The 72,089-nt window shown below is 37.9% G+C and overlaps 1 protein-coding gene and 1 pseudogene across 1 annotated transcript; both read right to left on the bottom strand.

The window, feature by feature from the left end:
- Positions 1-38,536: 38,536 nt before the first annotated feature.
- On the bottom strand, positions 38,537-46,099 carry LOC121458680 (annotated as a pseudogene).
- A 151-nt stretch (positions 46,100-46,250) lies between these two features.
- Positions 46,251-46,607, bottom strand: LOC121458714 (zinc finger protein 120-like; the record flags this gene model as incomplete). The annotated part of the gene is made up of 1 exon (XM_041668021.1): positions 46,251-46,607. A coding segment is annotated over one exon (357 nt), but the record flags the coding sequence as incomplete, so codon positions are not given.
- Between the last annotated feature and the right edge of the window lie 25,482 nt (positions 46,608-72,089).

Below are 72,089 nucleotides of genomic sequence, written 5' to 3'. Positions count from 1 at the left end.
TTATTTCTTTCTATGATTCAATGAGAAGTCCTTAAAACACATATTTCAACTGGACTTATAGGTATATGGCTATAATTACAGCACACAGGAGTGTGGGTCAACTGATCTTAGTGAGGCCAGCTAGTTCCCCATAATAAATTCCTGGCCTCCATGCTATGTGGAGGTATTCTGTCTCAAAAATTCCAAAAAAAAAGCCTATCTCAAATTATGGAACTTTTTTGCTAATAAAATCAGGCTGGACTCAGACTGATTTCAACCAACCTTTTTTTTTAATCTTCACTTACATAAAAAAGAACTGTGATAACAATAACCATAAACAGTATTGAAATTCCATTAACATTCAGTCCATGAAATCATTTGACAACCGTCTAGAGGACATTTAGATCCTTCAAGTGCAATGAGACAGAAGGAACAGTGGGACATCTTCACCTTCAGCTTTGTAATGACACATGTGGGAACAGGAGAGTTGTCTCAGGAGTACTGATCCTCTTTGGTACCCAAGTTCAAGTCGTAGCACCACACCTGATTGATCAGAACTCCCTGTCATTGCAGACATTAAATATCTGGTGTCTTATTCTGGTCTCCTAGGGCACCAGATATGTAAATGCTGAAAGGACATGTATCTCTTTGACTCTTTATTTTAGTAGGTATTTTTTGTTTGTCTCATATTTTAGAAAAGAATGAAATTGAATTTAGATATAAAAGTTTGATCAGTGAATATATGAAAGGTATCCCAGGTACCAGTGGTGACCAGAAGATGGTGTCTAATCCCCTGCAACTGGAGGTACAGACAGTTGTGGGTAGTAAATCTCAATGTTAGGCCCTGTGGATGAGTCTTCAGTGTTCTAGGTGCTGATCTTCTATTCAGCCTCATGAACATGTCATTAATAACAGTCATGTGGGAAAGGCTGGTATAATAAGTTCATCTTTTACTCAGGCTTGGTGACCCAGAAGAAATAAAAAATCGATAGCACCAGAAACTAACTTAGACTTGGTTCTTTTTGAATTTCTGATCATCATGAATTATCAAAAAGATAGTTTTCGCCTTTAATCCCAGCACTCGGGAGGCAGAGGCAAGCAGATCTCTGTGAGGTCGAGACTAGCCTGGTCTACAGAGCTAGTTCCAGGACAGGCTCCAAAGCCACAGAAAAACCCTGTCTCGAAAAACCTAAAAAAAAAAAGAAGGTGGGCTGGATAGATGCCTCAGTGTTTAAGAGAACTGACTGCTCTTCCAGAGGTCCTGAGTTCAATTCCCAGCAACCACATAGTGGCTCACAACCATCTGTAATGAGGTCTGGTGCCCTCTTCTGTCATGCAAGCATACATGGAAGGAATGTTGTATACATAATAAATAAATAAATCTTAAAAAAAAGGTAGTAATGCTTTGTAAATCTCCATCTGAATAAGTGGTTAGACATGCCTTCTCATGTCCCATTTTTCATGTGTTAGTTTTTTGTTTTGTTTCATTTTTCAAGACAGGATTTCTCTGTAGCTTTGTGTCCTGTCCTGAAACTTGCTCTTGCAGCCTAGGATGGTCGTGAAGTCACAGAGATCACCTGCCTCTGCCTCATGAATGCTGGGATTAAAGGTTTGTACCACTACTGACTGGGTTCTCCCATCCCATTTTAAATTGTTCACAGTATAACCCTGGGCTTGACTCCAAAACAGACTTCAAGATGATAACTTATGTGGAATGCAAAATCTCTTCCAGCCTGGCTCCTCATTTTATAATTAACTACCCCAGATGCCTGGTGTTATTACAGAGATTTTGTTTATTCAACTTTTAAGTTTGTGAAATGATTTAAGCAGATGAAGGCATATTATTCTTGAACATCAGTATCTCCAGCTGTAACAAAATGTTTCTGAACCAAAAGTTCTTATGTTGGATCATGTGGCATTGATCTCACTCCATTGTTCCCCGAAATGAGCTTGTTCTCCTCATGATTAAACCAACTAAATTCTTAGGGTAAAGAACTCAATCATCACTCAGTTATAAAATTACAAATCTGAGTCATGTATCCATTTCAGTAATAGAAATAGGATTTGTGTGTGCAGCATGGTTTTTGCCTTCATACCATAATAGGTGGAATAGTTTACTGTGTACACTTTAGGGGAAACAGTGAAGGCAAACAGTTGTAGAGTCACCATTATGAAACATAGTATGATTCTAGATGGTTATGGGATTTTGTTTTTCCCAGCATGTATTGATCCATGCCATATAAATGAAATCAGGCCAGATTTCCGTATACAATGTGGAGGTTAATAGAACCAATTAATATGGAATTTCTAAAAAGGTGCTCTCATATACAGATATGTTCAACCTTGCTCTCATTGTTACATCCATTAGCTGTAACTGCATATTTCAGGTGACAGGTCTCAGCAGCTAACATTACATATAAGCACAGGGTAAATTAATATCTTATGAATATCATTCCCTCTGCCAGAGAATTATTTTCTCTTTTGCAAAGTCAATTTAGCTATGTGCTTTTTTCAGTTATATTTGTTTTTTAAAAATAATTATGAGTTTCAGTTTTTAAATTTGAATTCCTTTACATTTATCCTTGTTCTACTTTCTTATTTCTTTCTGTTCTCCATTGCTTCTAGGTCATTAAGAATTTCTTCCTTGTTTTCTCAAGTTATGTTGATTATTTATTTCTGTTTAGAGCAATGTCTTCCGTAACCTAGGCTTTTCTTACAGTGAGCAGTTTGAGAATTCCTTTGAACTCATAATCCTGCTTTTGCCACCCATTGCCAGAAAGAAAGTCCTGCAACTGTTCAAGCATGGGTCTTACCTAGGCAGTGAGAAGGAAAAATAGACCAGTAAATGAGTGTGCTCCTTTGTAAGAATTGAGTTCAATGGCTAAATGTAAAACATGTAATCCCAGCAGAAAAAGGCATAGACAAGGAGCATAAAAACTTCCCGCTTTTGAAAGTAGTGTATATTAGAAAGAAGTAGTTAAGTTGATTCATTGAAGGGTAATCTGAAATAGTACTATCAATAAAATTCCAGAGTAAGATATTGGGGTAAAACTGGGAGAACAAAGAAGTAACCAAGCAGCCACATTAAAAATAAGGAGTTAACTTCATTGATTGAAGCATGATCCTAATTAGTATTATTAATAAAATTCCAGAGTCAGATTTTAAATCTGACAGAACAGAGAAGAAATCCATCAGCAAATTCACTTTTTAGCTGTCTAAATCCTTGGACCAAATGGGAGATGAGATCCTGTCCCCACCCATCTTATATTCCTGTCTTAATCTCCCAAATGCTGGAATTAAAGGCATGAGCCACTTCCTGCCACATCCTGCGGTCCACTAGTGCTTACCCCCCACCTTTAATATCCAAGCAAGCTTTATTTATTGGAACAAACAAAATATCATGTAGTAATTGATAAATGTCCTGACTGGTCATTTCTCACATGTACAGACAAGGAAATTGAGAATGTGGATAAAGATTGGAACTTATTATGGAACCAAATTATGGAAGATACACTAATTTGAACAAAATATAACTGGATAAAATGATATGGCCCTGCCTAAAATTACTTATTTTATAGGTTTAAGATGAACATTCTGAGAGAAAGTGACTGAATCTTGGTGTGCTCTATTATAAAACTTTTGACTCTGGAGCATATGGCCATAAAGCCTATTTCAACTTTTTAAAATAATTTTTGGGGATAACAATTGCATAATTTCCATTTCCTTATCTTTCTTCTAAGCTTTTTCATACACTCTTCATTGATTTTTAATTCATGGCCTCCCTTTGCTTTAACAGCAGTTACTGTGTAAATGTGACTTTTCTTTGGCAGGATAATTCATGAGTTGTGATGCATGGACTTGTCTGCACTGGACATCAAGTATGTAAAGAAACATGCACACAAGAAACACTGTATCTTGGAGGAGGAACAGGAAGTGCACTGAGAGACTGGAAGAGTTCCTACTAAAAACCAATTTCCTTAATGAGAGTCTTGTCTTCCCCTAGGGTAGAAGGCCATAGCTGGGAAGGCCTGTGCAGTCTAATCTTTGATCTCTGCTCAGCTAGTAGGGGGGCTGCTATTATCCTGAGGCCCAGCAGGGTGATAGTAAGGGATACAATTGGGAGGTAGATTTGGGGATCATTCTAGTTTTCTCCTCTTATGATGCTCTGGGGAAATGTGAGGGAGACCATAAGTCATACCATGGGAAGTGGAGGTACATTGCCTTCTGAATAGAAAGAGTAGGTTGACTGAGCTGACAGATCTTCTGGGAGTTTGATGGACAATATGATAGACTGTGGTTCTGTTCATTCGGGTGTTATTTAGGCCATTCACACAGGACTCTAAACATTCTTTTTTTTTTAAATTTATTTATTTATTAAGGATTTCTGCCTCGTCCCCACAACCGCTTCCCGTTTCCCTCCTCCTCCTCCTCCCCCGATCAAGTCCCCCTCCCTCATCTGCTCGAAGAGCAATCAGGGTTCCCTGACCTGTGGGAAGCCCAAGGACTGCCCAACTCTATCCAGGTCTCGTAAGGTGAGCATTCAAACTGCCTAGGCTCCCACAAAGCCAGTACGTGCAGTAGGATCAAAAACCCACTGCAATTGTTCTTGAATTCTCAGTATTCCTCATTGTCCGCTATGTTCAGCTAGTCCGGATTTATCCCATGCTTTTTCAGACCTAGGCCAGCTGGCCTTGGTGAGATCCCAATAGAACATCCCCATTGTCTTAGTGTGTGGGTGCACCGCTCGTGGTCCTGAGTTCCTTGCTCGTGCTCCGTCTCCTTCTGCTCCTGATTTGGACCTTGAGATTTCTGTCCGGTGCTCCTGTGTGGGTCTCTGTCTCTGTCTCCTTTCATCGCCTGATGAAGGTTAATATTCCTGAGGATGTCTATGTGTTTGTCTTTGGATTCACCTTATTTAGCTTCTCTAGGAACATGAATTATAAGCTCAATGTCCTTTATTTATGGCTAGAAACCAAATATGAGTGAGTACATCCCATGTTCCTCTTTTTGGGTCTGGCTTACCTCACTCAGGATAGTGTTTTCTATTTCCATCCATTTGTATGCAAAATTCAAGAAGTCCTTGTTTTTTACTGCTGAGTAATACTCTAATATGTATATATTCCATACTTTCTTCATCCATTCTTCCGTTGAAGGGCATCTAGGTTGTTTCCAGGTTCTGGCTATTACAAACAATGCTGCCATGAACATAGTTGAGCATATACTTTTGTTGTATGATAGGGCCTCTCTTGGGTATATTCCCAAGAGTGGTATTGCTGGATCCAGGGGTAGGTTGATCCCGAATTTCCTGAGAAACCGAAACACTGCTTTCCAGAGTGGTTGCACAAGTTTGCATTCCCACCAGCAATGGGTGAGTGTACCCCTTTCTCCACAACCTCTCCAGCAAAGGCTATCATTGGTGTTTTTGATTTTAGCCATTCTGACAGGTGTAAGGTGGTATCTTAAAGTTGTCTTGATTTGCATTTCCCTGATCGCTAAGGAAGTTGAGCATGACCTTAAGTGTCTTTTGGCCATTTGAAGTTCTTCTGTTGAGAATTCTCTGTTCAGATCAGTGCCCCATTTTATAATTGGGTCGATTAGCCTTTTACGGTCTAGTTTCTTGAGTTCTTTATATATTTTGGAGATCAAACCTTTGTCAGTTGCAGGGTTGGTGAAGATCTTCTCCCAGTCAGTGGGTTGTCTTTTTGTCTTAGTGACAGTGTCCTTTGCTTTACAGAAGCTTCTCAGCCTCAGGAAGTCCCATTTATTCAATGATGCCCTTAGTGTCTGTGCTGCTGTGGTTATACATAGGAAGTGGTCTCCTGTGCCCATGTGCTGTAGAGTACTTCCCACTTTCTCTTCTATCTGGTTCAGTGTGTTCGGACTGATATTGAGGTCTTTAATCCATTTGGATTTGAGTTTTGTGCATGGTGATAGATATGGATCTATTTTCATTCTTCTACAGATTGACATCCAGTTTTGCCAGCATAATTTGTTGAAGATGCTCTCTTTTTTCCATTGTATACTTTTAGCTCCTTTATCCAAGATCAGGTGTTCATAGGTTTGTGGGTTAATGTCAGGGTCTTCTATTCGATTCCATTGGTCGACTTCTCTGTTTTTATGCCAATACCAAGCTGTTTTCAATACTGTAGCTCTGTAATAGAGTTTGAAGTCAGGGATGGTAATGCCTCCAGACAATCCTTTATTGTATAAGATTGTTTTGGCTATCCTGGCTTTTTTGTTTTTCCATATAAAGTTGATTATTGTCTTTTCCAGATCTGTGAAGAATTTTGATGGGATTTTGATGGGGATTGCATTGAATCTATAGATTGCTTTTGGTAGAATTGCCATTTTTACTATGTTGATCCTCCCAATCCAAGAGCAAGGGAGGTCTTTCCATTTTCTGGTGTCTTCTTCAATTTCTTTCTTCAAAGACTTATAGTTCTTGTCAAGTAGATCTTTCACTTCCTTGGTCAGGGTTACCCCAAGGTATTTTATGCTATTTGTGGCTATTGTGAAAGGTGATGCTTCTCTGATTTCCCTCTCTGCTTCCTTATCCTTAGTGTATAGGAAGGCAACTGATTTTTTGGAGTTGATCTTGTATCCTGCCACATTACTAAAGCTGTTTATCAGCTGTAGGAGTGAGTGTGTATTTGGAAAATAATGTACAGAGACATAGAAAGAAGACTGCAGTATAGTATAGTATAGTATAATATAGTATAGTATAGTATAGTATGGTATAGTACAGTATCGGACAGTGACAAAAAATACATTGTTTTTTTCACCTTAAAGTTTCAACACTCGGTATGTTTTAAATGAGAAAACAAACTGTGAAAATAATGCATGTTCCAGAATTTAACAATGAATCTGAATGTGACATGAAATTGTGTAGTATCATGGGATATAAACTCTGATAGCAATAGGTGGGGTTTTCCCACAGACATCAACTAATTAAATAACAACATGTTGCACTGTTATAGTTGATGTAAAATTACACATATTTAGTGTATGTATTTTGATGCATTTGGACATAATACTCCCATGGGCCAGCACCTTTACCACAGGGGACAGTAAAGTGTCATGCCCAGACATTCTCTTTAAATCCATGTGTTTATGTGTCTTTATTATATACAGAGTAGTACTCATAAAATGTCATAAATTATTATAGATCCCAGCAATATCCTCATTATATTTTTCATATTATTGAAATTAGAATTAAGAATTATTGTATTCGCATGCATATGGCAGCTATATTCATGGTGTTCTAAATATAAAAACAACCTAAATGTTCACTTCTAGAAAAAAAGTGTTGTCTCATGAGGCCAGTGTGCTAAATAATGAGGATGATAACAATGGTCAAAAGCTCATGAACTCCTAAAGGACTGTCACAGTCAGTACTGTGTCCATCATAAAATAAAAAGTAATTACAGATTACGGTATGTCAACCCACCTATTTCTCTCATTTATTTTTAATCACTATTTTGCTCTCATAAATCACATGGAAGTAAGAGCTACAGCAATAAAAAATGAAGAGCTGGATATAATTAATCTAACTAAGGTAGCAATGAAAAATTAAGGTCAAAAAATAAATATTGCTGAGGTAATCGCTTTTAAAGGGTTTTTCTAATGTTCATTTAGTTGATATGTGGAGAACTAAAATATCAAGCTTTTTAAAGCAAGGGTTGTTTTGGAGAAAAGGAGAAAATATGGTATTATGGCATAAAAATGCAGAAAAATTGCTTTATTTGATTAGTCGGAGAACTTTTTGCCAATGAGTCATACCACACAAAAAGTAAAATTAAAGTGAGGAAATAAATTGCCTTGTTTTGTTTGAATTTAAATAATGACAATACATGGTAGTTTGACAAAAATGGGATAATATTAGACAATTGAATGTTTTCTTTTCTTGAAGTAAATCACCTTAGAGAGTAACACTTTCATTTTTGCTTTGCATACTGTTTAAACAATATTTAACACAACTCTTAATATATGATTAATACATCTCTTAATATATGATTATTACATAATTAACATAGCAAAACATTATAACATTACTTATGTTTTCATGTTATTAAATAGTTACTCAAATGGTATTTCTCCTTAAGAAAAGCAAAAGCATTCTTTTGGAATTAAATGAACAAGGATCTCTGTAATATTCCACAGTTCAAACTAGTGGAAGAGAGCACAAGAATATGGCCTGTTTGTTTTCTGTATGTTTTAACTTTTACATTGTGAAATTGTGCAGAGATGTAACATTCCCCATGTTTAATATACAAACATGTTTCAGCTGATTGCATTTCCACCTACACTTAAAAATTTTGCAGTATTCCACTTGAAGCTTTCCTAAGCAGTCATTTCAGACTACTAGCTGATTTGCAAGCCTTTGCAAGTTCTTGCTGTCTTACCTCAATCTGTTGCTTTCCAGAGTGCTTCAACTTAACAAATGACTTTATATGCACAAGTACATTTTATGTTACATTTTGAGGACTAGTGAAATCATTTCTTTCATGTGCACACATTCTTGGATATATGCACTTGATCATTCATGTACCACAAAGGCCAGCAAGAAATCACATTGTTTCAATTTATTGGTGGCACCACCTAGTGTCTGAAAGACCCTACAGACCCCCCCCCCCCAAAACCCCAGCTAACATGCTCCCGTGAGAATGCCTATTTTGTTAAAAAAATTTTCAGGGCCTCCAGCTAGCTGGCTCTCATGAGAACATCCTGTTTGCTTGGGGAAACAGTATGCCTATAGCTAGCATATGTGCCAAACTTAGAATATCAGCAGTTCACAAAAGAAACAATTCCCCCTATGAAAGATCCCAGCTTAGCTGCGGTAACATCATTTCACAAGGCTTTTGACTAACAAATGTAAGTGCAGAGTGAGGTCAGGGTCCCTGGCTGCAAAGCAGGATACAATAGGACAATCTGTAAAGCAGGGTATAAGACAAGGACATCCATATGACAGGATGTCTGTTGCCATACATCTGTGCTGGGAAAGGAAAAACCAAAAGAGGAACAGGATATCTGTTTCCATACATCTGTTCTGGGAAAGGAAAAACCACTTATGACCCTTGCCCCATTCCAACCGACCACTAACCACGCATTTGCTTCTGTAATCTGCTTCTGCTGCCCTCTTTCCTATAAAAGGACCTTCCCCCAGTCTGCAGGCAAGCAAGTCCTCCGAAAGACTTTGCCGCCAGCAGGTACCTGTGTTTACTCAATAAACCTCTTGCTAATTGCATCCTGTGGCCTGGTCTCGGAGTGTCCTGGTTCTGGGGACTTCATCAGATAAAAAGTCCTCTCTGAGGGTCTTTCAGTGTCTACAGTAAAAATAACATTACTTTTGTATGCTTACACATCACAAATTTCTCTTATCCTGAATTTTGTTTATAGACCTCAATTAACCATCATGCATTTAACTAATTCATCATTCTGAACTATCAATAAATTTGACACAAATTAAAAATGGGAAAATAGTATTCCAAATTACAAGTCGGCCATCGTATTTGGGCCAAGAATTTTGTGGCAAATTTTTATAGGGTCTAGTGTATGGTAACAAAGTAGATCAGTGGACTGACTAAGAAAGGACATTTCTGGGAAGGAGTTGGAGGTAATTCCCAGTAATGCTTCCCAAAAACTATTCAAAGGCAGCCCTGTTGAATAACAGACCAGAGGTGGGCTGGAGCCACAAACAAATGCATGACCTTGAAACCTGTGGGTGTCTGTCGTAGACAATCACATTAAGGTTTCACACATTCTTTGATTTGCAGAAATACAGAGAAAGCAGCCAGAAGGTGCCTGACCTGTGTTCTCTGGCCAGATAGAGAAAGAAGACACACAAACAGTAAACTTAGGATCTCTTAAGAGAGCTGCTTATTTGTTGCTAATGTTGAGTCATGAAGTCCTTGGTTGAGGAGGCAAGTCTCTGGTCACTGCTAGAAAACATAGCCCACCAAAGAAAAGGCATTACAAAGATGCTGCATTTAACTATGTTTTGGGGTCTTTAGAATTTTTCCAAGTTATTTCAGATTTTATGTGGAAATTTGGCTACACATTGGAATGCCATTTGTGAACAGACATTTTTTTCCCTAACTGCCAGCGCAAGATTATCACACAGAAGGTTTTAAGAATTGAAAATGTTTACACAAAGATCATAGTTATTACTAACCTGCTCTTAAATTTTAAGTTAACCCATATTCCCCATTTAGTATCTTTCACTGGTAAAACATTTATCAGCATGACACATTCATGTCAAGCTCCCAATGCCTCATGCCCAGCTTCTGGCCAGTCAGTGTTTTATTCAACCAATTTGAGTGACAAATCTATAGAGTATACAATAAAATTACTTGAAAATGGGATTTGGCTTACCAAATATTCAAAACCTGGCTACTCATGAAACTATGACTTCATTTTTATGTAAAACCTACCCAATAGCTGGGAATGTTCATATTACAAATATAAACTAAAATAAATAAGCATTTGGAAAGCTACACAAGCAAAGTTAGTAATGATTTGTATGTATATGTATGTGCCAGTGTATATACTTTGTGTGTATATTTGTGCATGAGTGTGTATACATATTTAATGAAATTATAGAAGAAAATTTTCCCAACCTAAAGAAAGATATACCTATGAAGGTTCAAGAAGCATACAGAACACCGAATAGGCTGGATCAAAAAAAAAAAAAAAACATCCCCTCGCCATATAATAATCAAAACACAAAATACACAGAATAAAGAAAGAATATTAAGAGCCCCAAAGGAAAAAGGCCAAGTTACTTATAAAGGTAAACCTATCAGACTTACACCTGACTTCTCTATGGAAACCATGAAAGCCAGAAGGTCCTGGATAGATGTACTGCAAAAACTAAGAGACCATGGATGCAAGACCAGACTACTATATCCAGCCAAGCTTTCGTTCACAATAAATGGAGAAAACAAAATTTTCCAGGATAAAAACAAATTCAAACAATACGTAGCCACAAATCCAGCCTTACAGAAAATTAGGAAAATCACTAACCAAGGAGTCCAACAATGCCCACAATAACTCAGTCATCTAGAGACCTTTCACCAGCGCAACTCAAAGAAGGGAAACACACAAACCCTACTACTAAAAAAGTGACCGGAGTTAACAACCACTGGCCATTAATATCACTTAATATCAATGGGCTCAACTCACCTATAAAAAGGCACAGGCAAAGAGATTGGATACGAAAACAGGATCCAACATTCTGCTGTTTACAAGAAACACACCTCAACCACAAAGACAGGCACCTACTCAGAGTAAAGGGCTGGGAAAAGGCTTATCAAGCAAATGGACCTAAGAAACAAGCAGGTGTGGCCATACTAATTTCTAACAAAGTTGACTTCAAACTTAAATCAATCAGAAGAGATGGAGAGGGACATTTTATACTCATAACAGGAACAATTCATCAGGATGCAGTCTCAATCCTGAATATCTATGCCCTGAATATAAAAGCGCCCACATTTCTAACTCTTATGTATTGTTTTTGCCCAAGTCACTTTACGATGTAAAATAAATCTCTAGTCCTGAAAATTACTATTACAAGCTATTTAAATTGATAAAATTACAGGTTAATAGTTACATATTATAATCATACTTATGGTCATGTTAGGGAGTCTTTCAAAGTGAAACAAAAATACATTTCATTTCCATTCTTTTTCATGATAGGGTTCCTTTGTATTACTCTGGTTGTCCTGGAAATCACTTTGTAGACCTGGCTGGCCTTGAGCACACTGAGATCAACCTTCTTCTGCCACACAAGTACTGGGATTAAAGACATGACCATCACTCCCTGGCCAAAAAATACATTTTAAATAAGTCATCAAACATTTCCTATTCAAAATATGGCATTTAAGATGTTATGATTATATAAGGCTTTTATGGCAAGGCATGTCTGTTCCTGACAACACCAACCTATTTCAGAGATATGATGGCTATCATAGAAATGACTAAATGTAGTTAACTTTCTTGCTGGCAAGACTTAGGCACTGGCAAGAAACTGCCCTTTGAGTTGACTACTGACAGTAGACTGTCTAAATTAGATAGGCAGGACATGAAAGAAAGTGACAGCTGAGCATTGCCATGGCAAAGCAGGACAATCCTTCAAAATTCCTGCCTCACAGAAACTTGGTCAGATCTTCTAGGTGTATAGGCTAAAGTTAAAAAAGTCCAACAGTACAGTGGAATCTTGGGTGACTATCCAGGCTAAAATTGTTTTTTATTGAGGTATATATTTTTCTCTGCTCTCTTCCCTTCTTCCACTCTTCTACCTTCTGTAATGATCTCCATGCTTGCAATTAGTTCAGAAGTTTCTGTCTTTTTCTACTTTCCATGTAGATTAGATCCATGTGTATTTCACTTAGATTCCTCTTTGTTATCTAGGTTCTCTGGGGTTGAGAATTGTAGGCTGGTTTTCTTTACTTTAGGTCTAAAAGCCACTTATGAGTGAGGACATTGTATATTTTGTCTTTCTGGGTCTGGGTTACCTCACTCCGTATGATGTGTTGATGCATAAATTTGCCTGCAATTTCCAAATGTCATTATTTTTTTTCTGCTGTGTGGTACTCCATTGTGTAAATGCAGCACATTTTCCTCATCCATTCTTTGGTCAGGGAGTGCTTGGGTTGTTACCAGGCTAATAGAAATAGTGCTGCTAAGAATATCGCTAAACACATGCCCTTGCAGTATGATTGAGAATCATTTATGTTATACCCAAAGTGGTATTGCTTGGTCTTGAGGTAGGTTGTGTCCTAAATTTTTTAGAAATCACCATTCTGATTTCTAAAGTGATTGTACCAGTTTGCATGCCCACCAGCAATGGAGATATTTTCCCTTCACCCCACATCCTCTCCAGCATAAACTGTCGTCTGTGTTTTTGATCTTGGCTATTCTTACAGGTGTAAAGTGGAATCTCAGAATTGTTTTTACATTTCTTTAATGGCTAAGGATGTTGAGCATTTCCTTAAGTGTCTTTCAGTCATTTTATAGTCATCTGTTGAGACTTCTCTGTTTAAGTCTGTACAATTTTTTTCCATTGGCTTATTTGTTCTTCTGATGACCAGTTCCTTGAACTCTTTATATATTTTGGATATCAGCCATTTGTTTGAAGTGGGGTTGAAGAAGACCTTTTTCTATCCTGTAGGCTGCCATTTTATTAAACATTTTCTCTGCTTTTCAGAAAGTTTTCAGTTTTAGGTGGTCCCATCTATTAAATATTACTATTAGTGTTCATGTTGCTGGGGTTATATATAGAAAGCAGTCTCCTGTACCAATGTGTTCAAGTGTACTTTCCACTTTCTTTTCTATGAAGTTCAATGTGGTTGTTTTTATGTTTTGATCAATTTGGACTTGAGATTTCTGCATGGAGATAGATAAACACTATATTTTCTGTTTACTCAGGTAGTACTATAACCTACTCAGGTCTCTAAAGGACTTAAATACTAGATAATTGTAGTTTTTTCTGTTACAAAAGTGAAACAACTCAGAAACTAGCATGAAATATGTAAGGTTAAGAGATATAAAAAGTTTATTTTAGGTTGGGATAAATAATGATTTAGGTACAACACTTCCTGTGCGCACCTGGATACCCCCCCCCCTTGCTCCATTCATCCTTTTGGCCCTGGATCATTGGGCTACCGGTGGCCCTGTTTAGTTGCTGAGAAATCCCATCTGGATGGGTGAGTGTGTGCTATCCAGGGCCGGACTGTCCCAGAAGAGAGCACAATCCCCCCTCCCCCAGCTCCTTCTGCAGGGCTGTCTTTCTTTCTCACGACCGACCCCCCCAGCACGCCTCCCCAACCCTGCCCTGCTGTATGCTAGGACCAGTGCTCAAGAACAGTTTTAAGCTCCTACACAAAGGCTACCCACCCAGAGCGGTGAGTGCCTGCCTACCTGGCAGGCCTCAGGGTCCCATGTAAGGGAGCCCGGGCACCTTCAGCTCCGGCACCAGGCTTCCTGTGAGCTCCTGGATACCACCCCCCCTGCTCCATTCATCCTGTTGGCCCTGGATCATTGGGCTACCAGCGGCCCTGTTTAGTTGCTGAGGAATTCCATCTGGACGGGAACGGTTCCTGCTTCTACACTGAAGAGATATACCCAGAGAGTCAATCACAACAAAGACTGGACCAAGACACCAGGCCTCTCCTGGCTCCATTTGAAGGAAGAGATGGGAAGGCACCAATGCAAGAATTCCTCCAACAACCTGAAAGGCAACATGACATCACCACAATCCAGGGATCCCGAAATAAGAAGAATTGCACACCCTACTCCAGAAGAATTAGAAGAAATCGACTCAAAAGTGAACTATATGAAAATAATAGAGGACCTTAAACAGGAGGTAAAAAACTGCCATAAACAATTAGAGATTACAAACAAAAAGATAGAGGAAATGAATTAATCGCTCAAAGACATGCAAGAAAACCAAGAGAAACAAGAAAAAGCAATCAAACAGGTTAGGGAAGCGGTTCAAGACTTGAAGAATGAAATGGAAGCAATGAAGAAAGCACAAACCGAGGGAAGAATGGAGATGAAAAATCTGGGTAAACGAACAGGAACTACAGAGACAAGTACTAACAACAGATTACAAGAGATAGAAGAAAGAATGTCAGACACTGAAGATACCATAGGGAAAATAAACACACTGATCAAAGAAAACAGCAAAACCAACAAATTCTCATCACAAAACATCAGGAAATCTGGGATACAATAAAAAGATCAAACCTAAGAATAATTGGAGTAGAAGAAGGACAAGAAGGGAAGCTCAACGGTCCAGAAAATATACTTAATAAAATTATAGAAGAAAACTTTCCCAACCTGAAGAAAGATGTACCTATGAAGGTTCAAGAAGCATACAGAACACCAAATAGGCTGGATCAAAAAAAAAAAATCCCCTCGCCATATACTAATCAAAACACAAAATATACAGAATAAAGAAAGAATATTAAGGGCCGCAAAGGAAAAAGGCCAAGTTACTAATAAAGGTAAACCTATCAGACTTTCACCTGACTTCTCTATGGAAACCATGAAAGCCAGAAGGTCCTGGATAGATGTACTGCAAAAACTAAGAGACCATGGATGCAAGACCAGACTACTATATCCAGCCAAGCTTTCATTCACTATAAATGGAAGAAACAAAATATTCCAGGATAAAAACAAATTTAAACAATACGTAGCCACAAATCCACCCTTACAGAAAATAACAGAAGGAAAATCACTAAACAAGGAGTCCAACAATGACCACAATAACTCAGACATCTAGAGACCCTTCACCAGTGCAACTCAAAGAAGGGAAACACACAAACCCTACTACTAAAAAAGTGACCGGAGTTAACAACCACTGGTCATTAATATCACTTAATATCAATGGGCTCAACTCACCTATAAAAAGGCACAGGCAAAGAGATTGGATACGAAAACAGGATCCAACATTCTGCTGTTTACAAGAAACACACCTCAACCACAAAGACAGGCACCTACTCAGAGTAAAGGGCTGGGAAAAGGCTTATCAAGCAAATGGACCTAAGAAACAAGCAGGTGTGGCCATACTAATTTCTAACAAAGTTGACTTCAAACTTAAATCAATCAGAAGAGATGGAGAGGGACATTTTATACTCATAACAGGAACAATTCATCAGGATGAAGTCTCAATCCTGAATATCTATGCCCCTAATATAAAAGCACTCACGTACGTAAAAGAAACATTACTAAAACTCAAGGCAGCCATCAAACCGCACACACTAATAGTAGGAGACTTCAACACTCCTCTCTCACCAATGGACAGGTAAATCAGACAGAAACCTAACAGAGAAATAAGAGAATTAATGGAGGTAATGAATCACATGGACTTAACAGACATCTATAGAACCTTCCACCCAAATAGGAAAGAATATACCTTCTTCTCTGCAGCTCATGGAACCTTCTCAAAAATCGACCACATAGTCGGTAACAAAGCAAACATCCACAGTTACAAAAAAATATTAATAACCACCTGTGTCTTATCAGATCACCATGGATTAAAGTAAGAATTCAACAACAATGCTACCCCCAAAAAGCCTACAAACTCATGGAAACTGAACAGTCAACTACTGAACCATACCTGGATTAAGGAAGAAATAAAGAAAGAAATTAAAGTCTTCCTTGAATTCAATGAAAATAAAGGGACAACATACTCGAACTTATGGGACACTATGAAAGCAGTGCTAAGAGGAAAGTTCATCGCACTAAGTGCCCACTTAAAGAAAACAGAGAAAGCTCACTTTGGAGACTTAACAGCCCACCTGAAAGCTCTAGAAAAAAAAGAAGCAGACTCACCTAGGAGGAGTAGAAGACTGGAAATAATCAAACTGAGGGCAAAAATCAACAAAATAGAAGCACAGAAAACAATCCAAAGAATCAATGAAACAAAAAGCTGGTTCCTGGTGAAAATCAGCAAGATTGATAAACCCCTATCCAAACTAATCAAACGAAAGAGAGAGAACACGCAAATTAATAAGATCAGAAATGAAAAGGGGGACATAACCACAGACACAGAGGAAATTCAGAGAGTCATTAGATCTTACTACAAAAGCCTGTATGCCACAAAACTGGAAAATGTAAAAGAAATGGACACTTTTTTAGATAAATACCATATACCAAAGTTACACCAGGACCAGGTGAACAATCTAAACAGACCTGTTGGTCGCAAAGAATTAGAAGCTCTTATCAAAAACCTCCCTACCAAAAAAAGACCAGGACCAGATGGTTTCAATGCAGAATTCTACCAGAACTTCCAAGAAGAGGTAATACCTATACTCCTTAATGTATTCCACAATATAGAAACAGAAGGGTCATTACCTAATTCCTTTTATGAAGCTACAGTTACTCTGATACCAAAACCACACAAAAACTCAACCAAGAAAGAGAATTACAGGCCAATCTCACTCATGAACATTGACGCAAAAATCCTCAACAAAATACTGGCAAACCGAATCCAAGAAGACATAAGAAAAATTATCCATTATAATCAAGTAGGCTTCATTCCTGAGATGCAGGGCTGGTTCAACATACGAAAATCTATCAATGTAATCCAGCATATAAAAAAGCTGAAAGAAGAAAACCATATGATCATTTCATTGGATGCTGAAAAAGCATTCGACAAAATTCAGCATCCATTTATGTTAAAAGTCTTGGAGAGATTAGGGATACAAGGGTAATACCTAAATATAATAAAAGCTATATACAGCAAGCCGACAGCTAACATCAAATTAAACAGAGAGAAACTCAAAGCCATCCCGCTTAACACAGGAACACGACAAGGCTGTCCACTCTCGCCATACCTCTTCAATATAGTGCTTGAAGTTCTAGCAATAGCAGTAAGACAACATAATGGGATCAAGGGGATTCGAATTGGAAAGGAAGAAGTTAAACTTTCGTTATTCGCAGATGATATGATAGTGTACTTAAGCGATCCCCAAAACTCCACCAAAGAACTTTTACAGCTGATAAACAGCTTTAGTAATGTGGCAGGATACAAGATCAACTCCAAAAAATCAGTCGCCCTCTTATACACAAAGGATATGGAAGCAGAGAGGGAAATCAGAGAAGCTTCACCATTCACGATAGCCACAAACAGCAAAAAATATCTTGGGGTGAATCTAACCAAGGAATTGAAAGATCTATTTGACAAGAACTTTAAGGCAATGAAGAAAGAAATTGAAGAGGGTACCAAAAAATGGATGGACCTCCCTTGCTCTTGGATTGGGAGGATCAACATAGTAAAAATGGCAATTCTTCCAAAGGCAATTTATAGATTCAATGCAATCCCCATCAAGATCCCATCAAAATTCTTCACAGATCTGGAGAGGACAATAATCAACTTTATATGGAAAAACAAAAAAAAAAACAGGATAGCCAAAACAATCCTTTACAATAAAGGATCTTCTGGAGGCATTACCATGCCTGACTTCAAACTCTATTACAGAGCTACAGTAATGAAAACAGTGTGGTACTGGCATAAAAACAGAGAATTCGACCAATGGAATCATATAGAAGACCCGGATTTTAACCCACAAACCTATGAACACCTCATTTTCGATAAAGGAGCTAAAAGTATACAATGGAAGAAAGAAAGCATCTTCAACAAATGGTGCTGGCACAACTGGATGTCAACCTGTAGAAGAATGAAAATAGACCCATATCTATCACCATGCACAAAACTCAAGTCCAAAGGGATTAAAGACCTCAATATCATCCTGAACACACTGAACCTGATAAAAGAGAAAGTGGAAAGTACCCTACCTCATATGGACACAGGAGATCGCTTCCTATGTATAACCCCAGCAGCACAGACATTAAGGGCAACATTGAATAAATGGGACCTACTAAAACTGAGAAGCTTCTGTAAAGCAAAGGACACTGTCACTAAGACACAAAGGCAACCTACTGACTGGGAGAAGATCTTCACCAACCCCGCAACAGACAAAGGTCTGATCTCCAAAATATATAGAGAACTCAAGAAACTGGACTTTAAAATGCTAATTAACCCAATTAAAAAATGGGGCACTGAACTGAACAGAGAATTCTCAACAGAAGAAGTTCAAATGGCCAAAGACACTTAAGGTCGTGCTCAACTTCCATAGCAATAAGGGAAATGCAAATCAAAACAACTTTGAGATATCGTCATATACCTGTCAGAATGGCTAAAGTCAAAAACACCAAGGATAGCCTTTGCTGGAGAGGCTGTGGAGGAAGGGGTACCCTCATCCATTGCTGGTGGGAATGCAATCTTGTGCAACCACTGTGGAAGTCAGTGTTTCGGTTTCTCAGGAAATTCGGGATCAACCGACCCCTGGACCCAGCAATACCACTCTTGGGAATATACCCAAGAGATGCTCTATCATATGACAAAAGCATTTGTTCAACTATGTTCATAGCAGTATTATTTGTAATAGCCAGAACCTGGAAACAACCTAGATGCCCTTCAATGGAAGAATGGATGAAGAAAGTATGGAATATATACACACTAGAGTACTACGCTGCGGTAAAAAACAATGACTTCTCGAATTTTGCATGCAAATGGATGGAAATAGAAAACACTATCCTGAGTGAGGTGTCCCAGAGACAAAAAGATGAACATGGGATGTACTCACTCATAATTGGTTTCTAGCCATAAATAAGGGTCACGGAGTCTATAATAGGTGAATCTAAAGAAGCTAAGTAAGATGGTGAACCCAAGGAAAAACATATAGTAATCCTCTTGGCTAAGGGAAATACACAAAATTGCCGGGGAGAAAATTGGGATCTTGGGGGTGGGGTGGGATGGGGGTAAGGGAAGACGGGGAGAGAAAAGTTAGAAGGGAAAGAGGGGGGGCCTTGGGGAAACAGGAGGATTTGGATAAAGGAAGGTTGGACAGGGCAGCACGGAACCACAATTCTTAGTTAAGGGAGCCACTTTAGGGTTGGCAAGAGACCTGACCCTAGAGGGGCTCCCAGGTGCCCAAGCTGAGGTCCCCATTTAGTTCCTTGGGCAGCTGAGTATAGGGAACCTGAAATGACCCTATCCTAGAGCAATAATGATGAATATCTTGCATATCATCATAGAACCTTCATCTGGTGATGGATGGAGATAGAGATAGAGACAGAGACCCACACTGGAGCACTGGACTGAGCTCCCAAGGTCCCAATGAGGAGCAGAAGGAGGGAGAACATGAGCAATGGTGTCGGGACCATGAGGGGTGCACCCACCCACTGAGACAGTGGAGCTGATCTATTGGGAGCTCACCCAATAGATGGACTGTGACTAAAAAAGCATGGGCTAAAACTGGACTCTCTGAGCATGGCGAACAATGAGGGCTGATGAGACGCAAAGGACAATGGCACGGGGTTTGATCCTGCTTAATGTGCTGGCTTTGTGGGAGCCTAGCCAGTTTGGATGTTCACCTTCCTAGATATGGACGGAGGGGGGAGGACCTAGGACTTACCACAGGGCAGAAAACCCCGACTGCTTTTTGGACTGGAGAGGGAGGGGGAAAGGAGTGTTGGGAGGGGGAGAAGGGTGGGAGGAGGGGGAGAAGGGTGGGAGGAGGGGGAGAAGGGTGGGAGGAGGGGGAGGGAAATGGGAGGCTGGGCGGAGGTGGAAACTTGTTTTTTTTCTCCTTTTTTTCAATATTAAAAAAAGTCTTGAATGTAACCAAACTCCAGATCCAAACAATCCATAAGTGCCTCCTATAATTTTATTTCTACAAAACCATTTTTTTTCTGCTGTAGATGATAATTCTCTTTGACTTGTCACCTTTTATGGTTTGGTTCTAATTACTATTTTCAATTTTTTACTCCAATAATGGATTCCACATATAACCTCTCCAAATTTTTAATTTTTGGGCTGAAAATTTTATAACACTATTTTATATGCTGAATAATTAATACAATCACCTTTTTGTATATTTTCAGAAGTAATTCCCAGGGGACAAAGTTTGCTTTACTTCACCAAACATTTTCTTTAAAGTATTTACATTTGAATCAGCTAATGAAATTCCATATAATGTTGAAAACATACCTAACTTGAGTATAATTTCCATTGTAATAAATAACAAAGTACTAACATCCAGTACTTTATATCCTAATTGGTTTATAATAATAACTTTCAAGGACTAGAAATATTCATTACATGTTTAAGTGAGTTAAATTAGATAAAATGGTTTGAGTAAGAATATAAAAATCATAGACAGTATGTTTTGATAAAAATGTCAAGTTTATATCAAAAGGGAGCATCCATATCTATATCAATATAAAATATATAAATAAGTAGTTGCCTTTTTAAATTAATTTTAATGATCTACACTTTTACATCATACACTTATATGCCCCTTTATTTTTTTTTAGATTCAGTAATGTACACTTTTATCCTATCATTTCATTGGGTGCCTTTTGTAAGTGGATGTATATTTATGAATATATAGAGCTGGTTTTGGAGATGGACACTGGCTCTGTCCCTCTATGAATCCAAGCATGTCATTAAAATAAAAATTCAGAGTTTCTCTCTCAATGTCAGGATCATGGGACAGAAAGAAAAAAGAATTTAGAAAAATTTTCACTTTTCTACATTTCTACTTTCAAGTCTATTGTATATGTCATTGAATATATATGTCTGTATATGACTATAAATAATGTTTCAGTTTTCCACAATGAACAATGAATTTTCCTGCAGTAATTTCTGAAGTTTCAGGAAGAAGTTGGGGCCCCACAACAACAACTCAACCTGGTTGATACAATGGCATGATGATGATAGTGCTACTACCAGACGTGTTTCGCATACCACCTGCTCAAGATGGTTCCAACTTGGTTAGCTGAAATGGTCCACTTTTTACAATGTTCTGGACAGACCTTATAAGAGGAAGATCAGAAAACCTTTACAAAATACTCAGAGACTATTTCCAGTTATACCAGACAGTAATCTTGGAACTTAACCATCATTTTACTTTTGCAGGATCCCATAGAAAGAACATCGCCCCCATAACAGCTGGAAGTAATTCTAAAAGACTACAATCCCCTCTACCAACAAAGTTTGTCCGAGGGTTAGGGACATCATTTAGGGGTTGATTATAATTGGTATAGGGTTGCAGGTGAGAAGAGAAATTTTATGGGCTCAGGGATTTATTTTTATTCTTAAATTTTATGTATGATCTATGTATGTATGTATGTCTCAATATTCTGCCTGCATATATGCTTGCGGGCCAGAAGAGGGCACCAGATCTCATTACAGATGGTTGTGAGCCACGATGTGGTTGCTAGGAATTGAACACTTGACCTTTGGAAAAGCAGGCAGTGCTCTTAACCACTGAACCATCTCTCCAGTCCCAGGGATTTCTTTGAAAAAAAGGGAAAATTGGATGGAATAATAGATTTGTGTGAGTTTACATACATTAATAATAATAGTGAGTAATAGAGTGAATGCTTGTGAGTTATAATTTATAGGCAATTGCTTTGATATAGATTTTTGTATATTGATATAATGTTAAATATTGAATATTGTATGCATTCATGCTTCTACCAATGCTTAAAACATTTTATATATTGACAAATATATTTATCAAATTGCAATGTACATTTCTTCCACTGATCAAGATATTTATTCATTGGTTACAATTTGAGCACATTGTCCTCATTTGTTGTACAGTTGCTTATTTACAATATTCTAATATGAAGTCTTAGTCTTTAAGTTATACAGGAATTAGAATTATAGATCAATAGTCATCTATGTTTGTCATACTTACAGTTAGAATAATCAGGTTTTTCACACACATAAAATATTTTTCATAGATAGGTAATCTTCAGCCACTTCAAAGAGCTGTAATATATGGAATTTAAATAACCTAGGGTACTGTTGAAGTGAGACACGATTACTACTGGTAGCATTGTCTATTTCCAGAGAATGTTGAGCACCGGAGACACTCAAAGCTTGTTTTCTTGTTGTCAAAACTGGCCTTTGGTCAAAGACATGTTCATGCCTCAACCTCTGACAAAATACATGGTATCCAAAAAATGGATAACAGTTCTGTTAAATCTTGACTGGCATTCATCTCAGAAACAAATATACCTACCTCTGTTTGCTGAGTATTGTTTTAAAGGCAAAATACACCAATATGCCCAGTTTGTCCATCGTTTTTTTTCCTTTCTGTAGGCATTAATTTTCTCATTCATACAACATACTGTTGATCTTTTCTTTTTTTCTTCCCTGTGAATAGATACTGCTCTTATAAGGTGGTATCCTATACAAAGGACACAGAAATAACAGAATTGATTCTCCTTTTCAATTTCCTTCTAAAGTGACTGTCTATGTCATGGAACAAAAATGGGGAACACCAGAATCATAAAACTATACTTTCAAAGAAGTATGCATTTCACTGTCATGCTTACATTGTACTCATGTATGGTATATTTTTGAAGGCAGTGACGTATGATGATGTGCACATCAACTTCACTAAGGAAGAGTGGGATTTACTGAATCCTTCCCAGAAGAATCTCTACAAAGATGTGATGCTGGAGACCTACAGGAACCTAACTATTCTAGGTGAAAAATAATTTCTTTCATGTTTCAAAATATGGAGACAACTTTTCCTTGGTTTATGATTTTGTTCTGTAATTTTTTTAGAGAAAGAAGAATGAGGTGAATAACACAGTCACAATCCATAGGAGCACTTAAGATAATAAGCTAATTTTTGCACATTCTTAAATAATGTGACATATATTCTGGTACTGTATTATAGGATATATTTGGGAAGACCTTAACACCGAAGAGCATTGTCAATGTTCTAGAAGACATGCAAGGTAATTTTCTTGGGCAAGTTCATAACAATTTCCCTTGAATAGTTTGCAATGTGTTCTGGAACTTTAAAACAAAAGCAAAAGTGTAAATAACCACAGCTTTAAATATATTGATGGTTATTAAGTTCTCACAAATCCATATACCTCCATTTCATGTATGTGAATTGCATCTGCAAAGCCTTCATTTAAGAAAAAGTCTAGGTAGCAATACCTAAGCAGATATCACCATTTGATTCATAGCACCATGAGAGCTATGTTGTAGAACTGCTGCTTCATTTGCTTCTTGCTATTCATGACAGAAAATGTATACATATTTCAGTGATGATGGGTATAGCTGCAAAACTTTCTACTAATTCAATAGCCCATGGTAAGCCTTGTATCACTCATATACTTTTTGTGACTGTGCTAAGTTTAATGAAATCAGACTAGTCAAGGGTCAAGGGGCAGTTGTTGTGGAGAAACCTTAATATCTATACCAAAAGTCTGTGAAAGTCGAACCTTGTAGATTCATTTTGGAAACCTTTTATACACTATTCTGTTGTAATCATTGGAGCGGCGGGGCTGCGTCCCCGGCACCCCCTCTGCCTGGACGGCTAGCTTTAGCTTATGCCCCGAAATAATTACACGGAAACTGTATTCTTTTAAACACTGCTTGGCCCCTTAGTTTCAGCCTCTTAACCCATTTCTATTAATCTATGTAGCACCACGAGGTGCGCTTACCAGGGAGATTCTAGCCTACGTTTGTCTGGAGTGGGAGAATCATGGCGACTCCTTGACTCAGCTTCCTTCTCCAAGCATTCTGTTCTGTTTACTCCACCCACCTATGTTTTAACCTATGAGGGCCAAGCAGTTTCTTTATTGCTTAACCAATGAAATCAACAGATTGATATGACACTCCCATGTCACTATTCTTTTTTCATATATATATATACATATATATTTTTTATGTATATATATGATATGTCACTATTGACACAAGTGTATGAGCATAGGAATATGGAATAGAAATATGGAAATATTTAGCATACCTCTCTTTAAGAACAATTAAGAAGATAAACTGTAGTTCCTATGTAGAGTGTACATGTTTAATTTGATCCACAAATACAAAGTTAATTTATTTTCTATCATCATGGGTAATACATAAATACAAACTCACATTACAACAAAAACAAACAAACAAACATGAGTTCTTGGTCTATGCAAATACTTCTGGGTGTCTTAGTTCACTTCCCAAATGTATAATGGTTCACAATATAGTAAAATTATGAATGGAGTAAAGTTGGTAAAGCACTCAGTATATGGAGTTCTCTTAAAATGTAAAAAATATCCTAGAAAATTATAGTTATAGTTATAGATGAAAACATAAACAATGACATAATGGTATTTTCATCACAAATATTTTTCTAGATGTAAAATGACCCCTAATGAGAGAACAAAAAATGATTTTAAACAAAGCTATAAAACCTTGATATTTGATTCCTTTTTACAATTTGAAAAAAAAGAAATTAATTCATATAGATATGAGGTTCAACTTCTTTGAAGGTGGTAAAGCTTTTACATGTGTAAATTATCCTTGCAGGATTGAAAGAAATCAAACTGGAGAGAAGTTTTCAGTATATTCTCACTGTGGTAAAGTCTTGTTTTATAACTCTGATCTCCTAAGGAATGAAAAAACACATAGCAGAGAAATATGCTGTGAAATTAAGCAATGTGACGAAGTCTTTTCTTATCACAATCATCATGAAGTGCATAAAAGAACACACACTGGAGAGAAACCCTATGAATATGGTCAAAATGATAAAGACCTTCTTCCTCATGAAACTCATCTAAGTCATAAACGAACACATACTGGAGAGAAACATTATGAAAATAATCAATGTGTTAAAGCCTTTGCACATCTCAGTCATCTTCAATTGCATAAAAGAACACATACTGGAGATAAACCATATGAATGTAATCAGTGTGCTAAGGCCTTTGCATGTCACAGTGATCTTCAAAGGCATAATAGAACACATATTGGAGGGAAACCCTATGAATGTAATGAATGTGGTAAGGCCTTTGCATGACATAATCATCTTCAATTGCATAAAAGAACACATACTGGAGAGAAACCCTATGAATGTAATCAGTGTGATAAGGCCTTTGCAGACCCCGGTACTCTTAAATGGCTTAAAATGTAACATACTCTAGAGATACCTGTGAATGGAATGTGGTAAATTCTTTTTCACAATTATCTCCAAATAGATAATATGAGCCCTTCTGTAGAGAAACCCTGAAGATAATTTTGGATACTTTTCAAAAACATGAAAAAAATCATACTGTAGTTAAACTCTATAAATGAATTCAGTGTCATAATGTTTTGTACTTCATATAAGAGTAAGACTTTGTGTGTAGTCATCTAAGAAAACTTGTGCATATTATCATGATCTTTTGGACCTGAGGAAAAACTGGGAGCTTATTTTAAATTGTTCCTCCAGATGTTAAGCCACTTATAGTCAGTTAACCAAAATCAGTTATTGCATAGAAAAAAGTTTGATAATGTCAACAATTTGTTTATGCATCATTATAACTCTCTTTATTTTAGTTTGAACCAGCAAAGTAATGGATAAAACATTATTGGAAACAGGAGGGGTTTTTCAACTTTGGTCTTTAAACCAGAGCCAAAGGAAAGAACTTTGTCTCTAAATCTAGAACTAGATAAAGAAACAACATCTTCCTGAAAACAGCCAAAATATTAAAAAGGCCCAGTGAAAGAAACACAATTTGGCTCTCAAACCAGAGCTTTAAAATCCTAAAAGTTTCAACAATGTTTTTAAGCTCAAAGGATACCATTAACTGAAATATGAGAGACATGTAGAGTCAAATCTCTCATACATTTACTTGTATGTTTTGTATAAAAGTATCCTTAGAAGATGGGGATAAAATTATGGTTATCAGAAGATTGGGAGTGGTCATCAGGAAGGTAGGTAGGAGGTGATTACAAGAAATATTTTCTGAAAAAGAAAGATGGCTTGAAGTAATAAATGATGGAAAAATCACCCTTAACAGTGACTGCAAATAATATAAAATATTATGGAATTACCAACTAAAGAAGTGAAAGGACTATAGGAAAAGAACATTAAATCTTTGAAGAGGACAGCAGAGAATGGGAAGATGTCCCTTGCCCTTGTTAGGTAGAAATCAACATAGCAATCTACAGGCTCACTACCATTCCCATGTAAATATCAGAAAAATTCTTCACAGATCTCAAAATAAAAACACTCAACTTCATATAGAAAAGCCAAAAAAATTGCAGGATAGCCAAAACTATCCTATATGAAAATAATTTCTGCAGGCATCACATTCCTTGACTTCTTCAGATGAAAACAGAGCTGCAGTACTGACGAGAGCCTGGTGTTGGCACAAAAACAGATAGGAGGACCAATGGAACTAATGCTGGCTAAGACCCAGACATCACTCCACTCACCTACTACACCTGATTTTTGACAAAGCACCAAAAAATATGAAATGGATAAAACATATTTAACTAATGGTGCTGGCATAACTGAATATCAATGTGGGGAAGAATGAAAGTAGATCCACATCTATCATCATGAACAAACCTCAAGTCCCAATGGATCAAAGACTACAACATAATGACCTACACACTGAACTACATAAAACAGAATGGTGCCCGGGCGGTGGTGGCGCACGCCTTTAATCCCAGCACTCGGGAGGCAGAGACAGGCGGATCTCTGTGAGTTCGAGACCAGCCTGGTCTACAGAGCTAGTTCCAGGACAGGCTCCAAAGCTACAGAGAAACCCTGTCTCGAAAAACCAAAATAAATAAATAAATAAATAAACAGAATAGTGGAAGTACACTTGAACACATTGGTAAAGAGAACTAATTTCAAATTATAACCCCAGGCATCACAGACACTGAAAAAAATAATAAATGAGATCTCCTGAAGCAAAAGTTTCTGTAAACCAAAGGACATGATCAACAACACAAAAAAGCCAGTCTGTAGTATGGGAAAAGATATTCACCTACCCCACATTGGACAGAAGACTGATCTTCAAAACATGCAAAGAAATTAAATAATTGGTCATCAAATAAAAAATGGAGTACTCCAATGAAAATGGAGTACAGACCTAAATAAAAATCTTTTAACATATGAATCTAAAATGACTGAGAGACACTTAAGGAAATTTCCAAACTCTTTAGTCATTAGAGAAATGAAAATTAAAACAAATCTGAGATTCCCTCTTGCATCTGTAACAATAGGCAAGATCAAAATACTGATGACAACTTAAGCTGGAGAGGGTGTAGAGTTAAGGGAACACTCCTCCATTGCTGATGGGATTACAAACTGAGCCAGCCACTTGGAATATCAGTATGGTTATTCCATAGAAAATTAGAAAGTCACCTGACTGGTTGTGAGGCATGTCTTCATTCCCTGCACTTGGGAGGCAGAGATAGATCTCTGTGACTTCAAGGCCAACCTGGTCTACAAGAGCTAGTTCCAGGACAGGCTCCAAAGCTAAAGAGAAACCATGTCTTGGAGAACCAAAAATTAAAAAAAAAAGACTGAAAGAAAATTAGGAAACAGCTTATCTTAAAACCCAGCCATGCCCTTTGAATATGTACTCAATGGATGCTCAATCATACCACAAGGACAAATGCTCAACTGTGTTCACGGCAACATTGTCAGAGCCAGAACCTGAAAACAACCCCTCCACTGAAGAATGGACAAAGAAATTGTGGTATATTTACACAATGGAGTACTACACGTGGATAAAAACAATTACGTCTTGAAATTTATGTGCATATTTATGGATCTAGAAAATATCCTAAAAGAGTGAGTTAACCCAGAACCAGAAAGAAAAATATATGTGCTCACTCCTAAGTGGCTTTTAGACATAAAACAGAGGACAATCAGCCTACAATTCACAATGCCCAGAATATATACAACAAAGAGGAAACAGACATACATAAATCTATTCTATATAGGCCATAGAGAAAGACAAGATCTTAGTAAATTTGAAACATGTGAATCATGGGAGAAGGGGAGGGGGGAGGAAGGGAGGATAGTAGACAAATATATAGTTGAATAAAAACAATTAAAAAATCCTTGATACACAGCTCTTCCTGGGTGAATTATACAAAGTGATAGTATAAAATGAATAGCTAAAATATGGAACTTTGCTTAATTTTGTACCAGAATAAAATACTTCATCTTGCTAAGGCAGACTGATTTATGATATTTAATTTAAAAAAATCCTCACATTTTCCAAAAGAAAATTAAAGATTTGTACCATATCTCCCAATCTTCCCAAACCTATAATCACACATACAAACACACGAGACAGAAGTGTTTGATTTTACTTAATATAGCTACATTCATTCTAAGTTCATCATGTACCACTGAGTTCATGATTTAATGATGAATTTTGAAGGCTGTACAAGAGTGACAGACCCTGAACTATGTGAGTACTAATTGAATCTTTGACTTTTGAAAACACCAAGTTAGAGTGTAAGAATATCTTGGGCTTTTATAGGTCAGATGAGCACCTACAAAGCAATGGATCTTATATACAATATAGCTAGCATCCAGAATCAAGAGCTGGATTCAAGAAAGCAACCACACACTTTACAGATTCATTTACACTTGTAAGAGACCATGCCCAAGTGGATTGATATCTTAAAGCTATTGACTGAAGGAGCTCTCACAGCACCTACCCTTTTAACTTAATACGAAATTCCAAACCCTATAAAAAACTATGTACACAAGAAACAGATGTCAAAAGTAAAGTTAGAATTACAATTAGCATAATCAATATTTGGAAGGCATACATCCTAATGGTTTGATAAGCATTCTATCCTAAGGAGTCCATGTTGTAGTAGAAATGGCTTAACTAGATCATAAGAGGATGGTAAGTATGATTATCTCTTCTTCAACCCCATCAAAAGCCTGAGATTATCAATAATATTACTTGAGTAGGCAGGTAGTGCAGTCTAGAAGCTTCCAAAAAATGTAGTAGATGACAGAGACAACTGACTGACCAATCAACCAAATTCTCATCACAGTGTTGAATAAGACTTCATATCAGAATATAAAACAATCTTTAAAGAACTATGCAGTAAAGCAGGACAATGACCTCAAAAGGTAAACAATGTATAAAATTCTTGATCAGAGGTAGAGTTTTATAATGCAATATGATAAATATATCATAAAATTGTGTCAAGAAAAATATGTTTTAAACAGAGGTAGAATCTTGCATATATACAATCTGACAAAATAACCTTGTATAGTTGTTACAAATATTCTAAACAAAAATAGAAACATTCTATATAATAAATATAATTTGAATTTGTGTCAATATACAAAAGTCTATGTTGCGGGAGGTCCTCCCACTCCTCCATCTTATCACCGCTGAGGTACCAGCCCACTGGGGCGTGGTTTCTCTCCCTGTAAAAAAAGCGGCCACTTCCCTCTCCTCGCTCTCTTCACTTCCTGCTCCACCTGCGACTAGACTCCTTTCCTGGTTGCGGAGAGGGCTGTTGCCTGGGACAGTGATCTGTAAGTTTTTTCCCCTTTAAATAAATACCACCCTAATAATCATAACCCCGAATTGGTGTGGCATTGTTTGTGACTTACGCCTTCATTTTTGGCACCCAACGTTTGGTTTTAGAACCTCTCCTTTCCCCACTCGCAGCCGCGAGTTCGGCTTGGCGGCCCCAAGTTCGGCTTGGCGGCTGCGGGCTTGGCGGGCTCTAGTTCGGCTTGGCGGGAGCCCTCCCCTTCCTCAGCCGCCAGGGGCCTTGGACTCCCCACGTGGATTTAAACTCCACAGGCCCGCGTAGTCTCTGGCCGTGTGGTTTGCTCTTTTCTGAGTCATTTTTAAATCTCCCTTGCAAGTACAGCTCTTAAGTGGCACGAACCAGAGCACGTGGTTGCTGAAAGCTGCAACCCCTCAGGGTGACTCTGTCACGTGGAGGCATAAGCGGCTTCCAGATTGCTCTTCTCTACCCCTGGATTCTGGGTTTCTGGTTCCGTCTCAGGAATTGATTTAATTACATTTACTTTGTTGAGAAACTTGCATTTTCCAGTTTTTAACATCTACTAAGGCACTGAAACAGGACCATGTTTTCACCGCGACTCTGCAACAGCGCCACCTGCTGGATAATAGGTAATATTGCAGTTTTTGTTTCTAACGCAAATTTTACTGCTTTGTTTTCACTAATACAATGGATTAGTAAATTTATATTTACTAATACAATGAATTACATCATACAAGGTTTATATGATTATGGGGATACCTTAATTTGCTTGTTACTAGCCTTCAGTTTTCTTTTCCATATTCTATCATTAAGGAAGAATATGGCACTCCTAAGAATGATAGAATCTTTACGAACTAATAATGAACAACTAATTGACAGGATTAAAATTATTGAAAATCAGAGGTTATCTGAACAAGTGGATACTATGACAGACAAAATTGATTCCATATCCAAGGGTATTAGAAAGTTACTTGAAAGGGTTCAGGCTGTTGAATTTGACGTTCAGACTTTATCACAAAGTTTTGATAAGGTAACAGACAGAATGTACCTCCAAGATGGGAATCTACATGATATACAAGAAAAGTTTAAGGAGGACATGTTATCTTTGAAGGAAAAAATTAAAGCTTTGGAATCACAGGTGCAGAATGGGGACCAAAAAATTGATACCTCAGTGAAATCACTGGAAATATATACAGGTCAGGAGATTCAGGATTTAAGAGAGACAATGATAAAAAGATTTGAAAAGATTGGGGAAATTATTGCAGCTGTTGAACAGAGTAAGGAGGCACAAGGACAGGATACAAGGCCTCCACCAGCTATTAGAACTGGCTTACCCAGGGTTCTAGCGACATACCCTATACTTAATTCTGAAAAAGCATCAACTTCTAAAGGCTCAAAGGGAGTCAGAGAAGCTAGATGGACGCCAATAGCAATGAATGATCTGAAAGAAATTAAGCAAGCTGTTGTTAATTTTGGCTTGCACAATGCATATGTAAAGGAAATGATAAGGACTTGGGCTTCTAATGCTAGAGCTACTCCCCATGATTTCCATCAGTTAGTGTCTGCAGTTTTAGATAATGGACCTTCCTTGATGTTCGGAATTTATTTCAGAGAAGAATCCAAACATATGGAACAGCAAGGAAGAGCAAAAGGTATTGAGGTTTCCCAAGATCAAATTCTTGGTGCAGGAGAATATGCTGATCCACAGGTCCAAGCTCTTTATGACGATGAAGTACTGTGTCTATGTCACCAAGCAGCTTTAAATGCTTGGAATAGGATACAAGATCCAGCAAAAAGGGTTGAATCATATACCAGAATTAGGCAGGGACAGAGAGAACCCTTTATTGACTTTTTGCAAAGATTAATTAAGGCTCTGGACATAGGGGTAACAGACCCAGAAGCTAGACGAATACTTCTTGAATCTCTAGCTTTTGAGAATGCAAACATAGAATGCAAAAAGATAATTGGGCCTTTAAAGTCTAGATCAGCACCTATGGATGAATGGATTCAGCATACGATGAATGTTGAGACGTTTAGCTATAATGATGAATCTTGGGTAGGAGAAGCGATTTCCAAAGCAATGAGGAGACATCAAACTGCCAGGTGTTTTAATTGTGGTAAATTAGGACATTTGCAAAGGAATTGCAGGCAAAGAATTTCTAGGAATAATATCTCTTCTGGGAATGACAAAAATAGGAGACCTCGGCCTTCAGGTATATGTAGGAGATGCGGTAAAGGCAGGCATTGGTCCAATGAATGTAGGTCAACAACAGATAGAAGGGGCAATCCGATATCATCGGGAAACTCCTTGGGGGGCCTCTCGCAGGCCCCCAAGCCAACAGTGGCCCAGTCATTCCCAGTCACAGTGGAGAACGTGCCTCACCAAGAAAATTAAAAGCTCCAATTTCTGCTGTAAAAAGTAATACTGGTCTAAATGAAGAATTACGTGTGGAGGATGAGTCAAAAAACCCAATAGGACAGAGTAAACGTATATTTTGGCAGACTTCTATTAATGATCAAAGACCAAAGCTAAGAGTCTGTATAAATGGCACTTTTATTGAAGGCTTATTAGACACAGGTGCGGATGTAAGTATCATTACCCCAGAATCTTGGCATCCGAATTGGCCTCTTCAAGAGGTAGATGTTCAGTTCCTAGGAATTGGAACCCTATCTCGTGTAAAACAAAGCACAAGATGGGTTGAATGCATAGGGCCCGAAGGGCAAATAGGAAGACTAAGGCCATATATAGCCAATATTGCCATAAATTTATGGGGCCGTGACCTGCTACAGCAATGGAATACCCAGATTAACATTCCTGTATTTCCAGGAACTCATAATTCTGGGAAGGATATGATGAGGTATTATGGAAAAAGGTCACCAGCCATTCAGGCTGTACAAGAACATACAGCAAATACCAAACCTTTAGAGGTACCAACAGCCCTACCTTTAAAATGGCTAACTGAGAAGCCAATATGGACCAAACAATGGCCTCTAGCTGAAGATAAACTACAGGCATTGGAACAGCTGGTGCAAGAGCAACTAGATGCTCACCATATTGAAGAATCAACCAGCCCTTGGAATTCTCCTGTGTTTGTTGTAAAAAAGAAATCTGGTAAATGGAGAATGGTGACAGATCTAAGAGCTGTCAACAAAGTAATTCAACCTATGGGCCCACTACAATCTGGAATTCCTTTGCCTTCTCTGTTACCAAAAGGATGGCCTCTTATAGTTATTGATTTGAAAGATTGTTTTTTCACTATACCATTACAAGAAAAGGATAGAGAAAAATTTGCCTTCACAGTGCCTACTTACAATAATTCTCAGCCTAATAGGAGATATCAATGGACTGTCCTCCCACAGGGTATGCTCAATAGTCCTACACTGTGCCAATATTTTGTAAGTAAGCCATTGGAAATAATTCGTAAACAATTCCCCAAGTCCATCATTTATCATTACATGGATGACATCTTATTATCTGATTCGAATAAAGATACTTTAGAAAGGATGTTTGAAGAAGTAAAGAAAGTCTTGCCTAGGTGGGGATTACAAATTGCCCCTGAAAAGATTCAAAGAGGAAATTCTATTAATTACCTAGGTTACAGAATAGGGTTAGAGAAAATTAAAACGCAAAAGGCACAAATTAGGAGAGACCGGTTAAAGACTCTTAATGACTTCCAAAGATTGTTAGGAGACATTTCCAGTCTACGACCAGCTGTTGGGATAACACCTGATCTAATAGTTCATTTAAACAAAACCTTAGATGGTGATAAAGATTTGAATAGTCCAAGAGAACTGACAGCTGAAGCAGAAAAGGAACTGACAATGATTGAGGAAAAATTACAGGAGGCACATGTGGATAGGGTGAACCCAAATCTTAGCTGCATCCTAGTCATATTGCCTTCCAGAATTTCTCCTACAGGGATTCTAATGCAGAGGGAAGATATTATTTTAGAGTGGATATTTATACCTAATAAACCAAGTAAAAAATTAAAAACTTATGTGGAAAAGGTCTCTGAATTAATTATAAAAGGTAAGCTGAGACTTCGTCAACTAGCAGGTATAGACCCAGCAGAAATTATAGTGCCTTTTACTACTGAAGAAATAAAAAAGTTATGGGAAGACAATGAACCGTGGCAAAGAGCTTGTGCTAACTTTTTGGGAGAAATTAATAGCAACTATCCCAAAAGTGATAGACTTAATCTCATAAAAAGAACTTCTTGGATTCTTCCTAGAATTGTACGTGATGCTCCAATAACTGGAGCCCGTATGTTCTATACTGATGCAAATAAATCAGGGAAAGCAGGTTACAAGTCAGATGAATTGTGTAAGGTGGAACAAAGCCCTTATAATTCTGTCCAGAAGGCAGAATTATATGCCATTCTTATGGTGCTAAGGGATTTTAAAGAACCTCTTAATATAGTTACAGATTCACAATATGCAGAAAGAGTTATCTTGCATATTGAAACCGCTGAATTTATACCAGATGACACAGAGTTGACTTCATTGTTTATCCAGGTACAAGACATAATCAGGAACAGGCTTTGTCCGATGTACATAACACACATCCGGTCCCATACAGGTCTGCCTGGTCCTCTAGCCCAAGGCAATGCTGAGATTGATCAATTATTGATTGGAAGTGTGTTGCAGGCCTCGGAATTTCATAAGAAGCATCATGTCAATAGTAAAGGCCTAAAGAAAGAATTTTCCATTACTTGGCAACAAGCTAAGGACATTATAAAGAGATGCCCTACTTGTTCTTTCTATAATCAAACACGTTGCCTGCAGGGAGTAACCCAAAGGGTACTAAGAGAAATGAAATCTGGCAGATGGATGTGTTCCACTTTATGGAATTTGGTAAATTAAAATATGTACACCACACCATAGACACGTATTCAGGTTTTCAATGGGCTACAGCCCTGAGCTCAGAAAAGGCTGATTCAGTAATCACACATTTATTGGAAGTTATGGCCATCATGGGTATACCTGCGCAAATAAAGACAGATAATGGTCCAGCATATGTATCTAAGAAAATGAAACGCTTTTTTGATTATTATAATATAAAACACATTACAGGTATACCAAATAATCCTACAGGTCAGGCAGTTATAGAAAGATCAAATCGTACTATAAAGGATATGCTGAAGAAACAGAAAGGGACTGAAAATACCCCCAGAAATAGATTACATAATGCTTTATTAACCTTGAATTTTCTTAACGCTAATGAGAAAGGAACGACAGCAGCAGAAAGACATTGGATAATGGAAAAGTCTGCTGAACTAAATCAACCGATTTATTTCAAAGATGTGCTGACCTCTCAGTGGAAGCCAGGAGATGTGCTACGTTGGGGAAGGGGTTTTGCTCTTGTTTCCACAGGAGAAGAAAAATTGTGGATACCATCAAAATTAATAAATTTTCGATTTGAAGAGGAGAAACCTCTTGGAAAGGAGAAATGACAACTCATCCACAATGATGATATTCATACAGGTGGTAAGAAAAACATATAGAATGGGGGCAGGGTTCTGTTCTTATCTCCACAGGAAAACACTCATCTTTGAGAAATTCAAGGGACCCTGGATGTTTGGATACTGACAGATGGAAAAATACCTGCCCAATAGGAAATATCAAGACAACTGAATGGGTTGTGTAAGTAATATTAAACCATATTTCTAAATTTATAAAGCTGGTTTTGAAGTTGGACTCTGGCTCAGTCCCTCTCCAATTCCAAGCCTGTTAGTAAGAGAAAAACCCAGAGTTTCTGGAGTTTCTGTCTCATGTCAAGAGCCATGATCTGGGACAGAAAGAAATATGAGTTTAGAAAACATCTTTGCTTTTCTTCATATCTATCATACTTTTCATTGAATATATCTATCATGTCTTTCATTGAATATATATATATGTCTATATATGTCTATATGATTAATGTTTAAGTTTTTCATAATGAACAATGAGTTTTTCCTGAAGTGACATTTGAAGTTTCCAGGAAGAAGATGGGGCCCCATAACAGCAACTCCACCTGGTTGATATGACGTCATGATACTGATAGCGCTACTACAAGACCTGCTTTTGGTACTAGCTGCACAAGACAGTTCCAACTTGGTTAGCTGAAATGGTGCACATCTTATACAACATTTTGGCCAGACCTGCACAAAATACTCAGAGACTATTGGCAATTTTAAAAGACATTGATCTTGAAATTTAACCATCATTTCACTTTCACAGGATCCCCCAGAAAGAACGTCGCCCCCATGACAGCTGGAAGTAATTCTAGAGGACGACGTCCCCTTTCCCAATAAAACTTGCCCTTGGGTTTAGGGACATCATTTAGGGGTTGATTATAATTAGTATACGATTGAGGGTTGGGGGAGGAATTTTATACGCTCAGGGATCATTTTGAAAGAAAAAAAAGAGGGATGATGGGATAATAGATTTGTAATTGTGAGTTACTGTTTTTAGACAAATACATTGCTATAGATTCTTGTATATTGATACAAAGTTAAATTATATTGACTATTGTACGCATGCATGTTTCTACCTCTGTTTAAAACATTTTTTTATGTATTGACATATATTGTATTGATATATATATATATGTATTGTATATATTTACCATATTGCAGTGTACATTTCTACCTCTGATTAAGATACTTATATAATGATTGTGTATTGATATATATTTACCTACTGCAATGTTTATTTGTACATTGTTTATATTTGGAGGTCATTGTCCTCATTTGTTTCACAGTCGTTTATTGTCTTAGTCTTTAAGTTAGATAGATATTGAGAATTATATAGACTAATAGTCATCTAAGTTTGTCATTTATAATAGACTAATCAGGTTCTTTAGATATATAGAGATTATACTCAGTATAGATAGATAATCTTCAACTTCTTCAAAGAGCTGTAGAAAATGGCCTTTAATCTAACTCAGAGTTTTGTGGTAGTGAGACACAATTGCTCCTGGCAACACCACTCTATTCCCGAGAGAATGTTGAGCACCAAAGACACTCCACCTGGAGCCTTTCTTTTTGGCAGAACTGGCGTTCGGGCAAAGAAATGCCCATACCTCAACAACTGACAAAGATACAGAGCATGCATCAATGGATAAAACAGGACTGTCATATCCTGCCAAGACAGGGTAAGATAGTTTTGAAAAGTTGCTTGCCTTAGAAAATGGTATGTCAGTTATGTTAGGCCTTAGCCAAAGTTGGTTGCTTTAACGCTGCTAATGTGACTTTGGGTGATTGCCCAGGTAGCTAGTTGTCTCTGTAATTTGTTGCATGTTTTGGAAGTTGTTTTACTGAACTTCCTAATTACCCAGGTAACATTATTTCCCTTCTCAGATCTTCGATGGGGTTGAAGACTATATAAATGTAGTTACTTTCTCTCATGACTTGGCCAAGTTATTTATTGTACAAGACCTAAGCTAGTTAGAATAGGATATTTGTACTTATTGTATATAATTTCATAGTAGGTTTAGAACTCTCTTATTTAAACAAAAGGGGGAGGTGTTGCGGGAGGTCCTCCCACTCCTCCAGCCTATCACCGCTGAGGTACCAGCCCACTGGGGCGTGGTTTCTCTCCCTTTAAAAAAGCGGCCACTTCCCTCTTCTCTCTCTCTTCACTTCCTGCTCCGCCTGCGACTAGACTCCTTTCCTGGTTGCGAAGAGGGCTGTTGCCTGGGACAGTGATCTGTAAGTTTTTTCCCCTTTAAATAAATACCACCCTAATAATCATAACCCCAAATTGGTGTGGCATTGTTTGTGACTTACGCCTTCACACAGGTAGTTTTTAAACATAAACCCAAGAAAACTAGCCTACAAACCACAATCCCAAAGAAATTACCCAAAAATGAGGACACTAAAAGAGACTTACACAGATCTAATCTACAGGAGAAGTAGAGAAAGACTGAATCTCCTGACCAAATTTAGATCAAGGTCCCATTGTGGACCTTGTGGGAAGGCTAAAGGGGGTAGGGAAGAGGCAGGGAGGAGAATAGAGAGAAATGTTGAATTCAATAAAAATCAATAAAAAATACATTCCTAAAAATGCCATCTGGCCATAAACAATATTAGAAACCAAAGATACAGGAGGGAGATAATGAGAGGAGAAAACAGTTTTGAGCCTAAAGGGAAAGAAAGTTCAAGTGTTCTTGAATGAGTGCTGATAATAACTGCCTCACAAGAAGAACACAAGAGTTTGTGGGGTAGGGAGTTTAGGGAAGATCGAAACTCACATTTGTCAGTTGTGTGTGACTGAAAGTCTGGGAGAAGGCTAGGAACTAGGCAGGCAGTCAGGCAGGCAGCTGTGAGGTCCTGCTGATGAACATCTTTTTGAGAGCAGTGAGAAGCCATTTGTGACTGTCAGTCAGGAAATGATGCACTCTTAAGTAGTACTTAAAATGGTACTCCCAGTGCCCACTGAGGACACATTAAGAAGGAAATACTAATGTCTAGTATCTATTTATTTTCTTGGTACTGGTCACACTATGTAGCACAGGATGACATTAATTTAACCATCAATCTGCTTTAGCCCCACACATGCTGGTATTATAGTTGTGAATGAAGGAACCTAGCGAAGGCTGAAGTCTTGAGATTAGATCACATTAAAATGCTGGACACTAGCTCAGACAAGTTCAGGACAGGAGAAAACTGGGGAGTCAGACTGACAGACTTAGTGAGACAGACTGTGTCTCTACAGTGGAGGTCCCCATAGTTCTATAATCTGCTCTGCATTGGTATTGGCATTTGATGACACAAACAGAAAGTCAAGATCCCTATCTTTGCAGATCACTTCCTGCTTGATGGGTGTGAAGTCCACAATGAAGAGGACTGTAAAGACCATGTTAGAGATATAACCATTTGTGTTCATAGGTTTCATGTACATGAAACATGATGATACTATAGAAAAATAGGACCACAGCAAGGTGCTCCAAGCAGGTGGAAAAGCATTTGCAGGGCCTGCTGGCTGAGAGCACCTTTAGGAAGGTGACCAGGATTGGCATGTCAGAAAGGCTAATGAGGTACTTGAGTAGAGGTAACAGAAGGATGGCATCCACAAGGACAAAGTCATTTTTAACTGATATGTCACCACAGGCCAGCTTCAGCACACCCAGGACCTTGCAGGTGAACTTTCTAAATACTTGGTGGCCATACAATGACAGTCTCATGGCAATGACTGTTTCTGTCAACTACCTGATGACATAGAATACCCAGACGGCTCTTGGAGGCATTGAGAAAAAGCTGTGGCTCATGTGCACAGGTACCTGAGTTGCTGACAAATAGCAAGGTAGTAATCACAGGCTGTGATGACAAGCAGCAGGCATTCTGTGGAGCCTGTGGAAAGTCTCAGATGCATCTGGATGTCACAGCCATCAGAGAGATGGTCTTCTGGGATGAGAGTAGGTGGAACAGCATCAGAGGCACAAAAGTAGATGTGTAGCAGATTGTCTAAATGGAAATATTACTCAGAAATTGTATATGGTGTGTGTAGGCAGGGATCAAACATACACACAGTCATGAAGGCAGTGTTCGGAGCAGGGTCACCAGGTTCATAACTGAGCACAGAGGAAAGAATAGATCTTCCAGGGATGAGTAGTCAGAAAATTCCTTCAAGATAAATGCAGAGACTTTTGTCCTGCTTCTGGTCTACATAATGCAGAGTTATGCCTGGATACACAGTAGAGTGGAAGGAGAGAGCATGCAGTGTTTTGAGAACACAAAAAATTTTAAGGTCTTTTCCAACATGGATACACATTCTGTGACTTGAAGACAGTCTCCTCATCTTCTGTAGGTTACATCGCATCCATGTGACTAGTGAGGATAACATCCCTAAGAGGGGGGCTGGAGAGATGGCTCAGCGGTTAAGAGCATTGCCTGCTCTTCCAAAGGTCCTGAGTTCAATTCCCAGCAACCACATGGTGGCTCACAACCATCTGGAATGAGGTCTGGTGCCCTCTTCTGGCCTGCAGGCATACACACAGACAGAATATTGGATACATAATAAATAAATAAATAAATTAAAAAAAAACATCCCTAAGAGGGTATTTATGGAAGTATCAATAGGCAGAATCACAGAGAGCCAAAGCTGAATGAGAAATAAAGGTCTTTACTGTAGGATTCTTAAAACGTTTCAATGGCTAATGTTTATTGGAAGCTCTCCAAAAGCAATGTAGACTATGCACTTCCAAACTTACCTGAAGTTACATCCACTTCACCTCTTATCCTATCACAGAGAAGTGACCTGAAAACAGCATTTGAGAGCTGGTAGCCTGGATAAGAGGTCCTAAAACTTACACACATACTGGAATTATTTGGAAGACTGTCAAAACACAGTGTGTGTTCCTTCCAGAGTTTCTGGCTTAGGGCAGATGTGTGCTGTTGCTGCTTTGATGGCATAGGAATGAATGTCTCTAAAGGTCCTGCTGACTTTGCTGCAGCCTCTAAGCCATGGCTTGCACTGTTCTCACTATCTGGAATATTTTCATTTTTTCCTCACCTGTAGTAGCTGATCTGTCTCTTCTGGTTCTGTTTGTCACACTGTATGCTTTATATCTCAGGAAGGGGGCAGATACTGACCTGTAAACCTGTGAGGAGGAACACCCCCAGAGAGATAATCTGTTAGGTGCTTTGTATGGGCTACAGCTTTATAAGATGTCCTTTTGTGTTTCCATCTCTACTTAAGAATCAGAAATGGTTTTAGAATTAGACAATGTCTATCCTTCTCTAAATCCAAGCATGATGTTAAAAGAAAAATTCAAAACTCTGTCTCATGTCAACAGTCTTCTGGTATGGAACAGAAAGAAGATCAATTTTGAAGGAATATTTTACTTTCCTTCATGCCCATTTTGTCTTTATCTTATCTTTCAATGAATATATGTCTACATGAATAATGCTTACATTTTCATCAAAGAACAGCTTCCAAGAAGAAGACATTGGGGACCCACAATGTCTCTACCTGGTTGATATGACGGCATGATGCTGATAGCACTACGAGACCAATTTATGGGTACAAGCTGCAGATATGGTGCACCTTCTTACAATGTTCTGGCCAGAATTCCAAATAAGAAATTCAGAAAAACCCTATCAAATACTCAGAAACCATTTGCAATTATCCAAAACAGCCATCTTGAAATTTAACCATCATTTTGCGTTTATAATATCCCATAGAAATAACATCGTCCCTGGAAGCAATTCTAGAAGATGCCATTCTCTCTCCCAACAAAGTTTGTCGTCACAGTCAGGAACAACATTTACGAGTTGATTATTACTAATATAGGATTGTCAGGAGCCATTTCAGGCTTCTCCTTTCTCACAGGGCATTGAAGTAAAAATCTTGAGACAGAAAACTTAAAGTTAGCCAAATCATTATGTGCTGATCGTGGAGACTCAAGCTCTGGAAAGTACCACAAAGTGTCTTCAGGGCTTGCTGCTATCACTAACAGCAGGTGTTCTAGCCACTGACCTTGCAACTGCCCTGCTTAGCTCTCAAACTGCCCCACTTAGTTGCCTAGCTACCAAGCCCCTCCTTCCCTTCCCCCTTTCCTGAGTTCCCCCTGCCCGAGTACCTTTCTGAGGAGTATTTAAGGCATGAAACTTGCTTCAATAAACGGATGCCTTGACAAAATACTGCTTGGCATCCGTTTCTCTTTCCTCCCAAGTCTTTCAGATAGTGCCTCTTCAAGACCCTGGAGTAACTTAGGACCTGCTGGGTGGGTCATAGGATTGGGTGAAATGATGTACACCCAGAGATCTCAAAATGAGCGAAAATGGAATTGGATAATAGGTAGATTACTTACTCCTACTAATAAGTTTGTAATAGAAGGAATACTTGTGAAATATTTTTTATGGATTTACATTGGTATACTTTTGTATATTGACACAAATTCGAATTATATTTATTATATAGACTGTTTTGATTTTTGTTTAGAATATTTGTAACAACTATATAAGGTTATTATGTCAGATTGTATAAATGTATGATTCTACCTGTTTAAAACATATTTTTATTGATGCAATTTTATGATATATTTATCATATTGCATTATATTACTCTACCTCTGATCAAGATTTTTATACATTGTTTACATTTTGAAGTCATTGTCCTGCTTTACTGCATAGTTCTTTAAAGATTGTTTTATATTCTGATATGAAGTCTTATTCTTCAACACTGTGATGAGACTTTGGTTGATTGGTCAGTCAGTTGTCTGTCAACTACTACACTTTTTGGAAGCTGCTAGACTGCACTACCTGCCTACTCAAGTAATATTATTGCTCTTCTCAGGTCTTTGATGGGGTTGAAGATGAGATAATCATACTTACCATCCTCTTATGATCTAGTTAAGCCATTTCTACTACAACATGGACTCCTTAGGATAAAATGCTTATCAAACCATTAGGATGTATTCCTTCCTTAATATTGATTATGCTTATTGTAATTCTAACTTTAATTTTGACATCTTGTGTACAGAGTTTTGTATAGGGTTTGGAATTTCGTATTAAGTTAAATGGGTAGGTGCTGTGAGAGCTCCTTCAGTCAACAGCTTTAAAATATCAATGCACTTGGGCATGGTCTCTTACAGTATGAATGAATCTATAAAGGGTATAGTTGCTCTCTTGAATCCAGTTCTTGATTCTGGATGCTAGCTATATTGTATATGAGATCCATTGCTCTGTAGGTGCTCATCTGACCTATAAAAGCCCAAGGTATTCTTACACTCTAACTTGGTGTTTTCAGAAGTCAAAGATTCAATTAGTACTCACATAGTTCAGGGTCTGTCACTCTGACTTGTACAGCCTTCAAAATTCATCATTAAAACATGAACTCAGTGTTACATGATGAACTTAGAATGAATGCAGCTACATTAGGTAAAATCAAGCACTTCCGTCTCAAATGTTTCATGTGTGATTATTGGTTTGGGAAGATTGGGAGATATGGTATAAATCTTTAATTTTCTTTTGGAAAATGTGTGGATTGTTTTTAATTAAATATCATAAATCAGTCTGCCTTAGCAAGAGGAAGTATTTCATTCAGCTACAAAACTAAGAAAAGTTCCATATTTCAGCTATTCATTTTATACTATCACTTTGTTTAATTCACCCACAAACGGCTGTGAATCAAGGATTTTTTAATTGTTTTTTATTCAACTATATTTATCCACTATTCACCCTTCCTCCCCCATCCCATTGTCCCATGATTCACATGTTCCAAATTTACTAAGATCTTGTCTTTCTCTATGTCCTATATAGAATAGATTTATGTATGTCTCTGTTTGTTTCCTCTTTGTTGTATATGTTCTGGGCATTGTGAATTGTAGGCTGACTGTCCCCTGTTTTTTTATTTGAAAAGCCACTTAGGAGTGAGTACATATATTTTTTCTTTCTGGTTCTGGGTTAACTCACTCTTTTATGATGTTTTCAAGGTCCATAAATTTGCACATAAATTTCAAGATGTAATTGTTTTTATCCACTCTGTAGTACTCTACTGTGTAAGTATACCACAATTTCTTTTTCCATTCTTCTGAGGAGGGGTTGTTTTCAGGTTCTGGCTCTGACAATATTGCTGTGAACACAGTTGAGCATTTGTCCTTGTGGTATGATTAAGCATCCATTGAGTACATATCCAAAGGGCATGACTGGGTTTTATGATAAGTTGTTTCCTAATTTTCTTTCATTTTTTTTAATTTTTGGTTTTCTAAGACATGGTTTCTCTTGAGCTTTGGAGCCTGTCCTGGAACTAGCTCTTGTAGACCTGGTTGGCCTTGAAGTCACAGAGATCTATCTCTGGCTCCCAATGTGCAGGGATTAAAGCCATGCCTCACAACCCGGCAGGTGACTTTCTAATTTACGGAATAACCATACTGATATCCAAAGTAGCTGACTCAGTTTGTAACCCCATCAAAAATGCAGGAGTGTTCCCTTAACTCCACATCCTCTCCAGCTTAAGTTGTCATCAGTGTTTTGATCATGCCTATTGTTACAGATGTAAGAGGGAATCTCAAATTTGTTTAGATTTTCATTTCTCTAATGACTAAGGAGTTTGGAAATTTCCTTAAGTGTCTCTCAGTCATTTTAGATTCATATGTTAAAAGATTTTTTTTAGGTCTGTACTCCATTTTTATTGGAGTACTCCATTTTTTATTTGATGATCAATTATTTAAGTTCTTTGTATGTTCTAAAGATCAGTCTTCTATCCAATGTGGTTTAGGTGAATATCTTTTCCCATACTACAGGCTGCCTTTTTTTTGTATTGTTGATCATGTCCTTTGTTTTACAGAAACTTTTGCTTCAGGAAAGCTCATTTATAATTTTTCTCAGTGTCTGTGATGCCTGGGGTTATAATTTGAAAGTGGTCCTCTTTACCAATGTGTTCAAGTGTACTTCCAACATTCTGGTTTTTTTTTTTTTTTTTTTTTTTTGTTTTTCGAGACAGGGTTTCTCTGTAGCTTTGGAGCCTGTCCTGGCACTAGCTCTTGTAGACCAGGCTGGCCTTGAACTCACAGAGATCCGCCTGCCTCTGCCTCCCGAGTGCTGGGATTAACCAACATTCTGTTTTATGTAGTTCGGTGTGTTTGTCTTTATGTTGTAGTCTTTGATCCATTGGGACTTGAGTTTTGTTCATGATGATAGATGTGGATCTACTTTCATTCTTCCCCACATTGATATTCAGTGATGCCATCACCATTTGTAAATATGTTTTCTCCATTTTATATTTTTTGGTGTTTTGTCAAAAATCAGGTGTAGTAGGTGAGTGGAGTGATGTCTGGGTCTTAAAATCAGTTCCATTAGTCCTCCTATCTGTTTTTGTGCCAACACCAGGCTCTCTTCAGTACTGCAGCTCTGCAGTCATCTAAAGAAGTCAGGGAATGTGATGCCTGCAGAAATTATTTTTTATGTAGGATTGTTTTGGTTATCCCGCATTTTTTTGGCTTTTATATATGAAGTTGGGTGTTTTTATTTTGAGATCTGTGAAGAATTTTTCTGATATTTACATGGGAATGGTAGTGAGCCTGTAGATTGCTATGTTGATTTCTACCTAACAAGGGCAAAGGACATCTTCCCATTTTCTGGTGTCTTCTTCAAAGATTTAATGTTCTTTTCCAACAGTCCTTTCACTTCTTTAGTTGGTAATTCCATAATATTTTATATTATTTGTGGCTACTGTTAAGAGTGATGTTTCCATCATTTATTACTTCAAACCATCTTTCCTTTTCAGAAAATATTCCTTGTAACCACATTCTATCTACCTTCCTGATGACCACTCCCAATCTTCTGATAACTATAATTATATTCCCAACTTCTAAGGATACTTTTATACAAAACCTACAAGTAAGCGTATGAGTGATTTGACTCTTGATGCCTCTCATATTTCAGTTAATGATATCCTTTGAGCTTAAAAACATTGTTGAAACTTTTAGGATTTTATGGTTCTGGTTTGAGAGCCAAGTTGTGTTTCTTTCACTGGGCCTTTTAATGTTTTGGCTGTTTTCAGGGAGATGTTGTTTCATTATCTAGTTCTGGATTCAGAGACAAAGTTCTTTCCTTTGGCTCTAGTTTTAAGACCAAAGTTGGAATACCCTTCCTGTAACTGAAAAGGATTTATCCATTACTTTGCTGGTTCAAACTAAAATAAAGAGAGTTATAATGATGCATGAACAAATTGTTGACATTTTCAAACTTTTTTCTACACAATAACTGATTTTTGTTAACTGACTGTAAGTGGCTTGACATCTAAAAGAACAATTTAAAAGAAGCACCCAGCTTTTTCATCAGGTCCAAAAGATTATGATAATATGCACAAGCTTTCTCAGATGACTACACACTAAGTCTTACTCTTATATAAAACACAAAACATTATGACACTGAATTCATTTATAGTTTCACTACAGTATGATTTTTTTCTCATATTTTTGAAAAGTATCCAAATTATCTTCAGGGTTTCTCTACAGAAGGGCTCATATTATGTATTTGGAGATAATTGTGAAAAAGAATTTACCACATTCCATTCACAGGTATCTCTAGAGTATGTTACATTTTAAGCTTTTGAAGAGTACAGGGGTCTGCAAAGGCCTTATCACACTGATATCATTCATAGGGTTTCTCTCCAGTATATGTCCTTCTATACATTTGAGAGCACCATGTTGAGCAAAGGCCTTAACACACTGATTACATTCATAGAGTTTCTATCCAGTATGTGCTCTTTTATGCCTTTGAAGATGACTGAGAAGGGCAAAGGCCTTACCACACTGGGTATATTCATAGGGTTCCTCTCAAGTATGTGTTCTTTTATGGCTTTGAAAATTACTGTGGTGTGCAAAGGCCTTACCACACTGATTACATTCATGAGGTTTCTCTCCAGTATGTGTTCTTTTATGCCTTTTAAGAACACTGTGACATGCAAAGGCCTTACCACACTGATTACAATCATAGGGTTTCTCTCCAGTATGTGTTCTTTTATGCCTTTGAAGATGACTGAGACGTGTAAAGGCCTTACCACACTGATTACATTCATAGGGTTTCTCTCCAGTATGTGTTCTTTTATGTGTTTGAAGAACACTGTTTTGAGAAAAGGCCTTACCACACTGATTACATTCATAGGGTTTCTCTCCAGTATGTGTTCTTTTATGGCTTTGAAGGTGACTGTGTTGTGCAAAGGCCTTACCACACTGATTACAATCATAGGGTTTCTCTCCAGTATGTGTTCTTTTATGCATTTGAAGATGATTATGTCGTGTAAAGGCCTTACCACACTGATTACAATCATAAGGTTTCTCTCCATTATGTGTTCTTTTATGTCTTTGAAGACCACTGTGCCATGCAAAGGCCTTACCACACTGATTACATTCATAGCGTTTCTCTCCAGTATGTGTTCTTTTATGGCTTTGAATATTACTGTAGTGTGCAAAGGCCTTACCACACCGATTATATTCAAATGTTTTCTCTCCAGTTCGTGTTCTTCTACGCAATTGAAGATGAATATGACGTGCAAAGGCCTTACCACACTGATTATATTCATATGGTTTTTCTCCCGTTTGTATTCTTTTATGTGTTTGAAAAACAGTACATTGAGTAATGTCTTTACCACACTGATTATATTCATAGGGTGTCTCTCTAGTATATATTCTTTTAATCTTTTGAAGATGGCTCTGATCAGCAAAGACCTTACCATGCAGATTACATTCATATGTTTTCTCTCCAGTATGTTTTCGTTTATGACTTTGATGAGTTACATACAGAAAGTCTTTATTATCTTGAACATATTCATAGGGTTTCTCTCCACTGTGTGTTCTCTTATGCATTTCACGATGATTGTGACAAGAAAAGACTTCATCACATTGCTTAATTTCACAGCATTTTTCTCCGCTATGTGTTTTTTCATTCCTTAGAAGATGAGTGTTATAAGACAAGACTTTACCACAGTGAGAATATACTGAAAACTTTTCTCCAGTTTGATTTCTTTCAATCCTGCAAGCAAAATTTACACATGTAAAAGCTTTACCACATTCAATGCAGTTGTACCTTATACCTATATGAATTAACTTCATATTTTTTCAAATTGTAAAAAGGAATCTAATATCAAGGTTTTATAGCTTTGTTTAAAATCATGTTTTGTTCTCTCATTGGGGGTCATTTTACATCTAGAAAAAATTTTTGTGATGATAAATTCCATTGTGTCATGGTTTACCTTTTCATCTATAACACTACCTATATTTTTCTAGGGTATTTTTTACATTTTTGAAGAGAACTGCATATACTGAGTGCTTTACCTGTTGTAATAAGAGTGGCGGGCTACGTTCCTGGCACCCACCCACTCATATTATGACAGAGTGGCTCTCTAACGTGATGGACTACATCCACTTTAAAAACCTGAGAGGTCTTTAGAAAAGGGAGAGAGTTTAATACAGCTTTGGCTTTTTGTGGGTGGCTTGCCACAAAGAAGTTTTCCTGACTCAGCAGCAGGAAAAAACTGGCTGTTTTAAAATGCCGGCTTTCTGGGCTGTGCCGCCATCACCATATCTGTCTGGCTCCTGCTGGAGACAGAGCTTTTGAATGGAGCATTTGGAGTAAAGTGGTACACCTCGCTTGATGGCGATGTGGACTGCCATGTGCCTGGAACTGTGAGTGGCTCAGGGGCACCAAATGGCTCTGAGGCAGGAGAGGCTCAGCTCAACCATGCTGAACTATGCTGGTCTCAGCAGGAACTACCGTAATTACCATAATAATAGCATTTATTATGGTAATAGCATTTATTATGCTTAACATTTTAAGAAATGCTCCTGGATAGTAAAAAAAAAATTACAGATTCACAATAAAACAGATTCAGACATAAAAGACCACTAAATGAGTCACAGTGTTGGATGAATGTACGTAGGCTTGGGAGAGAGAAGAAAAAGAATATAAAGAATAAAGTTAATGTCTTTAAAAAAAGGGTAAAGTCTTTAAAGAGACAGAATAAAGTAAACTGATAGAGTAAAAATAAGACACATAAAAATGGAAAATTCACAGTGAGTCTGGATTCTTTGTATTATTGTGCTTTCTTTAAAATTTTTGACTGTACAGGAGCTAAGTACAGAGAGACATTTTATTACATGGGCTACCAAGCTGAACCAGAATGGATTTCATAAGGGTATTATGACTTCAGAATTTTGGTTTAAGGATATGATGCTTTGGAAAGGAGTTTCTTCTTTTGTTTTCACAGAGGATGAGACCCTGTGGATTGTGTCTATCCCAATATGGTATGATCATGCCCTCCTGAGAGGTTGCTGTGAACACCTTCAGAAAATTACTTCACTCAACTGCCGACTGAGATGAACCTAGCAGACAGGTTATCCCATAAAAGACCTGAATAACAGCACCCCCATTCAGCAGGAAGCAGTTTGGAGAGAAAAAAACTGTGCCCATGTTCCCAAATATTGTTTATAAATGTTCTTTTACATTTAAAGGGGGATATGATATAGGTATGAATAATTTGCATTGGTGTGGATTTTAAGGTCAATTTTGTTATACGTATATGTATTTCAGTATCTTGATTAAGGTATTGTGATTGTGTAGTTCATTTTTAAAATGTAATGTATAATTAGGAAATACAGGTTGTTGATGGATAATCATAAATATTAGTCAAGCTTGTAGTCATGTTAGTTAGATATTCAGGTTATATATAGAGATATATTTCAGTTAGATAGGTATTCTTTATATCTTTTAAAGACTGCAGAATAAGAATATGGCATTTAAATGTTTTAATCCCTTAGGGCTTTTCATGACAATGAGACACATCTGCTCCTGGCAGCATCAAGCTACTTCAAGAGGAAGATGGGCATCGAAGAGGCTCCTTATGGAGTTTGATAGCCATTTGGGCAAGAAACTGCTCTTGCCTGGACTGTTGCATAAACTGGACACAAAGAACCCGCAGAGAAAGGACAGCTGAACTTGCCTAAAGGCAAGATGTTCTTTCAGGGTTCCTGATTCATGAAAGAGTCTGCAAGACATTCTGCAGGACACAGCAGAAAGTGACTGAACTGTCTTTGAAATTTCCTGCTTCATGGAAATGTCTGCTGAACACTATGGGTCTGAAGGCCGAAGACGGATGCCCCAACGAAACAAAAGAACTTTGGGTGACTGTACAGGGAGCAAGATGTCTCTGTCATTTCTAGAGTTTTGGATTTCTTGTTTACTTAGGTAATATTATATCACTCTGGAGTCTTGATGGAGTTGAAGAATAAATAAATAGTTATAGTTTTCCTTAGTTATGATAAAAGATAAAATAGATATAAATATTGTAACTGTAATTCTTGCTTGATAACTGTTTTGCTATATGTAATTGTACTATGTTAAAGTTAAAGCCTTTCTTTTTTGTTTAAACAGAAAAAGGGGAAATGATGGAGGTGGGTCTTGTATCTTATCTGTTGCTTTCATTGGTTAATTAATAAAGAAACTGCCTAGGCCCATTTGATAGGCCAACCCTTAGGTGGGTGGAGTAAAGAAAACAGAATGCTGAGAGAAAGAAGCCGAGTCAGTGAGTCGCCATGATTCTCCCATCAGACACAAACACAGGTTAAGATCCTCCCTGGTAAGCCACCAGCCCAAGGTGCTACACAGAATATTAGAAATGGGTTAGATCAATATGTATGAGTTAGCAAATAAGAGGCTGGAACTAATGGGTCAGACAGTGTTTAAAAGAAAACAATTTCCGTGTAATTATTTCGGATAATGCTAGCCATGCGGGTGGCCGGGTGCCAGGAACGTAGCCCGCCACTCTTATTACAACATTTACAAACATTACTCCATTCATAATTTTACTATATTGTGAATCATTATACATTTGGTAAGTGAACTAAGACACCCAGAAGTATTTGCATAGACCTAGAACTCATGTTTGTTTGTTTGTTTTTGTTGTAATGTGAGTTTGTATTTATGTATTAACCATGATGATAGAAAATAAATTAACTTTGTATTTGTGGATCAAATTAAACATGTATACTCTACATAGGAACTACAGTTTATCTTCTTAATTGTTCTTAAGGAGAGGTATGCTAAATATTTCCATATTCCTATTCCATATTCCTATGCTCATACACTTGTGTCAAGAGTGACATATCATATATATATATGAAAAAATCATATATATATATATATATATGAAAAAAAGAATAGTGTATAAAAGATTTCCAAAATGAATCCACAAGGTTCAACTTTCAGAGACTTGAGGTATAGATATTAAGGTTTTTCCACATCACTGCCCCTTGACCCTTGACTAATCTGATTTCACTAAACTTAGCACAGTCACAAAAAGTATATGAGTGATACAAGGCTTACCATGGGCTATTGAATTAGTAGAAAGTTTTGCAGCTATACTCATCATCATTGAAATATGTATACATTTTCTGTCATGAATAGCAAGAAGCAAATGAAGCAGCAGTTCTACAACATAGCTCTCATGATGCTATGAATCAAATGGTGATATCTGTTTAGGCATTGCTACCTAGACTTTTTCTTAAATGAAGGCTTTGCAGATGCAATTCATATACAAGAAATTGAGGTATATGGATTTGTGAGAACTTAATAACCATCAATATATTTAAAGCTGTGCTTATTTACACTTTTGCTTTTGTTTTAAAGTTCCAGAACACATTACAAACTATTTAAGGGAAATTGTTATGAACTTGCCCAAGAAAATTACCTTGCATGTCTTCTAGAACATTTACAATGCTCTTTGGTGTTAAGGTCTTCCCAAAAGTATCCTAAAATACAGTACCAGAATAGAAGTTATATTATTTAAGAATGTGCAACAATTAGCTTATTATCTTAAGTGCACCTAAAAACTGTGACTGTGTTATTCACCCCATTATTCTTTCTCTAAAACAAATTACAGAACAAAATTATAAACCAAGGAAAAGTTGTCTCCATATTTTGAAACATGAAAGAAATTCATTTTCACCTATAGTAGTTAGGTTCCAGTAGGTCTCCAGCATCACATCTTTGTAGAGATTCTTCTGGGAAGGATTCAGTAAATCCCACTCTTCCTTAGTGAAGTTGATGTGCACATCATCATAGGTCACTTCCTTCAAAAATATACCATATATGAGTACAGTGTAAGTATGAGAGTGAAATGCATACTTCTTTGACAGTATAGTTTTACAATTCTGGTGTTCCCCATTCTTGTTCCATGACATAGACAGTCACTTTAGAAGGAAATTGAAAAGGAGAATCAATTCTGTTATTTCTGTGTCATTTGTATAGGATACCTCCTTATATGAGCAGTATCTATTCATGGGGAAAGAAAAAGAGAAAAGATCAACAGTATGTTGTATGCATGAGAAAATTAATGCCTACAGAAAGGAAAAAAAAGATGGGCAAACTGGGCTTATTGGTGTATTTTGCCTTTACCACAATGCTCAGCAAACAGAGGTAGGTATATTTGTTTCTGAGATGAATGCCAGTCAAGATTTAACAGAACTGCTTATCCATTTTTGGATACCATGTATTTTGTCAGAGGTTGAGGCATGAGCATGTCTTTGCCCAAAGGCTAGTTTTGACAACAAGAAAACAAGCTTTGAGTGTCTCCGGTGCTCAACATTCTCTGGAAAATAGACAATGCTACCAGTAGTAATTGTGTCTCACTTCAACAGTACCCTAGGTTATGTAAAATCCATATTTTACAGCTGTTTGAAGTGGCTGATTTACCTATCTATTCAACATTTATTCTTCATGTGTGTGAAAAACCTGATTATTCTAACTATAAGTAAGACAAACATAGATGACTATTGATCTATAATTCTAATACCTATATAACTTAAAGACTAAGACTTCATATTAGAATATTGTACAATAAACAATTGTACAACAAATGAGGACAATGGGCTCAAAATGTAACCAATGAATAGGTATCTTGATCAGTGGAAGAAATGTACATTGCAATTTGATAAATATATTTATTAATATATAAAATGTTTTAAGCATTGGTAGAAGCATGAATGCATATAATATTCAATATTTAACATTATATCAACATACAAAAATCTATATCAAAGCAATTGCCTATAAATTATAACTCACAAGAATTCACTCTATTACTTACTTATTATTAATGCATGTAAACTCACACTATCTTATTCCATCCAATTTTCCCTTTTATTTCAAAGAAATCCCTGAGCCCATAAAATTTCCCTTCCAACCCACAACCCTATACCAATTATAATCAACCCCTAAATGATGTCCCTAACCCTAGGACAAACTTTGTTGGGAGAGGGGATGTAGTCTTTTAGAATTACTTCCAGCTGTCATGGGGGCGATGTTCTTTCTATGGGATCCTGCGAAACTAAAATGATGGTTAAGTTCTAAGATTACTGTCTGGTATAACTGCAAATAGTCTCTGAGTATTATGTAAAGTTTTTCTGATCTTCTTCTTATAAGGTCTGTCCAGAACATTGTAAAAAGTGGACCATTTCAGCTAACCAAGTTGGAACCATCTTGAGCAGCTGGTATGCGAAACACGTCTGGTAGTAGCACTATCATCATCATGCCATTGTATCAACCAGGTTGAGTTGTTGTTGTGGGGCCCCAACTTCTTCCTGAAACTTCAGAAATTACTGCAGGAAAATTCATTGTGCATTGTGGAAAACTGAAACATTATTTATAGTCATATACAGACATATATATTCAATGACATGTACAATAGACTTGAAAGTAGAAATGTAGAAAAGTGAAAATTTTTCTAAATTCTTCTTTCTGTCCCATGATCCTGACATTGAGAGAGAAACTCTGAATTTTTATTTTAATGACATGCTTGGATTTATAGAGGGACAGAGCCAGTGTCTTTCTCCAAAACCAGCTCTATATATTCATAAATATACATCCACTTACAAAAGGCACCCAATGAAATGATAGGATAAAAGTGTACATTACTGAATCTAAAAAAAAAAAATAAAGGGGCATATATGTGTATGATGTAAAAGTATAGATCATTAAAATTAATTTAAAAAGGCAACTACTTATTTATATATTTTATATTGATATAGATATGGATGCTCCCTTTTGATATAAACTTGACATTTTTATCAAAACATACTGTCTATGATTTTTATATTCTTACTCAAACCATTTTATCTAATTTAACTCACTTAAACATGTAATGAAAATTTCTAGTCCTTGAAAGTTATTATTATAAACCAATTAGGATATAAAGTACTGGATGTTAGTACTTTGTTATTTATTACAATGGAAATTATACTCAAGTTAGGTATGTTTTCAACATTATATGGAATGTCATTAGCTGATTCAAATGTAAATACTTTAGAGAAAATGGTTGGTGAAGTAAAGCAAACTTTGTCTCCTTGGGAATTACTTCTGAAAATATACAAAAAGGTGATTGTATTAATTATTCAGCATATAAAATAGTGTTATAAAAATTTGAGCCCAAAAGTTAAAAATTAGGAGAGGTTATATGTGGAATCTTAATAAATTTCAGAAATTGTTGCAAGACATTGACCATCTATATCCCATTATTGGAGTAAAAAATTGAAAATAGTAATTAGAACCAAACCATAAAAGGTGACAAGTCAAAGAGAATTATCATCTAAAGCAGAAAAAAATGGTTTAGTAGAAATAAAATTATAAAAGGTACTTATGGATTGTTTGGATCTGGAGTTTGGTTACATTCAAGACTTTTTTTTTGATACAGGTTTCTATGTAGCTTTGGAATGTGTCCTGGAACTACCTCTTCTAGTCCAGACTGGCCTTGACCTCCACCTGCCTCTGCCTCCCAAGTGCTGGGATTAAAGGCTTGAGCCACCACCTCCTGGCCGTCATTCTAGACATTTTATGCTCTATGCATTCCCTATAGGTATTTTACTGCAGAGGAAAGATATTATCTTATAATCGATATTTTAAACATATAAACATACTGAAAGACTAAAAAGTTATGTGGAAAAGAAACTGAGTTGTTTTTAAAAAGAAAACTGAAACTTCGTCTATTAGCAAGAATTTACCAAGGTTAAATTTTAGCATGTTTAGTCCAGTGCTCAAGTGTGGGTCTCTGTCTCTATCTCCATCCATCACCAGATGAAGATTCTATGATGATATGCAAGATATTCGTCATTATTGCACTGGAGCACTGGACTGAGCTCCCAAGGTCCCAATGAGGAGCAGAAGGAGGGAGAACATGAGCAAAGAAGTTGGGACCACAAGGGGTGCACCCACCCACTGAGACAGTGGAGCTGATCTATTGGGAGCTCACCAAGGCCAGCTGGACTGTGACTGAAAAAGCATGGGATAAAACTGGACTCTCTGAACATGGCGAACAATGAGGGCTGATGAGACGCAAAGGACAATGGCACGGGGTTTTGATCCTGCTAAATATGCTGGCTTTGTGGGAGCATAGCCAGTTTGGATGTTCACCTTCCTGGATATGGATGGAGGGGGGAGGACCTAGGACTTACCACAGGGCAGAAAACCCTGACTGCTCTTTGGACTGGAGAGGGAGGGGGAAAGGAGTGGGGGGAGGGGGAAAAGGGTGGGAGGAGGGGGAGGGAAATGGGAGGCTGGGAGGAGGTGGAAACTTGTTTTTTTTTCCTCCTTTTCTCAATAAAAAAAATTTAGCATGTTTTACTAATGTTGAAATTGAATCATTATGGACAGGAAGTGAACATTGGCAAAGAGCTTACAGTAATTTCTTGGGAGAAATTAACAACAAATATCTCTTTAGCCATAATATTAGTGATCATATAGGGAAATAACTATTTCTAGGGAAAGGTTTCATCTAGCTTCCTGTATTTAATTTTGGGTTTGAGTCTCTCTCTGATATCTACGCATACATAACAAATACTCATCTTTAACCTCTTACAGATCTGCTGCATATGACAATTAAAATGATTAAGTTTTTTTGCAATGAAATATGAGCATGCATTACAGTGACTCTGAAGTCTCCAAAAGAAGTGGGAGTCACACAAGGAAGATTTCAACTGCACTATGTAATTGTTTCACCATCTAAACACCAGGTTTGGACTACACACTGCTCGGGACAGTATCAAAATGGTACACTGAGATATTTGAGACACCTGGGAACATATGTTTTAATTAAGCAAACAGTTCATTTTGGAGGTTTGAGGAAGAGATGATGGGCAAAAACACAGACAGATTGAATGACAGAATTGAATCAAAGACCCAGATATTAATCCTCACACCTATGAACACCTGATTTTTGACAAATAAGCTAAAATTATACAATGAAAAAAGAAAGCATCTGCAACAAATGGTTATGGCATAACCTGATATCAACATGTAAGGAATGCAAATAGATCCATATCTATCACCATGCTCAAGTCCAAAGGGGATAAAGACCGTAATATAAATCTGATCACACTGAAACTGAAAAGAGAGAAAGTGAGGGCTGGAGAGAAGGCTCAGCCGTTAAAGGCTAGGCTCACAACGATAAATATGAAGAGAAAGTGAAAAGTAGCTTAACAAGCATGGAACAGAAGACCACTTCCTAAATATAACACCTGAAACGCAGAGTCTGAGAGGAAAAATAAATAAATTGGTCCTTCTGAAACTGAGAAACTTCTGCAAAGCAAAGGACACAGTCAATAACACAATAAGGCTGCTTATTGGATGGGAAAATAAATTTCCAATCCCATATAAGATAGAAGACTGATCTCCAAAATATATAAAGAACTCAAGAAATTAAACATCAAAATTTCAAATAATTCAATTAAAAATGGGGTACAGAACTAAACAGAGAATTTTCTATAGAATATTCTCAAATGGCCAAAAGACACTTAAGGAAATGTTCAACATCCTTAGCCATCAGGGAAATGCAAATCAAAATGACTCTGCAATACCACCTTACACCTGTCAGAATGGCTAAGATCAAAACACCAATAACTGCTTATGCTGGAGAGGATGTGGGAGTAAGGGGAAGACTCTTCCATTGCTGGTGGAAATGCAAATTGTACAACCACTCTGGAAAACAGTATGTCAGTTTCTCTGAAAATTAGGATTCAACGTAACTCAAGACCCAACAATACAAATGACAATAGTGTAAACTCCTTTATACATTAATATTGGTTTTAAAGTAGAGGATATTCATGCTATAATCCACAGACACAGAGTTAGTTAACAACAAAGGATCAAGGGAGGGATACATCAATCTCCCTGAAAGGGGCACTAGAATAGGTCTTCTGAATTGAATGGCGGTAGTTGGGTATGGAAACAGGAGAAATCAGGATCAGGGTGGTTGGATGTAGGGAGAATAAGGAAAGACTACAGGAATTGGGGAACATTTAGGAGTTGGTATGGTACCTAGTAGAGTAAATACTCATTAGGTTGTATAAAAATGCCACTAGCAAGGACTTTTAGGAAAGAGGGATAAAAAGCCTGTGGAGTCTTTTCTAACCAGGCGAAGTATTCAATGTTGGGACTGAAACACCAACCCAGCAACAGTCACATCTACATCTAGTCCTGATTGTAACATGTGTTGAGTTATTTGTTCCCCATAACTTGTAGGAGTAAACAACAAATAACTCGTGAAACTTCAGGCCCATTCCATTAGAAGGAGACAATGCCCATCCTAATTGGATGTCCAAGACCTGAAGCTCACTTCACTACAGGTCTGTGATAGAACCAAACAAGATAGGAAAAAAGTCCAAGAAATGATTTCTCATAATATTCTGTTATTCTTATAGAATGGTGCCTCAGACAATTGTTACCAAACTGGCCTAATCCAGGAACTCAAAGCAGCAGGAGCAGACACAGGCAGTCAAACAATAAGAGGAGATAAGAAGACCCTGCTGGCAATGGGGAGGAAGTACCATAGCAACTGCCTCCCACCTTGGTTGAGGACACTAGGTTAACACAACCCACAGAATCAACTAAGCAGGAGTTATTGGTGCTCACAGAGACTCTAAAGGTAAACAATGAAGAGAGATTTGGGGGAAATATGAGACTGAGATGAATGGTGGAAGGAAGCACTGCAGTCAAGGTAAAAAAAGAAGAAGAAACAAAAGACTAATGAAAGAGAGGAATGAGGACAAATGAGGGAAGATTGTGTCAAGGAAAGATGAAAATTCAGCAGAGTAAATGCCAAACCCCGTGGTTCTCTCTCAGGTACATGGGGCTACATATTTTGTTTGGCTGGTTTTGTGTTTTTGTTTTGTGTTTCTTGAGACAGGGTTTCTCTGTAGCTTTGGAGCCTTTCTTGGAACTAGCTCTTGTAGACCAGACTGGCCTTGAACTCACAGAAATGCACCACCAGTGACTGGTGAGGCTTCACTTTCCAAGGGCTTACTTAATTAGTTCTATCCCTACTGAAGCAGTAATCTAATTGATATTTAAAATTAAAACTGCCTTGACCAGGCAGTTGTGGCACACACCTTTAATTCAAGCACTCAAGAGGCAGACGCAGGCAGATCTCTGTGTGTACAAGACCAGCCTGGTCTACAAAATGAGTTCTAGGACAGGCTCCAAAGCTACAGATAAACTCTGTCTCAGAAAAACTAAACCAAACTAAACCAAACTAAAATGAAATAAAACTCAGGAGTCAGATAGCAGAGTAAGAACTTGAAAGATCAGAAAATCAATTGATCAGCCACTGGTGACTACTACCTCTTCAATTTCTCCATGCAAGAAAAGAGCCCATATCTTCTCTCAAGCCTGCCTTAATAATCCTGATTCCTACCTGGACAAAGACCTCCAAACCTCTAGGGTTATTTTCCATCAGGTTGTTGTTAGCTCTGTCCCTCACTCCAAGCAAGCTTTATTATGAGAACATGATCAAAATGTCATAATTTCCCCTTTCTCACTAAATAAAAAGTGAAGGATTTAACTAACACAGTAAAGCTATATACAAAATATACAACAACTATGTACAAATATATATAGGAAACAATGACCAGTCCATTTGTGATTGGTAAATTTAGAGAAAATACTTTATTATCTATCCTATCTAGGTAAGTCCAAAGTATTGTACCTAAATCATTTTTTATCACAACCTAAAATAAACTTTTTATATCTCTTAACCTTACATATTTCAAGCTAGTTTCCGAGTTGTTTCAATTTAGTAACAAAGAGAACTACAATTATCTAGTAATTAAGTCCATTAGAGACCTAAGAAGGATATAATACTGAGTAAACAGAAAGTATAGTGTTTATCTATCTCCATGCAGAAATCTCAAGTCCAAATAGATCAAAACATAAAAACAACCACATTGAACTTCATAGAATTGAAAGTGGGAAGGACACTTGAACACATTGGTACAGGAGACCACTTTTTAAATATAACCCCAGCAGCATGAACACTAATAGCAATATTTAATAGATGGGACCACCTAAAACTGAGAACTTTCTGAAAATCCGAAGAAATGTTCAATAAAATGGCAGCCTATAGGATGGAAAAAGTTCTTCTTCATCCCCACCTCAAACAGAGGGCTAATATCCAAAATATATAAAGAGCTCAAGGAACTGGTCATCAGAAGAACAAATAAGCCAATAGAAAAATAATTGTACAGAATTAAACACAGAACTCTCAAGAGATGACTATAAAATGACTGGAAGACACTTAAGGAAATGCTCAACATCCTTAGCCATTAAGAAATGTAAAAACAACTCTGAGATTCCACCTTACACATGTAAGAATAGCCAAGATCAAAAACCTTTTGAGAGTTTATGCTGGAGAGGATGTGGGGTGATGGGAAAACTTCTCCATTGCTGGTGGGCATGCAAACTGGTATAATCACTTTAGAAATAGAATGGTGATTTCTCAGAAAATTAAGACACAACCTACCTCAAGACCAAGCAATACCACTTTTGGGTGTATATCTAAATGATTCTCAATCATACCCCAAGGACATGTGTCCAGCTATATCCATATCAGCACTATTTGTATTAGCCTGGTAACAACCTAACCACTCCCTGACCAAAGAATGGATAGGAAAATGTGTTGCATTTATACAATGGAGTACCACACAGCAGAAAAAAATAATGACATTTTGAAATTGCAGGCAAATTTATGGATCAAGAACACATCATACTGAGTGAGGTAACCCATACCCAGAAAGACAAATATACAATGTCCTCACTCATAAGTGGATTTTAGACCTTAAGCAAAGGAAACCAGCCTACATTCTCAACCTCAGAGAACCTAGATATCAAAGAGGAATCTAAGCCAAATACACATGGATATAATCTACATGGAAAGTAGAAAAAGACAGAAGAGGAAGGGAGGAGAGCAGAGAAATGTATATATGTCAGAAAAACAATTAAAAAAAACAAGAAATGATATAAACTACCGACTGCCTGGACAGTCACCCAAGATTCCACTCTACTGTTGGACTTTTAACTTTAGCCTATACACCTAGAAGATCTGACCAAGTTTCTGTGAAGCAGGAATTTTGAAGGATTGTCCTGCTTTGCCATGGCAATGCTCAGCTGTCACTTTCTTTTGTGTCCTGCCTATCTAATTTGGACAGTATACTGTCAGTAGTTAACTCAAAGGGCAGTTTCTTGCCAGTGCCTAAGTCTTGCCAGCAAGAAAGTTATCCACATTTAGTCATTTCTATGATATCCATCATTTCTCTGAAGTAGATTGGTGTTGTCAGGAACAGACATGTCTTGCCATAAAAGCCTTATATAATCATAACATCTTAAAAGACATATTTTGAATAGAATGCCATATTTTGAATAGAAAATGCTTGATGACTTATTTAAAATGTATTTTTGGCCAGGGAGTAATGGTGCATGTCTTTAATCCCAGTACTTATGTGGCAAAAGCAGGTTGACCTCAGTGTGCTCAAGGCTAGTATGGTCTACAAGGTGATTTCCAGGACAACCAGAGTAATACAAAGGAACCTTATCATGGAAAAAATGAAAATGAAATGTCTTTTTGTTTCACTCTGAATGCCTACATAACATAAGTATGACTATAATATGTAACTATTAACTTGTAAATTTATTAATTTAAATAGCTTATAATAGTAATTTTCAGGACTAGAGATTCATTTTACATCGTAAAGTGACTTGTTGGGCAGAAAAACTTACATACGAGTAAAAATGTAAGCCGGGCGGTGGTGGCGCGTCCCTTTAATCCCAGCACTTGGGAGGCAGAGGCAGGTGGATCTCTGTGAGGTCGAGTCCAGCCTGGTCTACAAGAGCTAGTTCCAGGACAGGCTCCAAAACCAAAGAGAAACCCTGTCTTGAAAAACCAAAAAAAAAAAATAAGTAAAAATGTATGTTCAGTATGTTTTATCAAAAATAACCTTGAATTTCCATTAATATACAAAAATATGTTAAATAAGATTAGAAACATCTACAATATAACAAAAATAATCTCAAATATGTATTAATATACAAAAATCCATACTAATGTAAAATATTTAATAAAAATAGTTTTTTATTTAACGTCAAATTAGTAATCTATCATTTATCCTATATTCTCTATATCTTCCAATTTTCTTTTCAGAACAAGATAATTAAATGTTATCTCCTTTGTTTATATTTTTTACCATTACCCATAGTAACTTGTTACCACCTCCACCTCAATGATGACATAAATCATGACCTAATGGATGACCAAACTGCTTACCCCAACACTTGGGAATATGGGAACCATGCTTTTAAAATTATTTTTGATGTCTGTGAGCAATGACATCTATAAGGGTCCCTGAAATAAACCCAGGATAATTTCAATTCATGGGAGAATTGCCTGTATTATCTCCTGTCCAGTCTTTGTGTAATGGGAAAGTGGAGGAATTATCTCAAGTTCTGGCTAGTGTAGTGTATGAGGACCATCTTAGATAGTAATCTTGGAATTGTCCTGAATAATTTATAGCCCACAGCTGAACTTTGGAGGAGGGTAGTCAGTTTAGTGGCATTACCACACTCAAGAAGGATTCAATGGTGTGGGGCCCTATGCCCGTCTTTAAGATTTTAATGGTTACCACTAAGAATAATTGTGGTTTACTATAGAAAACCTATTAAGTGCCGTATGGAGTAAAGCTCAAAGCAGTTAAAGGAGCACAGATTTTTATTTATATACAGAATTCAAAAACTTAATTTTAAGTTACTTGAGAGAGATTTAGACCCAAAATCATGAATAGGAATTAAGAAGAAGCCTTTTATTTAAATTAGATTTTAGATGTAGTGCATACTGATCTTATTCATAAATCCTGTAGTCAGATAGTAGGGCTGAAAGCTGAAAGATCAGAGAAGCACAGCATCTGGCCACTAGTTTTAGCTCTATAAAATTCCCAGTCCAATGTGGGAGCCCAGGTGTGACTCAGTTTCCATCTGGAGTCTTCTCAGACTTAAAGATTCTATTTGAGTCTGAACATGCCCGCTGTTCTTCTTCTAGTAACCTTGAGGGCTGTGAAGAACATCTGTGTTATCCAACAGAGAAAGCATTTTGCCCAGCTCAAAGATCCCATTTTTTCTATTAATATTTGGGCTAGTGTAGGCCAGCCAGGGGCACCCCTAGTTAGTGATTAGAAGCTGCTTAGCTGAATCAGATAATGCCCAGGTTTGAGCTGCCTCCAAGCACAGTGCAGGGAGGTGGGGAGCCGACTGTACTGCTTTTTGATCTGCCTTTTGACTGTGTTTAGTATATATGCTGGCTGAGAAATAAACTCAGGCTGCTTTCTATTGACCTTTCATCCTCTCAGTCTAATCTATGATTCTGTCTTCAATTCTCTTAATCTAACTTTTCCTTTGCCTCAGCATTCCCTCCAAGGGAAACTCTAGATAAATGTTGTTAGAATCACCAAATGGGGTATCCTGTCTCTGTAAGTCCTCAGAGTGAATGCTGTTTCTACAAAACACTCAATCCTCAGCTCCTCTCTCATACCAGTTTATATTCCTCTCTCTGCCCAGGCATGCAACTCCTTAGTGATAGGATTAAAGATATGAGACACCAGCATTGACTCTACAACAAACTAGTGTGACTACTGGGATTAAAGCTATGTGTCAGCCTTGCCTGTGGTGTAAGTCTGGCCATGGCATCTGTTTACTTTATGATCTTCAGGCAAGCTTTATTGTGAAAAAGTAAATGAAAAAATAAAATTCAATAATTAGAAGCAAGCATCTGAGATCAAGAAGAGAAAAGTAAAACTGTTAATCACCAAAGACTATAAAAAAATATTCTGAGTACAAACTGGAGAAGGTCCATCATTTTCAAAAACAATAAATGATATAATTAAATTATGGTTCACAAAATCAACAATATAGATGACACCATTGACAAAATAAGGCACAAACACAAATCTACACACACACAAACACACACACACAAAATATATATATATATATATATATATATATATATATACATAATTAATTCTGAAAGAAGAACAACAAGGTTCTAATCTAATTCACTGAATCACTGGCCATCACGCACCCTGTACACTCCTGTTCTCTCCATTACCAATAATAGAAAATGGGTTCGGTGAAAAGGGCTGTTTCACCAAAATTTACAATATTCACTTGAAGTCTTCGGATGTTTTTCCTTTACAGAAAATAGATTTGATTACTGAAAGCATTTCATTCTCTTTTGATAAAGAAAATGATGTGTTAGGATCACTTACCATGTTGTTTCCTACAATTGGTGATGGAATCCAAGTCTGCATCACAGTGAGGAAATGAAATCTTTTTAAATGGAATTTCAAGAGAACAGATTTTTAAAGAATCAGTTTACATGTAAATCAATTTGATTTACTCTAACTACTTGGAGTTCCAAGCACTTCTGAAAATAAAGTTACTGCTATTTTTTGTATATGTTTTTGTATTTTTTGGGTATGATATTTTCTATATGATTGCTGGAAGTGATCAAAGCTTCAGGGAGTCAGGGAGATAGAGGAAGAGAATGAGAAGTTAAAGGAGCTACAAAATGAGGTAGAGAAGCAGATGACTAAGAGTACAACCCCAGGCAATGCGGGTTCAGTGATCACGTCTCTTGAGGAGAAGATGGAGGCTGATGCCAGTTCCATCTATGTTGGCAATGTGGACTATGGTGTAACAGCAGAAGAGGTGGAAGCTCACTTTCATGGATGTGGTTTCATTCAACTGTGTTACTACAGTCTGTGCCAAATTCAGTGGCCCTGCCAAAGGGTTTGTATATATAGAATTCTTAGACAGAGTCAGTGAGAACTTCCCTGGCTTTAGATGATTCCCTGTTTAGAGGGAGACAGATCAAGGTGATTCCCATCAGCACAACAGACGGGTTACCCGTGTGCCCAATACTGTGCCCAAACTACCAACTAAAACAGCTCCCAGTCTGGATTGGACAGTGGTTTAAACAGCTGGCCCTTGCATCAAAAAAAAAAGATATAAAAAAAGAAAAGAAAAACAGAAGGTGGAAATTTATTTTTATAAAAGATATACTGGGACATGACATCACCCAGCCCAGCCTGTCTGGGCACTGGGTCCGAATCATCGGGGCATCCAAGCGGGCGGGACTCTCTTTGTTTCTATGGCCTGTCTGCACCAAGCAGGGTAGGCGCTTTGTTTGCGACCTGTCCACCAGCATGGAGGCCTGATCTCTAGGCGCCAGGAGACCCAGCGTTGGGGTGAGTTTCTGACCCTGCGGCGCCAGCCCGGGAAGGGGAGTTCAGAGCTTCCTTGGCCCCCTATCCTTCTTGAGCTCTCGGCAGGGCCCCCACTCCCTGCATACCTCCTCTTTCTTCCTAGCCCACCCAGCTCCCATCCAGAACCCTCCCCAATTTGCCCCACCGCCCTCTTTCTGCACATAACATCACCCAGCCCAGCCTGTCTGGGCACTGGGTCCGAATCCTCGGGGCACCCAAGCAGGCGGGAGTTCCTTTGTTTCTTTGGCCTGCCTGCACCAAGCAGGGTAGGCGCTTTGTTTGCGACCTGCCCACCAGCATGGAGGCCTGATCTCTCGGCGCCAGGAGACCCAGCCTTGGGGAGACCCAGCATTGGGGGGAGACAACGTTGGGGAGATCCAGCATTGGGTAGGCAAGGAGACCTTATCCGGAAAAGAAGATCCATAAGGGAGCATTTGGAAGAAGAGATGGGTAGACGCCAAGGCAAGAATTCGCCCAACAAGCTGAAAAGCAACATGAAGCCACCAGAAACCAGCGACCTCACAACGGGAGGACATGAACACCTTAATCAAGAAGAAGTAGAAAAGGTTGACTTCATGAAAGTGATTGACGCCCTTAAACAGCATGTAAAAAATGCCCTTATAGAAATGGATGAGAAATATAACAGAAAGTTTGAAGAACTGAATAAATCAGTGAATGATACCCTAGAAAACCAAGGAAAAACAATCAAACAGATAATGGAAACGGTGCAAGACGTGAAAACTGAAATGGAGGCAAAGAAGAAAACACAAACAGAGGGCCGGCTGGACATGGAAAATTTAAGTAAACAAACAGAGTCTACAGAAACAAGCATAACCAACAGAATACAAGAGATAGAAGAAAGAATCTCAGATTCTGAAGATACCATAGAGAAAATAAACACTCTGATCAAAGAAAACAGCAAGTCAAACAAAATCTCATCACAAAACATTCAGGAAATATGGGACACAATAAAAAGATCAAACCTAAGAATAATAGGAGTAGAAGAAGGAGAAGAAGTGCAGCTCAATGGTCCAGAAAATATATTTAATAAAATTATAGAAGAAAACTTTCCCAACCTAAAGAAAGATATACATATGAAGGTTCAAGAAGCATACAGAACACCGAATAGGCTGTATCAAAAAAGAACATCCCCTCACCATATAATTATCAAAACACAAAGCATACAGAATAAGGAAAGAATATTAAGAGCTGCAAAGGAAAAAGGCCAAATTACTTATAAAGGTAAACCTATCAGACTTACACATGACTTCTCCATGGAAACCATGAAAGCCAGAAGGTCCTGGATAGATGTACTTCAGAAACTAAGAGACCATGGATGCAAGCCCAGATTACTATACCCAGCCAAGCTTTCGTTCACTATAAATGGAGAAAATAAAATTTTCCAGGATAAAAACAAATTCAAAGAATACGCAGCCACAAATCCAGCCTTACAGAAAGTAATAGAAGGAAAATCACTAACCAAGGAGTCCAACAATGACCACAATAACTCAGACATCTAGAGACCCTTCACCAACACAAATCAAAGAAGGGAAACACACAAACTCTACGACTAAAAAAATGAGCGGAGTTAACATCCACTGGTCATTAATATCAATTATTGTCAATGGACTCAACTCACCTATTAAAAGGCACAGGCTAAGAGATTGGATACGAAAACAGGATCCAACATTCTGCTGTTTACAAGAAACACACCTCAACCACAAAGACAGGCACCTACTCAGAGTAAAGGGCTGGAAAAAGGCTTATCAAGCAAATGGACCTAAGAAACAAGCAGGTGTGGCCATACTAATCTCTAACAAAGTTGACTTCAAACTTAAATCAATCAGAAGAGATGGAGAGGGGCATTTTATACTCATAACAGGAACAGTTCAGCAGGATGAAGTCTCAATTCTGAATATCTATGCCCCTAATTTAAAAGCACCCACGTACATAAAAGAAACATTGCTAAAACTCAAGGCAGCCATCAAACCGCACACACTAATAGTAGGAGACTTCAACACTCCTCTCTCACCAATGGACAGGTCAATCAGACAGAAACCTAACAGAGAAATAAGAGAATTAATGGAGGTAATGAATCAAATGGACTTAACAGACATCTATAGAACATTCCACCCAAATAGGAAAGAATATACCTTCTTCTCTGCAGCTCATGGAACCTTCTCAAAAATCGACCACATAGTCGGTAACAAAGCAAACATCCACAGTTACAAAAAAATATTAATAACCACCTGTGTCTTATCAGATCACCATGGATTAAAGTTAGAATTCAACAACAATGCTACCCCCAAAAAGCCTACAAACTCATGGAAACTGAACAGTCAACTACTGAACCATACCTGGATTAAGGAAGAAATTAAGAAAGAAATTAAAGTCTTCCTGGAATTCAATGAAAATAAAGAAACAACATACTTAAACTTATGGGACACTATGAAAGCAGTGCTAAGAGGAAAGTTCATAGCACTAAGTGCCCACTTAAAGAAAACAGAGAAAGCTCACATTGGAGGCTTAACAGCCCAACTGAAAGCTCTAGAAAAAAAAGAAGCAGACTCACCTAGGAGGAGTAGAAGACTGGAAATAATCAAACTGAGGGCTGAAATCAACAAAATAGAAACACAGAAAACAATCCAAAGAATCAATGAAACAAAAAGCTGGTTTCTGGAGAAAATCAACAAGATTGATAAACCCCTATCCAAACTAATCAAACGGCAGAGAGAGAATTTGCAAATTAATAAGATCAGAAATGAAAAGGGGGACATAACCACAGACACAGAGGAAATTCAGAGAATCATTAGATCTTACTACAAAAGCCTATATGCCACAAAACTGGAAAATGTAAAGGAAATGCACACTTTTTTAGATAAATACCATATACCAAAGTTAAACCAGGACCAGGTGAACAATCTAAATAGACCTGTTAGTCGCGAAGAATTAGAAGAGGTTATCAAAAACCTCCCTACCAAAAAAAGCCCAGGACCAGATGGTTTCAATGCGGAATTCTACCAGAACTTCCAAGAAGACCTAATACCTATATTCCTTAATGTATTTCACAATATAGAAACAGAAGAGTCATTGCAAAATTCCTTTTATGAAGCTATAGTTACTCTGATACCAAAACCACACAAAGACTCAACCAAGAAAGAAAATTATAGACCAATCTCACTCATGAACATCGATGCAAAAATCCTCAACAAAATACTGGCAAACCGAATCCAAGAACACATTAGGAAAATTATCCATTATGATCAAGTAGGCTTCATTCCAGGGATGCAGGGCTGGTTCAACATACGAAAATCTATCAATGTAATCCAGCATATAAATAAACTGAAAGAAAAAAACATATGATCATTTCATTAGATGCTGAAAAAGCATTTGACAAAATTCAACATCCCATTATGATAAAAGTATTGGAGAGATTAGGGATACAAGGGTCATACCTAAATATAATAAAAGCTATATACAGCAAGCCGACAGCTAACATCAAATTAAATGGAGAGAAACTTAAAGCCATCCCACTAAACTCAGGAACACGACAAGGCTGTCCACTCTCGCCATACCTCTTCAATATAGTACTTGAAGTTCTAGCAATAGCAATAAGACAACATAAGGGGATCAAAGGGATTCGAATTGGAAAGGAAGAAGTTAAACTTTCGTTATTTGCAGATGATATGATAGTGTACATAAGCGACCCCAAAAACTCCACCAAAGAACTTTTACAGCTGATAAACAGCTTTAGTAATGTGGCAGGATACAAGATCAACTCCAAAAAATCAGTCGCCCTCTTATACACAAAGGATATGGAAGCAGAGAGGGAAATCAGAGAAGCTTCACCTTTCACAATAGCCACAAACAGCATAAAATATCTTGGGGTAACTCTAACCAAGGAAGTGAAAGATCTATTTGACAAGAACTTTAAGGCATTGAAGAAAGAAATTGAGGAGTATACCAGAAAATGGAAGGACCTTCCTTGCTCTTGTATTGGGAGGATCAACATACTAAAAATGGCAATTCTACCAAAGGCAATTTATAGATTCAATGCAATCCCCATCAGGGTCCCATCAAAATTCTTCACAGATCTTGAGAGGACAATAATCAACTTTATTTGGAAAAACAAAAAACCCAGGATAGCCAAAACAATCCTATACAATAAAGGACTGTCTGGAGGCATTACCATCCCTGACTTCAAACTCTATTACAGAGCTACAATGATGAAAACAGTGTGGTACTGGCATAAAAACAGAGAAGTCGACCAATGGAATCATATAGAAGACCCGAATTTTAACCCACAAACCGATGAACACCTCATTTTTGATAAAGGAGCCAAAAGTATACAATGGAAGAAAGAAAGCATTTTTAACAAATGGTGCTGGCATAACTGGATGTCAACCTGTAGAAGAATGAAAATAGACCCATATCTATCACCATGCACAAAACTCAAGTCCAAATGGATTAAAGACCTCACTATCAGTCAGAACACAGTGAACCTGATAGAAGAGAAAGTGGGAAGTACCCTACAGGAGATGGGCACAGGAGATCGCTTCCTATGTGTAACCCCAACAGCACAGACTTTAAGGGCAACATTGAATAAATGGGACCTACTAAAACTGAGAAGCTTCTGTAAAGCAAAGGACACTGTCACCAAGACAAATAGGCAACCTACTGACTGGGAGAAGATCTTCACCAACCCCGCAACAGACAAAGGTCTGATCTCCAAAATATATAGAGAACTCAGGAAACTAGACTTTAAAATGCTAATTAACCCAATTAAAAAATGGGGCACTGAACTGAACAGAGAATTCTCAGCAGAGGAAGTTCAAATGGTCAAAAGACACTTAAGGTCATTCTCAACCTCCTTAGCAATCAGGGAAATGCAAATAAAAACAACTTTGAGATATCATCTTACACCTGTCAGAATGGCTAAAATAAAAAACTCCAATGATAGCCTTTGCTGGAGAGGCTGTGGAGGAAGGGGAACACTCATCCATTGCTGGTGGGAATGCAATCTTGTGCAACCACTTTGGAAATCGGTGTTTCGGTTTCTCAGGAAATTCGGGATCAACTTACCCCTGGACCCAGCAATACCACTCTTGGGAATATACCCAAGAGATGCTCTATCACATGACAAGAGCATTTGTGCAACTATGTTCATAGCAGTATTATTTGTAATAGCCAGAACCTGGAAACAACCTAGATGCCCTTCAATGGAAGAATGGATGAAGAAAGTGTGGAATATCTACACATTAGAGTACTATGCTGCGGTAAAAAACAATGACTTCTCGAATTTTGCATGCAAATGGATGGAAATAGAAAACACTATCCTGAGTGAGGTATCCCAGAGCCAAAAAGATGAACGTGGGATGTACTCACTCATAATTGGTTTCTAGCCATAAACAAGGGTCACGGAGTCTACACTTGGTGATCCCAAAGAAGCTAAGTAAGGTGAACCAAAGGAAAAGCATATAGTTGTCCTCTTGGCTATGGGAAGTAGACAAAATTGCCGGGGAGAAAATTGAGATCTTGGGGGTGGGGTGGGATGGGGGTAAGGGGAGATGGGGAGAGAGGGGGGAGAGGGGGAGAATTGGGGGGAGCTTGGGAAAGGGGGAGGATTGGGATGAAGGAAGGTTGGATGGGGGAGCACGGAAGCACGGTTCTTAGTTAAGGGAGCCACCTTAGGGTTGGCAAGAGACTTGAACCTAGAGTGGCTCCCAGATACCCAAGCCGAGGTCCCCAGTTAGTTCCTTGGGCAGCTGGGGATGGGGAACCTGAAATGACCCTATCCTAGAGCAATACTGACGAATATCTTGCATATCATCATAGAACCTTCATCTGGTGATGGATGGAGGCAGAGACAGAGACCCACACAGGAGCACTGGACTGAGATCCCAAGGTCCCGATGAGGAGCAGAAGGAGGGAGAACATGAGCAAAGAAGTCGGGACCACGAGGGGAGCACCCACCCACTGAGACAGTGGAGCTGATCTATTGGGAGCTCTCCAAGGCCAGCTGGACTGTGACTGAAAAAGCATGGGATAAAACTGGACTCTCTGAGCATGGCCAACAATGAGGGCTGATGAGAACCTAAGGACAATGGCACGGGGTTTTGAACCTACGTAATGTGCTGGCTTTGTGAGAGCCTAGCCAGTTTGGATGTTCACCTTCCTAGAAATGCACGGAGGGGGGAGGACCTAGGACTTACCACAGGGCAGGGAAATCTGACTGCTCTTTGGGCTGGAGAGGGAGGGGGAGAGGAGTGGTGGGAGGGGGAGAAGGGTGGGAGGAGGGGGAAGGAAATGGAAGGCTGGGAGGGGGAGGAAATTTGTTTTTTTTTCTCTTTTCTCAATAAAAAAAAAAGTTAAAAAAAAATGATATACTGGGCTGGAGAGATGGTTCAGGGGTTAAGAGCATTGCCTGCTCTTCCAAAGGTCCTGAGTTCAGTTCCCGGCAACCACATGGTGGCTCACAACCACTTGTAAAGCGGTCTGGTGCCCTCTTTTGGCCTGCAGACATACACACAGACACAATATTGTATACATAATAATAAATAAATACATAAATAAATAAAAATAAATACAAAAGATATACTGTGGAAGGGGGAGAATCTCATAACTAACTGAGGAGGAACCTGCTCTGGGCAGTAGGGCAGGCCCAGGGAGTAAGACAGGATTGACATATTCCCTATGGAGATTCGATATGGACACTTCTCAAATTTGCAACCTGCTCCCTATTTTCCTGCTCCTCTTCACTCTCTTTGAGCCTACCCAAGGGTAGGTGGGCACGGATGGTAGGAGGCTTTTTTTAACCTAGAGCTCTGGAGGGCACCAATCTGTTCAGCTTGTTTCCTTCCCTCATCTTCTTTCTGCTTTTTGGAGTCCCGGCCTGTTCCTGATTTACCAGGTCAAGGAACAGGCTACCCTTCTTTCCTTGGGGCTCCTGCCTCTCCAGTTTGTCTGCTGCATTTTTTTGGTGGCGTTTTGTTTATTTTTCTGTCTTGAGTGTCTTTCTTTGCAGATTTTTGTAGTGGGAAGAACTCACTCACAGTGGATTCAGTGTAAATTCCACTTACCCCTGGGGAAATACACTACTATGTTTTGGGAAGTTTTGCACTGTGGTTTTTGTTGTTGTTTATCAGGTGTTGTTGTTTTGTTTTATTTTTGTTTACATTTTTCCCTTTTATTTGGAGGGAATGGGAAGAATTGGGAATAAGGAGGTGGGATCTGCATTTTGTTTATTTATTAACCTCAATTACAAGAGATGTGTTTTTTTTTAAATAATGTGTCATGAGGAAAGCTGTTTATGAAAAAAAGAAAAATGATTTAAAATTTATTTTCTCCTACATGGATTATGGCCCAAGGTGTGAATTACGCTCCATCTACCTGCCCAACACAATACACACCTGAGAAATCTCTGCAGATCAGAAACTCCTTTGTTCCCTGGAACAAGCTTCACTGGATCACACCATTGCAGCTAGTGGCAGCATCACATTAAAAGCCTTCTAATCATGCATTACTAGAAGATCAATATCATCATTTCCTACCAGTTCCTAAACTATTTGTAATCTTTATAACACAAATCTGAAATTGGAATGCAATATTGAGAACTTCTGGAATCTAGACCTTCAGTTTTCTAATCTCTCTTCCCATTGCACACAAAGAGCAGTGTCCATGTGTGTAAAATAGACAATCACCATCATATCCTGAATTTCCAGAGACTCCCCTACCCCAATAAATTCATATACAGGGAGACTCAGAGGACAAGGGACACTGCCAACATGAACCACATGGACCAACATAACTACAGTCTGCCTCATGATCAGTCCAAGGCACAGCAGAAATGACAGTTCAATAGGCCTGATTGCCCAACAATCACCACGGTATAGCTTGTGATCTTCCTTACTACTCCTACTGCAGAGGCAGAATAGAATCATGGAAAGAACCCACAAAGTGTCTGCTACTAGTACTCCCAATTGCTAACCCTTCCCAGAATTCCTCACAGGCTAGGGCCACCTATATGGGCTTCACATTATTAGCAGCTCCTCTATAGTAGGATCAGAGATCAAATGACTCAGACAGCAAATTCCTTCCAGTTCTGCCCTCCCAGCCCAGCATACAGCGCCCTAGTTTAGAAAGTTTGTATTTAACACATAATTCGACTCTCCTACACCACATCCTGTT

Source organism: Microtus oregoni, unplaced genomic scaffold (assembly GCF_018167655.1).
Source record: "Microtus oregoni isolate MIOR12 unplaced genomic scaffold, Mior012 000018F_ref0000195, whole genome shotgun sequence".
NCBI classification, from domain to species: Eukaryota; Metazoa; Chordata; class Mammalia; order Rodentia; family Cricetidae; genus Microtus; species Microtus oregoni.
The sequence above is the reverse complement of the archived record's forward strand: the minus strand, read 5'-3'. Positions and strand labels throughout refer to the sequence as shown.